A 72,089-nucleotide genomic window follows, 5' to 3' on the forward strand; every position below is an offset into this window, starting at 1 on the left:
CCTTGGTGCTAAGGTGTCCTTGAAGCGAGTCGCATTTAGCCAACCAGTTGCTTTTGGCCGGGGTTCGTGCAACCTTTTCCGCTTGCATTGTTAATTTCGCGTTCTTGATTTCCAGCTTGCGGTTATGCTTTTGCTTTTTCGACCGCCATGTGAGACGTCTTCTGGCCTCCCATAGGTGTAGTAGGTGGTTGTCAATGACCGGAAATTCTTCTGAAGTCTGAAGCGTACGTGTAAAGCGATACCTGACTCCCAGCAATGACTCTGTCTACTCCTTGTACTTTTCAATCGGCGCGTTAAGCATAGAGTCTTCCGCCTTTCGGAAGAACAAGCAGTCCGTGAGCCGGGCGTGCTCTCTCGGTTTGCGATGTTTACTGTAGTGAGGCAGATCTTGAGAATGCAGTGATCAATCCCCAAGGTTTCCTGTGTGTTGTGGCATTGTTTCTAGCTCCCTTAATCAAAGAGAGATATGGACACGTATCTCTCGAGACGCTGTTGCCAATCCTCGTGGAATGCTGCGGGTCAGTGAGAATGGTCAATGCTAGGCCCGAAATGACGGCAGCGAGTCTCGTGCCCTTGATATCCTCCTTACTATAACCCCACAAGAAGCTATATGCATATATGAAATTTTTTCCCTGTTTCTGTCGGTCCCGGAGGATATCCTCGATTGCCGTCTCTCGTAGCATCAGCAGCTGGCGTCAAGCTCAAATGCGGAGGCTACATCAAGTGGGCCTGCTGGCCTGTTCCTTGGCCTTAAGTTGAAAAGCAGACTGAATGGCGTCGCCTACATTGCCAATATTACTGTACTGTTGATTGCCCATTGCACAGGTGTTTCATTCCAGTTCTTCCCGTCACTTCGTTTCGATACACTGCCTATGACGGTCGCTGTAATTTTGTTGCATAGATTTCCACTTGGCCATTGCCCCTACGTGTTCATGTTGCTTTCTTTGGCTGAATTATGTTGAGTTAGTTGCCGTATGTCTCGAACGTCGCTTGTCAGTTTTCAATACTCGTTGAGCCCCGATGATGGCAAAAAAGTCCCTGGGAAAATCCTATGCGTAGCCTGACACAGTGCTTCTCATAGGGTCAATGATTCCAAACTTCGTAAAGCCATCCACGCACGCCAGGACATTTGTGTGTCTGAGTGGTCCGAATATCGTGTTTATCATGCGGTGGAACACGCTCGGTGCGGTGACAAGTTCCAATGTCATGCGAATCAATTCATACTCGCCGTCAGGAGTGACGAACATCGTCTTCTTTCGGTTCTCTTCATTGATCTCTATGTGATAATATCGGCACACAAGATGAAGAGTTTGTCATTCAAAATAAAGTTTTTCCCATCCATCCATCTATCCATCCATCCATCCATCCATCCATCCATCCATCCATCCATCCATCCATCCATCCATCCATCCATCCATCCATCCATCCATCCATCCATCCATCCATCCATCCATCCATCCATCCATCCATCCATCCATCCATCCATCCATCCATCCATCCATCCATCCATCCATCCATCCATCCATCCATCCATCCATCCATCCATCCATCCATCCATCCATCCATCCATCCATCCATCCATCAATCAATCCATCCATCCATCCATCCATCCATCCATCCATCCATCCATCCATCCATCCATCCATCCATCCATCCATCCATCCATCCATCCATCCATCCATCCATCCATCCATCCATCCATCCATCCATCCATCCATCCATCCATCCATCCATCCATCCATCCATCCTGCAGACTTCCGTGGTCGGCGGCCTCACCATGAGTAACGTTGCCCTGCCTAGTGCAACAAAGCCGATGTAATTTGGTGATAAGACAACTCCTACGCTCACACATTCACTTGAAGTGGCAGTAGGGCTATTACAGCTAGGTTGGCGAGAGTTGCGTCCTCATCCGCGCTGTTCCAAAATGCATACTGTATCCTTGCAACGCACCCCCCTTATGTGCGGCTGTTCGGTGAAGGGTTGCCCGACAGGCGGTGTGATAGCCTGTACATCGTCTCGAACAATGTGAAGCTGGACGTCGGGTGCAGCTGGTGCGCCATCAGTCTCGCTTCAACATTACCCCTTGGCGTCGTTTTTCTCGATCCGTACAGGACTTACAAGGATCGTAAGGGCAAATAGGTTTGTCTGTGGACTATAACTTCCGTCTCGCTCTACCGTATCGTTGTGCGTTCGTTTCCCATGTTGACGTACGCCTTAATTGGCTTTCCGTTCACGTTGCGCACTCATGAAATAGTTTTGATGTGGCGCCATGTTGTCCACTGTATCGTTGTTCGCTTGCGCAAGGACTGCTGATTTCGTCCAGTCCTTGTTTGTCGAGCCTTCGAATAGCCATCTTTGGTCTCGTGATTGGATGTTCAACAATTTGTGCATTGCGGTGTACATTGAGGTTTTGGGCAAGCCAGCTAGAACTGTCCTTACGAAGAGCAATAAATCAATGTTGCTCGCCTTTTTCGTTGTATTACCGTCGAGGTGTCCGATAATTCATTGTCGCCTCCGGTGTGGAGTGGCTGTTTAGTTCCCGGTAAGCAGACATTGCCTTCTCGGATGCCGTGTGAACGCTGAGCACCTAGTGGCTGACACAGTGTCTTGAGTCTGGTTTTCTTCATGGCTTCCGTCGTTCGATTATTGAGCCGTTTCATGCACTGGAGCAACCCTTCTTGACTTTGCGTAGCCTGGACCGCTGAGGCAGGGCCCAGATCTTCATCGTCAACACCACTGATGACGTGCTTGATGCTTGTCGCTTCACCGATGTTGCAGCACCTTGCTATGGCTGGCTTGTAGAAGTACACTTCGACACTTTCCTAAAGCTCCTTCCTTCATGCTTTCGTCCCGAAATGTGTGTTCTAAACTGGAACGAATCGGGTAATGTTCGTTGAGCATAAGAGACTATCATACCTCTTTTGTCGGCGTCTTGGAGCTTCGTGAAGGCGACGTGAGCGGTCAGCTGATCACTCCAGCCACAGGCTGCAGACAGATTGTCCACTTTCTTGAGTCACGTCTCAATCGTGTACTGATTATGTGATGAGTCAAATGTTGGCACCGGTTGTGCGCTTGCCTCGGCCAGTCAGCCATCCACGACGCTCGATGCACATGTTGATGAGTGATGCAGTGACAATTGCAGTGACCGCCGTCTCGATCGCAGCCTTTAGCAGCGCCTGGAAGGCGGACACATTGGGAATGGGCATGACTTTGTTGGGGTTGTTCACGCCGTGGCGGTTTATCATATCTGTGTCTTTGGATCCCATTTCGACGTTGGGCTGCGTCTCATATTTATTGTGTGTGCTGCTTTCGTTCGTTTATAGTGACGGCCGTGGTACCACTTTGCCCTCGGGTCAGTAATTCGTTGTCCTCGAAAACAGCATCATTGCCCCTTTTCGCAGTCGAAGCGCTTTGAGGAAGGTAGCTGAAATAGTTTGTAATAGTGTTCTTTGTGTAGTCGACGACACGGTTTAACAAGGACAAAAGAACAGGTTTACTTCCCTACATTATGCGACGGCTTGCTGGGATGCCCTATAAACTGCGTACAACGGCACCGCTCCGAAGGGTCCGTTTTCGCTAAGGCACAGTTCTGTCGTTCGCTCTTTTCACTCCCTATCCGACCGGATCTTCAAGAGCGGAGCTGCCGAGTAAGTGGAGGTGCTTGAGAGCGGCGCTACGACGAAGTAGACCCGTAAAGAGTTCGAGGCAAGAGCCCGGAGAGGACCTACGAGGCCTTCTTCTGTGGCCCGAACATGCTTGACTCTCCTTTCGACAACATTTGCTTGGCAGTGTTGTACCGAACTTTACAAATGGCAGTAACCCGTTTCAGTTATAGCGCTGAAAACCAGATCCAACATAGAGAACGTGGCAGAATCAGATGTAACACAGTAGTACTTGCGAGTGGGCTAGTTGGCTATACGACTCCGACGACCTGCGGTGCTGCATGGTTATACACAAAAACAATGCACACACAAGAGGATTAAACCAAGACGTTAGCACAGATGATTCGCTCGCTACCAACTGCCTGCTTTTGTGGTACGAAGAAGAAAGCTTCCCAAAAATCGTGGGGTTAAAATATGAAGAAGTAAACAAGATTCAGAAAAAATGCGAAGAAATTCAGAATGAAAAAATTAAAAGAAAATAAAACGAAAATTATGACAAATTAGGTCTAACTTCTTGTCACATTGTCCAAACATCTTTTCACATTTTCCAAACGGATAAGTATCACCTCCTTGCTGTTAAGCGCCACCGACGAAACAATCACGCATTCCCCTTCTTCTTCTTCTTCATATTTTCACGTTTTTTTGAAGCTTTCTTCTTCTTTGTACCACAAAAAATAGGCATCTGGTAGCGAGCGCATCATCTGTGTTAACGTCTTGGTTTAATTCTCTTGTGTGTGTATTGTGTTTGTATATAACCATGCAGCGCCGGAGGTCGCCGGAGCAGATGCAACACATAACAAGCATCGCACCAATGGTACGGCTGAACCATTCAGTGAGGCTGTTCGTTTGCGTGTAGCGCGCTGTAGTGGCTCGATGAATGGATATGCAAGCTGTGAAGAGCTGTTGGATGACTTCGGACAAAAGCTCACGCTCTCCTTCATTCAGTAACTTTTGAGCGGGGCCGAGTATGAGAACAAAGTGGTGGTGAATAGAATGTGTCTCGTCTCGTACTGCCGCAGCTTGAAATGCGGCGGTACCATCGACTATCAGCAGCACTGCGTGGGAGCGGACAGTAAAGGTCAATTTAGACAGGTGCAGTAGCGCAGACATGTGCGGACAAGGAAGAAGACGAACACTGCGCTTCTTTGTCGGCGTCCATCTGCGCTACGGTACCTGTCTTAATTTATTACCAACTAGCCCAAAAAAGACCAGTAAAAATGCCCACACCTGCAGGGCACTCTGAGGGCATCATAGGGCTTGCCTAGAGGCTAGAGGGCGCCTTTCGTCGTGGACAGTCTTTACAGGAGGAAAATAGCGACGTTCAACGAAGGCGATCGTATGTCATTCGGATTCCGGTATGAGTGAATTGCGGGTCAGCATTATGACGGCGGCTGAAGATTGCGCTGAGAATGGTAGGTAATATACTAAATGTGGTGATTGGGTAAGAGAAATAACTCGCGGTATTTACTTCCTAGTGGAAATTAAGAAGAAATTGGCATGTGTTGCAAAAAACGACCACTGATAATAGATAACGGTAATAAATTAGATTTTTAGGGAAGGAAAGCGTAGCAGGAGGCTAGAGAAAGTTAGGTGGGGGATGACGTTAAGAGGTTCGCAGTAAAATGAATGGAGGTAGCACAGGACCGGGGTACCTGGAACAACATAGGATATGCTTTCGTCCTGCAGTGGCGGCTGATGATGGTGATGACGGTAACAAACATTGGTTCAGGGGAACAGTAGAATGACAAGGAGCCATTATCTGCCGTCTGTGGTTTTCTATCGATAAAGCAGTTCTTTTCGGGTGGAGAAATGGGAGGCTAGTCGCCGGAGTGCCAGAGCAAGTGTTCTTGGAAGGAGCACCAAGGATATCGAGTAGGTAAGAAATCGATTAATCCCGTCGCTGTTTTGAGGCATATCCTCACAGCTGTGGGTTGTGAATGAAGGTTTAGGCGAGGAGAAGGGTGCTGCAGGCGAGGCCACCAGTGACCGAAACAGAGCTTCGACGTCTGATTACCGGCGGCCAGAGTGTTACGCAACACGAATATCGTATTCCTGAAGCCTGAAAGCACATCGGCTCAAATAAAGCGTTGAAAAAAAAACGATCTAGCAGCTGGATAGCGCATCATCATTGTCAGCGAGCTATACACACTGCAGGGCGAAAGCCTCTTCCATACTCCTCCAATTAATCCGGTCCTGCGATAGATGAACCAACTTGACACCTGCAGACTTCTTAATCTCATTCACCTTTCTAACATTCTGTCGCCTCCTGCTAAATTTTCCTTCCTTTGGGAACTATTATTACCCTAGCGACAACAATTATCATCTCTTCTCATTATGTGTCTGCCGGCGCCAATTTCTTCTTTTTATTTCAACTAGAATATCATTACCTCGAGCTATTTTCCGACCCACTCTGCATGCTACCTGTCTCTGTCAACTACCACTTTTCGTTCCATAATTTTTGAGCAAAATCAGTGTGTTCCATAACTACCTCGAAGGGGTGGACGTACAAGTAAGGGAGGAACTTTGTGATGGCTCACACCATTGCCAAGTGATTCGTTTCGGTAACGGATCAATTGGACTCTGCTTTTGTAAGATCACGGCTGGCCTAATCGACAAAGTGTTCTAAAAAGCCGGGCTTAATACGCTAAGCGAAGACCGCATCTAGTCTGACACTGCTGGATTCAGTGTGGAGTTCCATGACGGCAGTAGCACATTAAAGATGGACGATTGGCAGCGACTTTAAAGCATGATGCAGCGTCGCAAGCGCACAGTCGCAGGCAGGCGTCCAAGAGCAGACGTTATTGGCTCCTTTCATAAGCTATGTAGAGGAGCCTATGATGGATACAAAATTTTAAAAATACACGGGAAGTATGAGCGGCGGCCCACGAATTGCTTCGCAGTTCTCTGGGGAGGTTGATTTTAGAAAATCAGCAACGGCGCCCAACTGGTCAGAATCAGCTAGAACTTCATCTTGACCCACGACGCGTCCAATATTAGGAACTGGCGAGCACCGAGGCGAAATGTTTTGAAGCTGAGTTGAAGACTTGCGCATGTAAGGCAAATGAGAGCCTGGTGGAGGCAAGCCAGGTGAGTGGGAAAAGCAGTTGAAAAGACAGCGATGTCATCCAGCTAGCACGAACAGATGTTCCATATGAGGTAGGGCAATACGGTGTGCATCATTCTTTGTAATGACGGTGAAACGTTAGAGTCTGAATGGCATAACTTTGAAGCCATTTAGTCCATCCAGGATAATAAACGCAGGCAACATACCATCACTGCACCGATAAAATGGTCAGATGTTAAAAAAAACAGTGGCATCAATATCAGATCCACAATAAATCTGGGGGAGCGAGCTACATTTTCTACTGCTGGACCAGACTTCGTGCCAATATTGGTTCATCGTACAACCAGTTTGGTACTACCAGTGTAGGTTTATTGTTGGCATTTCCATTCATTGCCCATGTAGGAAAACCTCCCTAATCCAATGGCATTCACAAGGTTGGCAAACCAGTGGCTTTCCCTACATTGGCCTATCACAGGCTTTTCCATCCATATTCCATTGTAAACTTACTCATTCGATAATAGGTGTCGAGCCTTTCAGCAGCTTATTCCGGATTATTATGCTACTTTCTTTTCCTGTTAGCCTGCAAGGAGCGATGTACAACCAATTGTTTGTGTGAAACGGCTGTATGAACCTTTTTGTAACCAACTAGAATGTATACATAAAATGAGACAGCTAAACAATTAGAAAAAATATTTCTTGATTACATGATAAATGCATGCCTTCAGTGACTGCTGGGAATATATCCTGGGGAATAGAGCTCAACTGACTATTCCGCCTGAAGGAAGCGACTTTTTAATATTCAGTGGACATTCATTCAAGAATATAAATACCTTGTACCACTTATTCAGTCGGCGGCCTTTTTTAGAGGAGCCAAACACTGATAAGCGGCCCTTTATAAGTAGTAAATGAAAAAAGGAACAGATCTTGGGAGGTGTCTTGGGTTTCCCAGATATTTAAGGCTACGCTACTAGGAGACATCCATGCATTCAAATGTTTTGTTTGGATGGGAACAGTGCCTGGCTGGAGAGGGTAACCTGGCTCAGCGAACCGCTTATTCCCGCCTCCTTCTTGATGAAATGATGCCGCTAACCATTCACGGGCGAAATTATGGGAATCAAAAACTGCCATTCCTGCTCTCACCTGTAGCATCTGTAAAACAAAAGCAAAAAAGATAATCAGAACAAAGGACCTACTGCGTCACTTAGACGTCAGGTTGATTATTCAAACAGACAAGCATACACAGCAAAAAGTAGACAGCATATGTGTCATTGCACATACTCCTTTACTGCAGCCATCGTACCGTAATTAAGTATAAATTTTAAACAAAGCAAATATCACCTTATAAAAGTCTGCGTTGAGCTAATGCAGGGGTCGCGTGGTGACCATCAAAATGTAGATTGTTGCTCTTGTTGGTGTATGTATTTGATGACGTGGAGGTGACATTGTAGGCGGCTGACAGGTGCACGTCAATAGGCTACAACGCTTGACAACAAATCTACTCAAATGGTTTGAGGACCTCAACTCTGCTTGAATGATATCTCCACTTTCGCAGTTCAGTCATGTCCAGTCGTAAACTGTCAGATAACTGCATAATAATTTACACCAAGGCCCCATATATCACCCATTATACAAAACGATGGCAGCTTTGTTACAAATGAAAGATCGAAAATAACAGGTTGCAGGGAAACATGCAAAATAATATAAAAGAATAAATATTTCTTGGTATTTTTGGAAATCAAACTGTGGCAAATCAAAACAAAATGCTTGCCTTGTACCTAATCACCCTGATTTTAAAGCTCAATGCGCCGTGTCACGCGCCCAAATAAACATATAAGCATATCAAAACCAAATATCCCAACGTTTTATCACATATTGATATGGCATTTTTTAGCTTCTTTGAATAAATATGCCAATAGGCTAGCAAACGTTTTTTTATGGGCTGAACGCATTTTTCAGAGCAGCTTTCTTTTCTTAAGCATAAATGAAACTAAGCAGTATATCTACGTCGCTTCGCATGCTGTACTATAAGAGAAGACAGTAAGAAAATAGGGGCAGAGTTAGCTGGAACCTGATATTGCGCACCTGAAGGAGTTTATGTGCGCCGAAACGTTGGCATGCAAAAAAAAAAAAAGGAACAATAAAGCTTTACACACTTTCCTAAGCCTATTTCGCATACAAATGAAAACACTCGCCATTCCTGGTGCTAGGTCGCAAGAAATTATTCCGAGTGGTTGTACCGGCTCGAGCAGGAAGAACCATGAGATTCCAACACGCTTGAAATATTTCTTCGCATTGCTGCCGGTTGCGGCAAATTTTGCTCAAATGTCTGTGAACTAGACGATAATTACTAGGTGCACTGGAAAAGGAAAAGGCTTGTGATTTCTCTCATGAAGTAATGGTAGAAGGCCATTTTGTTTCATAACGCAACAGATGGCAGACGACATGGCAAAAGTGGTCAAGCTATAGAAGGTCAGTAGTACCAAAGACGGAAGATGAAATTCTTACCATTCAGTCAGCACTGCATTGCGTGTGACGGCGCATAAGGCCGTTTGGCAAAACAGTTGTTAAAACGATTTCTCAGCTTTTTTTTTTCACAGTCCCTATTCCTACCGAACAAAAACAAACTGGCATATAGACTACGCGCATTAATTTTCGAACGTTTGACGACATATAAGGAAGAAAGGTAAGCGTTACCAGAGGGCAAAACAGGCCGGAGTTTTGTGGTATGCTCGAGCTGCCGCGGCGTGTCAGAGTGGTTTCTCGCTTCCACACCCTACGAACAGCTCATACATGCTGAGTTGAATCATGTAACCTGAATCTTTAAAGGATGCATTGACGATACGGTGACGCACTCGTTAACACAAAGAAAGGGAACTAATTTTTGAATTATAAAAGGGGCTGTTGATCGCAGAAAAGAAAGGCAAGTCATCTTTCTGTCTAAACCACAACTGTTCGAGGAGCCAAGGTGGGCATGGGAGTTACGGCTGGCAAGTGCATTCCTCTTTCTCTCTAGCCCCGTCGCTAGCGGCAAACAAGCCCGGTTTCGGGTCAGCAGCAGGAGCTCGGGATGGTTCCCGTCCTCCCATTCAGTATCCCAACGGCATATCAAGCCGCGCACATTGCTGAAAGAGGGGGCAGGGCGGAGGTGCTAAAGCGGCGAGGAAAAAGCAGCTCGCCGTAAGAGCCAGCCTTACCCAGACTTCACAAAGCGGAATTCTTCCCCTTACTCCCTCCCCAAGAGAAAAACCGAATAAAGAGAATACAAAACATAGAGTGAGAAAAGGGCAAATGGTGCATGCGCGCCACAGCCGCCTGTTTCTGGGAGGTCAGCATTAAACTCATAAAGAAAAAAAACAGTCTCGCATAGTGAAAGCTAGAACCCTTCTGTGTGAGGAGATCGAGAAGGAAGAAGGGGGAAAAAATGGCATTGTTTTGTCACAGGCAACGCGACGCGGCGGGTGCCTCTCCCTCCATCCCCACTTTCACTGCTGGTATTTTCAAGGCGGCGGCGGAAAAACTTCGATGTCCGGCTCTTGAGGCCTACTCGCATGACGAGCGATACATTACTAAGGCAATTGCGCGCGGGGAAGGCAGTCGCTTGTGTGCGTACTTTTAAGGCGAAAGTCTTTATGCCTCATCGTTGTCAGCAGGAACTATCGGTAGAGGCTTTCGGGCGAGGGTGTCACAGTTTCGAGGGAGGTGGTAAAAAATAAATGCGTAAAGATTGTCTCCACCTGGTACGGATTGTCCATCCGTTGGATCCTAAGTCGAGTGCTTTACCAACTTCTATACGCCCCGTATTTTTTTCTTTATAGCCTGGCTTTGGCACACGACATAACAGGAAAGTAAATTATGAGCAAAACATGAAAAAAGACGCACAAGGCAATGTACATGAATTAATGTCATGATCAGCCAGCGTTAGTCTGGCCTCGTCGCATTAAAACGCCCGCAGTGATAACAAAGGCTCTACCCTCGAGAGCCATTCGGGAGGTACTCTAGCCACTTTTTGAATGGCAATACACCACTTCATATTCTCTCGAAAATAAATTCGAACAGGTCTTGTATCCATGTCGCAGTGATAGCCTGCCATACTGAAGAGAAATATAAAGTGGCGGCCCATATGCATAGTTATGTTACCCATCCTCATTCTATATGCTTAAATATTGAATGCCGTGTGAGTCTATTGGATAATCCTTCTTTATGGTCAATTGTAATACATTCCAAAAATATACCCCTTTCCAACATCGCAAAAATATTATGACCTATTGTTTCCGGCTACTTAAGAATAAAGAATGTGCTATCCAGGGTAAAAAAACCCCTTCCCTCCGAAACATTCTTTACTGGCAATGTTCTGGTATGTAATTAAAAAAAGGGTCCTAGCTTCTGAAGGAACTTACATTGGCTTTACTCTCTTTTATAGATTTGTACAAGGACCCCCCTGTATATATCTCTGTAGAAAACTTCTGGGAAGAAAATGTCACACAAATCGCGGTACAACGTTTTCCTCTTTACACCGAACAAATATTCCATGGAGGAATGCGCTGAAAGAAATATAATACTCTCGATGACCTTCCTGTAATTTTCATAAATCCCACACGCTACTTCGATGGAGACAACAAACTCAGGAAGCAGGAGCCGCAGTCTAACTTGGCAGACGGTGCACAAGAATGAGTCTGAAACGTCACGAAAAAACAAAAATCGATTGATCACCTGGTGTAAAAAGAGACGCCCAAGCCTGAAACCGCCAAATTTAACCCGCCGGAAGCGTTATCGTTCTGCCGCCCATATTAATACGGCAAAAATCCTGTGAAGCTGTTTTAAGCTTACCCGCGAACAATACAACCCTTGCAACGTGTACCATAGCTTGCTGATGAAAAAAAGATTACATACTGTAGCTCTGGCTAAAATGGATATGTTGGCGCTTTTCCACTTCTCTGCCTTTTCTCTAGTTCTTGCGTCTTCCTTTTCCAATATTGCTCGCTTTAGCGGTAACTATCCAGCTCGACACCTAAGCACTTGATCGGGCTCGTCGCCCTCGTCACATTGGCAAAGTGGTCAGGCTAAGATGACCATTGTCCATGTCATAGCCCAAGACACTTGGCCTAGTTTACCTCACTACCGGTAACATGGGAAAACTCAAGAAGACATTTGATAGCTTCAAGTACGCTTTCCTGGTCACGTTACTGTTTTTACGGTAGGCCACGCCCCGGATCATGAAGTGTTCTGCATAATTCTTCTTGTTTACCTTGAGGGTGATAGCGGGATTGCGCAAGTGACATATACAGCGCCTTTCCTTTCCTGTAAACGAATTATAGCACGCCGATGAACTTTGATGCGTTCAATGAAACGCTGGTTGGGTTGGTTGGGCGCGATGTACCATCACGACAGGTCATGACGTCACCAGGCGATTAAGGCCATATTAAAGCCCTTACGGTTAAGGTCCAGAGACATAGAGCAGAATGGGTTGTGATCGAAGAATGACAACAAAAAATACAAGAAAAATTTCAACAGCTTCAATATGGCTAGAGGAGAAACAAGTGAATCTCTCATCGGGCAGTGGAACAGCCGAGGCTGCCGAGAAAATGCAGACATTAAACTGCTCAACATTTGGGAGGCGAAAAACTGTATCTAACGTAGGCTTAAAAACGAAAAATGGAACAGGAACCTTCGCAGAAGGCTAGCTATACACAAGAAAGAAATCGATAACTACGCGATTAAATTATGCGAACAAAACAGGTGCGACCGGAGCAATGAAATAGACAAGGGTATGAACCTTTTCAAGACACGGGGCCTGCTAAGCCACCTGTTAGATCCAACAAGGTCCAAAACCCCATCGGCCATCAACTTGGCAAGATCTAGACACACGTACGAAGGCACAGACGCCAAATTCATCGATAGATTAAAGCAAATGTACAATGGAGACACCACCTCCTGCACCCTCCCGGTGAACACGGGAGCGGCGAACGAGATACTCGATGCTCCCATTACGGAGGCAGAAGTGAGGGAGGACCTTTTCAACCTAAAAACTAAATCTGCCCTGGGCCTCGACGATATCACAAACAAGATCCTCAGGAACTTAGATGACTCCATCATCGATCTTACAGAGTACATGAAAGAACTTTGGACCAACGGGTAACTAACTACCCCAATGGAAGCAGGCAGATGTTGTACTAATCCCAAAGCCGGGCAAGCCCGCAAACTTGAAAATCTCAGACCAATCTCCACAAGCTCATGTGTAGGGCAACAAATGGAACGAATTGTGCAGGCTAATCTCACAAAGTACGTCCAACAAAATGACTTGTGGCCTTATGAAATGATGGGCATCCGGCCTGGACTGAGAACACGGGACGTGATGCTCAGATTAAAACACCGTATCTTGGACAAAAAGTCAAAAGATTCTGAAGTGATCTTGGGGCTAGGCCTGACAAAGCCATTCGATAACGTCAAGCACGAGGCTATACTCCAAGGCTTAACTGACATCGGTGTAGGCAAGAAAACTTGCAATTACATAAAGGACTTTCTGTCAGACAGAAACATCTAAAGTTCCAAGACATCGAGTCCACCGCAGTGGAGCTAGAAAGCAGGGGTACGCCGCAAGGCTCTGTTCTATCACCTTTCCTCTTCAGCGTGGCCATAAGAGGACTCTCCAAGGCCCTCAAGAAATGTAAGGGCATGAATTTCAGCATATACGCGGATAACGTAAACCTCTGGGTTAACCAGGGAAATGACGCGAGCATAGAAGAACGTTTGTAGGAGGCTGCGGACATGGTAGTTGCCTACATCGCCGATGGGGGTCTCTCATGCTTATTGCAAAAATCGAAACTATTCGTCCACAATCCTAAATACTTTAGAAGGAACATAGATCAAAACTTCGAAACTAAAGTAGAAGGTAAAACAGCTCCTAAAGTAGAACAAGTCAGGTTCCTGGAATTCTGTATCCAGAAAAAACGGATACAATGACGGCGTCATTAAAAAGCTAGACGACTACGAGTCACAACTTCTAGGCATCTTTAGGAGAATCTCCCCTAGGGTCAGATGCCTTAAAGAAAGAAGCCTGTTCAAGCTAGTACATGCTTATATCTTTAGCCGAATGTGCTACGCTACATTCTCCCTAAATCTATAGCGGATAATAGAGGAAATTAGACTCTAATCAGAGGATGTATCAAGAGAGCCTTAGCACTCCAGATATGCACCTCTATGGTGCAACTCCCATCTAGGGGGCTGCATAATAACTGGGAAAAATACGCAAAAGCAGTTTGCATGTCTCAGCTAGAGAGACTTAGCAGCATCATCACCGGCAGAGCCATCTTGCAGATGACAGGCTTGCAGTCTGACCGCGGGCTGCACACTAAAACTAACGTCCCCTCTAAATGCAGGGAGCAAATAGTGATACCCCCTCCCGAGGAATATGTATCCTGAGTATAATAGCGAGAGGAGGAATAAGGGAGCCGAAGCGCTAACAAAACGCTTCGAAAAAATGGATCCCGAAGAGGTCGCCTACGTGGACGCGGCCAGTGGGAAATCTGGCGTGGCGGTTGCCTCAGTAGTCGGTGGTCAGACTCGTTCATAGCCAATCCCCTACCCCGCAATATGCATCCTCTGTTCCACCAAGGGCGCCGGAAGGCGCGGGCCAAATACATCCAGGAAAAGTACGGGACGGACACTGAATCCTACTACGTAGACGCAGCAAAGTCAGAAGCGGGGTACACGGTAGCGGTTGTGATTCACCAACAACTGGTTGATGCCCTCACCATCTGCGATGACAGTATAGAAATGGTGGAGGAGATGGCCATTGCTTTAGCCGCCACGCATTCCACCTGCGCCTATATAATAACAGACTCTATGGCTGCCTACCGCAACTACATCAAAGGGCGAATATGTCCCCAGGATGCCAGAATATTGAAAAATTATGGACACCCCTAACAAGCCAAATGCCTCGTCTGGACACCGGGACATCAAGGCGTGGAAGGGAACGAGTGCGCCCATGCCGCTGCCCGAGCTCTCCTCCCCCGGGACTCGACCCCTCCATCCTCGACACCGCCCTATCCCGGCCCTCTGGCGACGTATGCGGAGAGGTTACAGCACTGCAGACTCTCTCGCAGAAAATATCCACCCCCAGCAAGGGGCTCTCCAAAGCGGAGGAAGTTAGATGGCGACGCCTACAGACAGGTACATATAACACACCAGCCCGTTTAAACACAATACACCCCGGGTTCTGCGACCCCAAATACAAATATTGCGGGGAAAAGGCAGGCCTGCACCACATGGTGTGGATCTGCCCACACAATCCTCCAGATGATCCGAATGCAGTGCCAACAATTGAGGGGTGGGAGGCTGCTCTATCCAGCTCTGGACTAGAGGCCAAACGGGCCCTCGTGACACGTGCGCGGGTAGCAGCGGCAGCCGCTGGAGTCCCGGACTAGGGACCCCACCTACACATCCCCCTCCCTTAAATATACTTAATAAAGTTTTTCACTCACTCACTCACTCACAACGGAATAGGAGCCCCCAGGTCGGCAGCCACTATTCGCAGCCGCAACACAGAGATGGCCGAACAAGTTTTTATAGCGCTCGCTTGCGTTGAAACAGAAACGATATTTGTAGTCAGCGATATTAAAATTGCTACCTGGAGTTTCATAAAAGGCAGAATCTCGCCGGAAGCGGTGAGGAATCTGGCCGGCAAAGAGCTGATCCGCAAAGTCAGCCTAATATGGGCCCCAGCGCATGTGTCAGTTCCCGGCAATAAAGCCCCTCACGAATTAGCCTGAGCTATCTACTTCCGGGTAACTGTAGAGCCGCCGGATTGCCAAAAACTGTATGAACGCGCGAAAACATATTGGGAAATCGTTGAGAATTATAGATTAAACAGAAAAATGCTACGACCACCGGATAAGACACTAAGTAACAGAGAAGCGACCGCATGGCGGCGACTGCAAGCTGAAAATTTTTTTAATCCAGTATTGGCCTTTGACGTACTACCAGAACATGAAAATGATATTTGTAAAGCATGGGGGATGAGGGTTACTATCGACAACATTATTTGGTGGAGTATTTATCTGGGTTTTCGTTCGGTTGCCCTGGTATTCTGGATTTGAGGGTTCTGCGTCTCTCAAAGTGCAGATATAGCGACGCGTGAGTTCGTCATCCGTGCCTTGAAAGTTGTGTAAGGCTCGATGCAAATTTCTACATTTTTCAATCTTCGATTTCGGTAGGTCAATCAGGCATCGGAGATGGTTCCACGTAGTCTTGCTATCTAGGCGACCTTTGAGGGATTCTCACGTTTTTAGCCAATTGGTGCAAGTGAGGTCTCATGCGTATTGGTCTGCTTGAGTAGTCAGATTGGCTATTCGAATTCTGAGTTTTCGATTGTGCCTTTCTTTCTTCCACCGTTTTATGATACTACGTCTAGCTTCCCAAAGGTGTAGGAGATGGTGGGCAACAGCTGGGTGGTCCTCCGTGGTGGCAAGGGTTTTGGTGAGGTTTTCTTTAAGGTCGAGAATGAATGCCGGCCATCTTCGTAACTAGCCATTTTTCCGATGTAACTAGTTTAGCTGTCCTTCCTGAATTTCTCCCTGTCTGTCACTCTGGCTTGTCCACGTGGTTTGCTGTGCTTGTTGCTTTAAAAGATGGTCTGCAGCACGTAGTGATCACTGCCTAAGGTCTCTCCCGTATTAGGCCACTCATAATTGCGGGCGTTGTGGACAAGTGTTTGGTCGGGGGAGGTATCCCGAGTTATGCGGGTACCGACTCGAGTCAGATGCTGCGGGTCAGTAAGTAAGGTAAGTGCCATGTCAGCGATGGCGGAAGCTAGTTTCCTGCCTTCTGTGTCTTCCTTTGAATATCCCCATAATGGGCTAGAAGCGATAAAGTCGCCGACTATAGCTAGAGGAGCCCTATGAGCTTCTCTTAGTGCTTTGATAAAGATAGCGTCAAAGGCTACGCTGCGCTGTTTGCGGCGACTATATATGGAGCAAATAGCTTTGGGGCGACTATATATTGAGCTATACTGAGCCCTTGCTATTACGGTGTTGTAGTAGCAACTTTATGAAGGTATATTCAATGTCGCAGCTTACCGGTATTGCTCAAGAGGAAAGTATACAACAGTTGCATCTTACCTGTACTCACCTATGGGGCTGAAACGTGGAGGCTAACCAAGAAAGTTCTACTTAAGTTGAGGACAACCCAGAGGGCTATGGAATGAAAAATGTTAGGGGCAACATTGAGATGGCAAGCGTGCAGGGAGGGTCAGAGAAATAACTCAAGTTACTGACATTCTAGTGGAAATTAAAAAGAAATGGGCATGGGCAGGACATATGTCCTGCCCATGCCCATTTCTTCCTCTTAATTCCTCTTCCTCTTCGCACTAGGATAACCGATGGTCCCCTAGGGTAACAAACTGGATTCCAAGGAATGGAAAGCGCAGCAGGGGGCGGCAGAAAGTTAGGTGGGCGGATGAGGTTAAGAAGTTCGCAGGGGTCGAGTGGATGTAGTTAGCACAGAACCGGGTTAATTGGAGAAATATGGGAGAGGGCTTCGCCCTGCAGTGGGTACAGTCAGGCTGATGATGATGATGATTCAATGTCGCTGTGTAGATCAAGGTCCACAGTGGTTGCTGCGCATAATTTCTGGACCAACATGCTTGTCAAGGGGTTTGTTTTATGTGTTCAGTATCCTCTAATCTTAGCCTCCATATTCATTTCTTGTAGGGCTATTATTTGCGGCGCATGAGAATAAGAGTCTATGTATTGTTGTATAGTTTCCCTCTTACACTTTAGTCCCATGCACTCCCAGTGTAGGATGGCGAATTTAGGTCTTGGTTGTGGTGCCATGCTGAGTAATAGAAATGTGTGTCTGATCTTGTGGTGAATCTTCAGGTTATTTATCAAGTTCAGGGATGACTAGGCGACGATTTCCCATTTTGACCTGTTTTTTGTGCCCTTGTAGTGAGAAACATTCGAAAATTCCTGAATTTTTCGGTCAATTCTAATTAGAACTTGTTCAAGTTTTTCCATCATGAGCTTGATGACTGATTCTTACATGCTTTTGATTGTCGCCTTGATCACAGTTTTGTAATTTATTCTCCATGAGATCTTCGACTGTGTTTTCCAAGCGGGTAATGCGGTCCTGTATATCGGTGGTCTCGGTAATTTGTGGTATGGGTGCCTGCGGTGCTGCTGCCTGCTTTTGTGGTACCTGCGGCATTGGCGCCTGCTGTAGCGTCTCTAGTGCAGTTTGCCTGTCGATGGTGCTAGTATTAAGCTGCTGTGGGCACGGAGGGTGTACCTCTTCCTTGTCCTCCTCCATCGGACATGGCTGTTGCGTCAGTGGAGGTAATGTATTTTTCAGGTCGGCAACGATGCCTGATTGTTCTTTCAGTTTCCTATTTTGTGACTTTAGTTTTTTGATCTCCGCTTTAAGTTGCTTGTAAGCCAATGCTTCGGGGGAATTAAGAGGCAGCTACATTGACGCAGCTCTCCTTGCCGTCGTTGTGCTGCTCCTTTTGGTTTGGTTCGGTAAAACTGTATTTCCCACAGTAGGGGTCCTGGAGGACACTCGGCTAGGCGCCAGGTGTAGAGGGCAGCTCCTTCGTCGGCACAGAAAGCCCGAAGCTCTCCGCCGCCGCGCGGGCCTCCTGGACAGCCCGAAGGTGACCATGTAGTGAAGCACTTTTAACACTTTGTCCAAACGTTCCTTGTTCTTGGCGTAGGCGTCGCTCGATGCACAACCACACATCATATGGTTTAAGTCTACACGGTCACTGCACCGTTCACACACATGTTGTCCGTCGTAGTCTGGGTCGACGTGCTTCATGCGCCAGGGGTTGGGGTATGAGTTCGTTTGGAGCAAGCGTAACGTGACTGATTGGCTGCGGGTTAATTTCTTATTCGGGAGGGGAAATGCTGGTCTGCCTAGATAAAAGTGCTTAGTGAGCTCGTTGTACGTGAATAATTGATCTCTGTACTCGATATGTGGAGCAGCAGGGGAAACCGGAGGGACGCGGTCGATGAGTCCTCGCGCCGCCTCATGTGTGATCTCATTGAGATTCCGCTGGCCGCCCCCTAAGCTGCCCATGTGTGTCGGGAACCATACGATGGAGTGATCGGTGATGTTACTTCCGCCTAAGATCCGTAGCGTCGTCTTGTCTATCCCGCCGTTGGCGAAAGCTCGAGTGGCTACTCTAGAGTCGCTGTATACAGTTGTGAAGTTAGAGTGTTTTAGAGCTAGTGCTATCGCTGCTTTGTTCAGTTACCTCTGGCTTCTTGGTCTAAAGTGTGAGTGAATTGCGCGTACGCCCGTGTCCGTCGACTACTGCTACCGAGTAGGCATTCTTTCCCGGTATGTACGCTGCATCCACGAAAGCTGTCTGGTCGGGAAACTGTGCCGCGTCCGCAACGAGGGCTTTGGCCCGGGCGAGCCTTCTTCCTTGATTGTGGATCGGGTGCACGTTTCTTGGGAAGGGGGACACTTTGATTGCTTCTTGCACGACTTTAGGTAACTGCAGGACGTTGTAATGGGGTCCTGTTGTCTTCTCAGCTGGACGACTGCCGGTGGGGTGCGACGCCTTGTCGGTAGTGCCAGGTCCTTTGCTTGATGACTGTGAGCCGTGTGGTGCGGAGGGGCTGCTGTTGGACTGGGCCTGTTGGGTCAGTCGGTCCCCGCTGCTTGATGTGCTTGTGCGGCTGGACCGGTCTCAAAACGTGGCCCTAGACTGGTGATTGTCTTGACCTGTCTTGCTATCCCTGAAGCAGCGAGATAGATCAGGGATATTAACAAGAAGTATAACATGCTACACTTGTCGGAGATACATTGCGCATCGAGTGGACGATGAGGAAAATCTGCCACGAGCAAACGCATGTCAACATTTTGGCTTATATAATTTAAAAATCATGTACCTTTCTAAGTAGGCATCTAAAAAGAAAGAACTAAAGAACATGCGGCAGCGATATGTTAACCTCGTATCATACGCAATAATGATGCAAATTATTACACCTTGTGGTAGTACTCGGCACCGCTGTCGTGCCGAGCGTGCTTTGTCAGACAGACAAAGACAAGCTTATCTAAGGGTATTCGCAATCAGTTCACCATTGTTAAAAATTTCCGAGATCACTGCATGATCTGCACTGGAGAGCCTGAGCGTTGCTGTGTTATCCGCGAGATATGTCAGCGGGATTCCTCGAGTTACAAAGCAAACCAGACAGATACTGTGCCTTGCCTTTCCTGTAAACGAATTATAGAACGCCAGTGGATTTTGGCGCCTTCAACGAAACGCAGGTTGGGTCGACAAGGGGCGCGCGATGTACCGTGTTTAGCAGCGATTCTCAGATTTTCGCATGTGTGCACTGCTGATTCTGCCGATCTCTCCAAATTTTCAGACTGCAGTTGTTTGATTACATCCCTTTACACAATTTATAATCTCTTCCATTTGTGCACCCAAATGACGGTTTTTCCCGTTCGTTCACGTTCAAATAATCGGTTCACAGAAAAGGGAAGATGCAGTATCTGTGACACCTGTTCTGCGGTCACGTGAACAGAGCCGTAAAGAGAGGGAGGAAGGTGGGAGTGAAAGTAGAAAGGGAGAAAGAGGAGCCTTAGTGGAGGGCTATGGAGTAATTTAGACCACTTGGGGACCTTTAACATACACTGAAATCGCACATTACAAGGACGCGTCTTCGTTTCGCTTCCATCTAAACGCAGCAGCCGGGGATTCAAAAATATAAAATTTCCGGTCACCGGAAGTCTAGTGCCATGCGACGCTTTTTTGGACGTCGACATTCCCGTCCCGGCTATTTTGATGTCTGAAAGACTTAATTGGCTGTAATTATTTAACTCATTAACCCATAACAACCAGTTCGTTACTTGCAGAATTTTCCATGAAGCTCTATCTGCTGGTACCATTCTTTTTCCGGTATGCAAAGTAGTTGCTGTTTCACAGAGCTCACAGTGTCACGCTCACAAAAAACCCACCTGCTTAGGCTGATAAAAATTTATTCAAAATAAATGGGAGGAATAGGTGAAGTCAGCTAGCATTCCGCAGGTCGTGAAGACTTTTAATCAAGAGAGATGTAGGTTCTTCGGCTATAATTGCACAGAGTCAAACGACATGCTCTCTTCTGCAACAACACAAATCAATACAACAGTATCAAAAATGTTAATCATACTTCTGCTAAGTTTTTATGCTTGCTGTTCTCGCTGTCTCTACAGGTGTCATACCCCCTGACTGGAGAGTGGGGATGGTCAATTCGGTCCACAAGCCGGGAAACAAAGATTCACCACTTAATTAACGGTCCATACACTCTGAACACGGTAACCGTTGGGTAACCTTTGTAAAGCTGCACATTTTTCACATCGAAGTATCAGTTCAGTCATTCAGTCGTGTCCGACTCTTCGTGACTCTATGGACTATATCACGCCACGCTTTCCGGTCTCTCACTATCTTCCTATACCTATAAATTAAAGGTTGCACAATGTAACCATTCCACTTTTAACCTCCGTAAAAGCTACAAATGGTAAAGGTTACTTTTTATGCATAGGTTACGCAGCTTGTTCAGCGCTGTAACCTTTAGAAAAGTATACATAACCGAGTTAGGCATAGGTTACAGGCCTCAAAATGTGTAACGTTTCACGCCACAATGGCTGGCCTAAATATTGCAAAACGCTTATTGCAACTTGCTGAAGGCGATAAAATACAGAGGTCTGCTGGATTTTGATTTTGATGAAACAAAAAGAGGCCAATCAGGAGAATGGTTTAGAAAGGTGAAAATTGACAAACATCGGTATGATAGTCAAATTGTTCATAAACTCCAACATCTTCAAGACTAGAGGAAATACATACCAACAAACTTCCGAAATATTGTGTACATTAAAGAAAAACTAAGGAATCTAACATATGCAGGTATATTTAAGGCACCACTTTTGAAAACGTTTTGCACTAAAAAATATATCGCACTAAATGGGCATGTAAGGCACTGAAATATAGGCCCATATTACAGTAATACTGTTTGCATTTCAAATAGTATCAAGTTGAACAAGCAACTCAATAAAGCAAGGTCAGATGAAGCTTTGCTTCGAATACAGCTTGTCTACAACATATCACTCTTATTGCAATGTAAATAAAAAAAAATAGGCACTGTGATTGAAGGAATAAAATAAACAAAATAAAAGCCCACTTATTCAAGACCAAGTGCAAAGTCAACTTGACATTGTGTAAACGATACAGCAGGCATAAAATATAAATGATAAAAATATCGGAGAAAGCCATTTCGTGGTTACATAATTTATCACACTATTTAAAAGAAAGCTTAAAGTGACTACAATAAATGATCAAGGAAAGGGATAGAAGCAGTACAGATAACATGAGTTCTCTTAAAACTTCCGGCCAACAGCAATGAATCGATTTGAACATCTTGATTAAACACCACACAGACATATGTGTACCTAAGAGCTTTTTCAGGGGTGCATAACATCAACGAACTCAGCACAACTTCCCCAGATTATGTAAACAAAAGCACTTCGTCACTCCTCCAGTCACTTTATTAACAAAGATGCACAATGAAGTGAGTAATAACTTATAACAATAACAGTGCTATAACTTGACAACACTCGCATAAGTACATCAACGTGTGTTCATATACTTCAATATATTAGAAAGTGAACAATTGAAAACATTTCTTTCTAGAAACTTTGAACACATTATTCTTTTCTAAGGGCATGAACAGGCTGTTAAGTCGGTTAGTCAGTAGTCCACGTGGCAGTACAGTGTCGAGCAGGGCAATCGTCAGCAGCAGGATGAGTGTGGCGGAAAACGCTGGCGGATAGTCGAGGTTTTTTATGTAATATGTCACCAAGCAGAAGGTGAGGGTACGCGGCTGCTGTTGCTGATCGAGATCACTTCTTTACCACTTCCAGCGTAAATGCAAGTGTGTTCAGCACAGGTGTATACATGAGGTGCAATCACTTGAATCTCTTCAGGCAGTGGGATCTGTGGAATGGTAGAGTCAGTGAGCAACCATTCGTACTTAAAGCATGGCTGATATTCTCACCAGAGTGAAACATATATGTTCACACAGAGAACACGAGACGGACTGGCGGGAACTCCCTGAGTTCTAATCTTTCGTTTTTTTTTTCATTCCAACTTGTAAATTAGCGTGAATGCGACAGTTAAGCTAGCAAATGTTGGAAAGTAGCTATAGTCGCATAACTTGAGGAAGCTCGCCGAGCTCGCGTATAAAGCTATTCGGACAATTGAGGCGTCAGATGTTAAATAAGAGCCTGGTACAAACAGTATGTCTCGAAGCGATCAGATGCAGCCACATCCTCCGTGGTTTTCACGAGGCTTCAAATTTAAGCATTCAAGTAGAGCTATAACGGCTTTCATTAAATAATATCGTGCTCACTGAAAAAATTTCATGCGTCTTCAAGTGCTTGTTTTGCGTTTTGTTTTAGGAATTTGTGCATTCAATACACTTAACCATTCAAGCAAATGCTGTTAACTATGCCGTTGACTTCATAAATTCCACTGTCTTACTGTGAACCACCTAGGCAGGATACGAAGTAAACCAAAGGAAGGAATCAATTCGCAAGAAGCATGAAATTTCGTCACGGTATATAGTGTCACTGTATGCCGTCCGTACTGCACTGAAACATCAGTAGGCTGTCTTACATATCGCATAATCCACGGAACATGGTTCGGTACAGCTACACATTCATTATTTTTTACACGTGCATGGCTGTAGCGCAGTACGCTTACGGCGTAAAGGTCAATTGATAAATAGTGAAAAGACGTGAAAAGTTGCCGGATGTTAAACGGAGACAGAGGTATATAGCCGCGCATTTTAAGCGTGCTCAATTCAAAGTATAAGAAAACGCACCTGTAATCAGCGCGCCCACACGCATGCGAACGGGCAAAACTATAGAGCTGAATTATCCATCTATACTGTTCATGGATTGTACCCAACGACCCGAGCCACCGACCCGAACCAATATCATAGATAACTAGACTCATAAACCCAAACTCTCACGTGATAGGTGAGTCATGTAACAGTAGAATGCTATTGAACCTGATTTAGGTACAAAATGCAGTTACAGAACGATCTTCACAAATGAATAGAGAAAATACACGTTTTGATAACTAACGAATAAACGAAGACTACGCAGTCGTTAGGGTGTTTTATATGAAAAAGGAGCCACTCACTCAAATCCATGATTATGCGGTGAGCAATTGAACAGTTGCTGCAGCAGTCAAAACTTAATCGTGCTAGCTGCGAAGCCGTCTGACGAGCAATGACGTCCCACTGACAGCCACATAATGGTTCATTGTAGCTGCAGCAATGCACACCTCACACGTCTCTTTCTGTTTAGCGACATTTGCAATATTGTAGTACGTACAGACGCTCAAAAACTTTTATCTCACCCCAAACAATGCATACAAGAAACGCCACCAGCAAACGGCGTGGTTAATGAGAACTTTGAAGCACTCGAAGTGACTGCGCTAGCGGCGAAGCCGCCACCACGCCATAACGTTCGGGCTTCCCTGCCGTCGAGACCCCCGCGTGCAACGCAGCCAACCCATCCGCCTTGGCCAACCGCTCGGCAAATGACGCCGCTTTTCAAATAAGTAGGTCAAGCGCCGTGCGTGTGCGCATGCGTGTCTGTATGGGTATATCTCCCGTCTTGTCAGCACGTAGGTTACCAAGCTGCTCATAGGTTGCTGTGCAAAGATTACTCGGCAATAATTTGATGGTAACTTTTAAATGCTTGAAAATAGCTGTCGTAACCTTTCGTCTGGGCAAAAATAAATAAAACATGACCAAAACATGAAAGCTGGCGGCTTGTAACCTTTGCTACATAGGTTACTGATGTGTAAAAGTTGCAATATAGGTTACCGTTTTTAGAGTGTATCACTCACCAAAATACAGTGTAAAGTCATAGAATACGTTATTTACTCTTTAGCGATGCACATTCTGGATTCAAATAATGTTTCACTCTTCGCAGCACGGATGTCGCAAAGGATACTCCCGTGAAAGTCAGCTAACTTTTTTCATTCATGGCTTGCATGCTAAACCTGATGGTAACCTCTAAACTTGATCAATTTTCCTTGAACTGAAGGCATTTGACAAAATACCTCATAACCCAGCAGGAAGTTTTGCGGGGCTAGTTGGTTCATCTTTTGAAATAGAGCGACGCCAACAACCGCATATATCAGTCAAACGGGGCAGTGTTTGAACAAGCGTCGGAGGAAGCATGAGTGATCACTTGGGACTGGAACAGGGTTTAACCTCCCGGTTCACACTAAAACTTGCAAATGCACGCCTCAGCTAGACGAAACTAGTATCCTGGACAGAAGTAAAAAAAAACGTGGCCCGCAAATTGGAAGAAGTCTTCTTCATTAAAGGAAAAGGTTTAGAATGCGTCAGTGATCTTTCGAAAGTGTTGCATGACAGCGAATTCTTTTTTTAGGTAGCCACTGTTAAAATTTGGAGGATTAGAAAGACAACGCTCACAGCATATTTTTGTTTCTTGTGACCTCTACACTTTGTCTTAGTTCGCTTTTTACCTGGTTTCTTGTTTAGGTTTTTCAGCTTCCATAAGTAATTTATCGAATTTATCGCTGTTATTACGTCTTTTATCACTTTTCAGGCCATCTACACCATGTAATCCTTTCTGCCTCTGGTGAGCTATGACACGCCGTGCCTACGAGTCTCATCCAGTAAAGAATCAGTTGTCAGTAGGCGCTTGCGCGTGTCAATTCCTTGTATTCGTTCGTTGTTGACGCTTCTCTATTTTGTTCCTCATAACCATGTTTTCTGAAACTTTCTCGCCTAAACTTACTTTCCGATATGCAAGCATGGATAAAAGAATTTTAACTCACCGCTTCTAATCAGTCGCCGTCAGTAATAAAATGTCTAACCTCCCAACAGTCTCCTCGGTCGTGCCCCAATGGTCCGTCCTTAAGCCAATTTTGTTTCTAATTTATATTAACGGCCTACCTGAGAAATGAAATCACCTTATTCGGATGTTTGTCGATGGTTGTGTTATTTACAAAACAGTTACTAACACCTTCAACGAACAGTCCGTTCAAAATAATTTAATTCATGTGCAGGACTGATGACGTATCTCCCTCAGCACTGGCCATCAGCAGCAAGTGTCACAACCTCGCGCCCGCGCACCACTACATTTTTTTCATCTTTCTTGCCCCTGATTGTCGACAACTGGAACGGCTTTCCTCGAGAACTTGCGGCTATCACATGCCCATCTTTGTTTCATGAAAGATTCGCGCGTGTAATTGCTAAGAGAAAATTTTATATTTGTACTGCGTACTTCAATGTATCTGCTGTTTATTCTGTTTTTAATTTCTTTGTGCCCCCCTCCCCCCCCCCCCCTGCCCCACCCCTTATGTATTACCCTCTATTGAGGGTTTTTAAGGTATTAAAGTGAAAGTGAAAGTGACGAGTTATAGAGCGCTATTGGAGAGACGGCTTCGTAGTTAGACCAGGCATCAATCAATACTAAAAATTGTTAAACGTGTGAAAGAAAACACGTCCCCACTTCAATTATCACTTTTCTGAACATAAATTACTCAAGATGTAGTTCTGTGAGTCCCCATGCGATTTAGGTGCATTACCAGCGAGATCCTTGTGCGCGCTGTTGCTTAAATAGACAAGAATTGCGACTAATAATTATTCGGCGCTGAAAGACGCTTGTAAAATGTATTTAGAAAAAGTTTTATTACACATTAGACATTCACATGAGCGACGTCAAATGACCAAAACAGGAAATGCACATGATTAAGAACAAAGGAAAGAGCCCATAAAAGACATCCTAACGAACAAGTATATCAGAAATAAGTATTTACATAGAGAATAGAATTTGGCTGTTCGTGAAGATGATATCAACAATTTTGAATGACAATGTGCATGAAGGTATAGACAGTGTAGAATATTTTCAAAATAAAATACATATAAACATATACCGCAATCGCATGCGCAGCATGTATTGCACATTTGTGTTACTATGTAAACAGTTGTGATTGGACATATACATTTGCATTACATTGCAGCAAAATGTCCTAGTGGGCCAATTTCAGCTCATTCAGGTGATAATGTAATGGCGCAATTTACGCGAATAAGCATTCTATTGATATTGGGGGGGGGGGGGGGGGGGGTTGAGTGCCTAAATTATATATAATATGCATTTATTACCAGCAGGCTGTTTAAGTGAGATATATGTATTGTGTTTTAATTACAAATAAATCGCATAATATATGTTTTTTGATGTACCTCCTTACTGCACCGTTTGGATCACCTTTGTAGCTGACGCCTTGTCGCTGCAAAGTAACCACGGCGACCCTGCAGAAGAGTTCACTCTCGTCCCGGGTGCATCCTTTCTGCTTTGATAATTTTCTGAACCGGAAGCCGGTCGTCGGCTTTCTCCGCCAGGAAGTGAGAGGCGAACCCACTTCCCGTCTTTGCACAGGCTATCTCTTAGTAAGTCGAGGATGTCCGCAGACGTGGCGTCTACAAATGGCTGCGTATAAAAAAAGAGCCAGTGATGGGGATTTTCATGAAGCGGGCCTGCGTACTTTTAAAAAGACTATGAGAAAAAAGTAGAGGAACTTCATCGTCATTCTTTTTTTGGGCCACACGTAGAGTCGGCACGGTCAGGATAACTAATGGAAATAACTGCGAGAATAAGAGTTAGAGGAAGCGCGTTTCACATGTACTTTAAGGTTGCGAATAGCAGCTTACCGCTATTCTTCAGAAGGAAAGCATATAACGGCTGCCTTTTACTGGCACCCACCTTTAGTATGGAAACGCGGAGGTCAACTAAAAAGATTCAACTGAAATCAAGGCACATGCAGAAATCTATGGAAGGAAAAATGTCAGGTTTAACTTTAAAGACATGAATCGTGCGCACAGTGTCAGGTAACAACACCTAATTACATTCCAGTCGAAAGTAAGAAGAAATGGAGATAGAGGGAAGATGTAACTTGAAGGCAAGATAACCGATGAACGCGGAGGGTGCAAAATTGAAGGAAACCAGCTGGGCCTGGACCAGTTTATTGAAATGGTTATAGTTTGACTAGTTTCAAAAGCACAAAGGTTTTTGTGAACACGTATCTTAGTTTGCTTATTTGGGGATAACTCGCTCTCACGTTTCGACCATTGACACTGACGTATATCGAATGCTATTTTGCTCATTACCATTTTTAAAAACACAAGTGGTTTTGTGAACGCGTATCTTAGATTTCTTATTTGGGGAAAGTTCGCACGAACTTTTCGACTAGCGACTTGGCTTGTAGCGAATGCGGTTTTCCTCACAACAATATGAGCTTGCGTAATGATTATACTAGCCTCCTATGGATATGATCTACATGCGTCTTCACAGTATTGCCCTCAGCATTCTAGCAATTGAATGCATTTTTGGGATATAGTATACACGGCTCTCTTCTAATCTTGTTTCTCTGCGGCAAAGAAGGAGGCTTGGTACGATAGGATAGAATGCCTTCAGGCCACCTCATACGAAGGCTTTAAGCGATCCGGTGCAATGGCTCTAAAGAAGTACCAACAAAATAAGGGAACCTGGATATCACTTTGGACACTCATTTTAATATAGTAGGAAAAAGTTGAAAGCCATACCTTCCAGAAATGACTTGCCATTGGTAAGCCAGATGCCCATTTCTATTGACCTTCACCTCATTCTAGTGCCGCTGTGCTCAAAACAAACCTGGATGCAAGCGAGAGTGAACCCATATGATGGTTACTGTATGCAGTGTAGACGTAAAGAGCAAATTTCACTTAGTACTGTAGCCTGGAAGCACGAAATGGAAACGTAATTGTGCATATATTAGTTTATCAGGTTATGAAATATTGTCTCCATTCTTTTTTTTTTTTATTGAAAGTCTCAAAATATATTTTCCCTTTCCATAATTATTCACAATCGGAAGCAGGTATTGTAGGGAGAGAAAGAAATAATCGGTACGCCGGTAAGGTTCAAGCCACTTATCGCAGCTGCGAGATCGTGCGTCGCTTTTTTGAATATTCAAACTGCCAAAATCTTTAAAAGCATTTGAAAAGAGCTTTTTGAAAAAAAAAAAATAGAGTATGCATTAAGCGAAATTTTAGATAATTGGGTGCTTTTGTAATGTTATACTTGCGAAAGAGCTCTTTGGTCGGACAATAATACGGTGAATTAGCAAGAACTTTCCGTACAAATGTTTCTTGTAGAATAAAAATTGCGTTAATATTACTGGCTGCTGTTATGCCCCAAGCAAGCATGCAATAATTTAATTGTGATGTGAATAATGCGTTGTAAATGATCAATTATTAGTTTCAGAGAAATAATGCCTACATCTGGCAGGTGCTCCCGCAGCTGGTGAAAGTGGACTGACTAATGAATCAATGTGGTGACTCCATGTCATATCAGCCGAAAATATTATTCTTAGCATCTTCTCTTCGCCTAAAATTTCATATGGGCCATTACCCACGGTTTAATGATGATATATAGCAGCCTGTCTGCCCTTGGTTTAAATGCTATGGCCTTAGGTTTTTTGTGTTTCTCCTCATGCAAATTATTGGCATTGGACCAATTGATCAGCTTTGGCAACTCAGTTACCGCTCCTTAAGCTACCTATTTTATGTCAATGTATGTATGTATGTATGTATGTATGTATGTATGTATGTATGTATGTATGTATGTATGTATGTATGTATGTATGTATGTATGTATGTATGTATGTATGTATGTATGTATGTATGTATGTATGTATGTATGTATGTATGTATGTATGTATGTATGTATGTATGTATGTATGTATGTATGTATGTATGTATGTATGTATGTATGTATGTATGTATGTATGTATGTATGTATGTATGTATGTATGTATGTATGTATGTATGTATGTATGTATGTATGTATGTATGTATGCGATATACGAGAAGCGTGTTGTTCGTTTTAGATGAAGGCAGTAAGACGATAATGAAAGCGATGATAGACTATTAAGGGTAACAATGCCATTTCAGCGCATCATTGATATTTCTAAGCAACAAATTTGTTTTTTTTTTCACATGAATGTGGCAACAAGCTTTTCTTTAACTTCTACTCAGCGACGTGTAGAAAACAAATCAGACACGACAATGCACCCACAAGTGACTAATGTCTGGCGCGTTACCTGGAGCCGCGTAGAAGAGACCGTGCTGTTCGTTGTGCGCAGCCATAGATTCGCGCAGGCCTTACAGCTGTGCACCTGCGCTGAGTTAATGGCGCCTATTGGCTCGGCTCTCGACGCTGTCGTGTTCATGTTGAACTGTTGGAAAAAGTTACATTTCCTGACAAGGAAATAAAAAAAATGGGAGTGGCTAAATAAACAAGGTTCCTTTGTTATCATGTGGGAGCACTTGGCAGACGTTGCTGCTCCGCCTAAGAGTTGACGCCATAGCGCAGGTTTGTTTTTCCTGTTCCTTTTTATTTTTGTCTGGTCTTTAGTTCATTGTAGGCACAGTAACGCGTTCACTAGATGTCCCTCTAACGCGCGTGGTACCAAGGACACAAACAAGGAAAACCTTTCGTTTCTGCTGATTTAAGTGGCCTCCAGGAACGCCAAAGCTCTCTTTCGTACACTAATTGAGGCACATTTATTAATTCTGTATTTTTAATATTCCTTCATTAATATGGAGAAATATGGGAGAGGCCTTCGCCCTGCATTGGGTATAATCAGGCTGATGATGATGATGATGATGAATAAATATTTAGTTTCTTGGGCCCATACCAAATTCGCCATTTGAATTGTGCGCTGTTTGAAATTGCCGCGCGAGGTCATGTGTTTGAATGTTATCATCGTGCAGATCAACATATTTTTTTTTCATTTCTGGGGACTGTTAGCGCGATACCAGATTACAGAGATTGCTTTTCGGTATGGCGAGCCGAATACATTACCGTGTAATGAAATCAAAGCCACATTCGTCGGCGCCCACATAAACTCTGAGGAAAATTTTTGGAGATAAAGTGCGCGCAGCCGTACGGTCACCTGATAACGTTACTGTATTTGTAACTTACAGCGAAGAGTCGGAGCAATCACCCAACGCATGGAGTTCGTTTCAGTTTGTCGGTGGTTGACCTGCGCAGCTATGTGGTCGGCAGAGTAATAAGGGGAGTGAAATTATGAAGATAGACAGCTTGGATTGGGCTTGTTGATACGATTACATGCTCTCTGAGGCACAAATATATGGTGGTTTTATTATATTATGTTACGCATTATATAAAAGAACAACATACAAATAACTTAGCAGGGTAGATGTGTAGGCCAGTTGGTGTGACATAAGGAAAATAAAACCGCAGCAGGCACAGGACGGAGGGTGTTGTCTCCATCGCCCTCTATTGTCTTCACCCTTCGTTCTAAAAAATAAAAATTACTCCTGGTGCCTTCAGAGATTAGATGATTTTAATTGGCCACCGCAGAGTGATGAGGTTGAGCGCAGAAAGTATGGGTGTATATTCATTGCCGCGGTCTTAATTTGCGGCTATGGTGTCTGCGAGTAAAATTATTTACTTACAGGAACTAAAAAATAAAAAGGAACGCGAAAACATAGACAGCACTATGCTTTGTGCACCTTTAAGCTTGAATGCTCGAATATATTACATTTTGGTACGTCTCACCTATTTTTGACAGGAAGCAAAGCACTCAAAGCTGGAATGTTTTCCGGTTTGTCAGGCTGAAGATAAAACCTTACTAGATAACAATGGTAATCATATGCATTCAGTTATTTACGGTGAGCATCTGATATCTTGAAGACAGGAAACAATATTGTAATTTGAATTGACAGATAAAAAAAAAATTTGTTGCGGTTTAGCTCTTGTTACCCTAGTTGAATACGAAAGCAACAGTGGGCGCTTCGTTTGCGTGTTATGTTTTTCCCTTATCCCGCCATATCGGTGTAAGGTGCTCCATTACTAGGGAAAATTAACCTCATCCTTTAAGGGTGTGACGCGAGAGCGTAAGCTACCAGCCCACATATAAAGTCACGCTTCAACCAAGCCGTGTGGATGTGCCTGCGTGTTTTAGGGGCAACGAGAATGCAAACGGTTCTGGCAGGCTGATTATGATATCAGCCTCCCATATGAAAGGAGCGACCCGAATTGGCAGCTTCTGGCCGTGGCATAGGGGTAACGTGAATTCAAATGTCATGGCAGGCTGATATTTTTATGAGGGGACCGTAGCTACCCCTCTTCACAGCGTAGCTGTCTCTTCACGGTGTAGCTGCAACCACCTGAGGTCTCGCTTTGGCTTTCGTAGTGTTGCTTTCGTAATAAAATAGGTAAATGTTTCAACAAAACAAATGGCTGTGGTTTAGCTCTGGCTAAACAGGGTCGAATTGCATAGCAATACCTCTATGGCTGCGCTTATGGTTCAGCATGTAGTGTACTTCATAATGTAGCTTGAGATGTTTAGCTATGAGTAAAGACATGGCACACGAATGAACGGCTAGTTTTTTTTTTTTGCTTTTTATTGATCCCAATGAACACACTACGGTGGTCCGTAAAGTAAGGCACGTACACTTTGCTTGGTTAAAGCGGGGATTTACACGTGGGCTGGCAGGAGCTGCCAACCTTGGTCTCTCGTTTCACATGGGACGGTTATGTCAGACTCAGCCTACTACGACCCTGGCATTCACGTTACCCCTATAAGCAACTAAGGCTCGTTCATATGGCTTGGTTAAAGCCGTATTCGGCTCAGCTGTGGCTCAGGATCAAAAGTCGTCCTTTCCGGGACTAGGCGACGGGCTGCAACCTGGTGCAATAACGCAATAAAACACCTTTCAATAGAGATAAACAATGCACTGTGAGTAGAAAATAAAACAACTTCAAATAAGCAAGGAGGCATATTTGTTCAGAAGAACGAATCTTTAATGCGACTCAAAATGCATAACGCATGCAAAGTTATAGGGCATGCGCTGTGGCTTGAATTCAAATTTCATATAATATTTGAAAGAGTACCGCCGCTGAAAGAGTTGGTCTCTGGCGCCGTACTTTCGCATTGCATGTTCTCCTGCTTTGCGTAGTTCGTGCATACTTCTCTACAAAGAAGAACGAAGTTCGAGCGACCAATAAAAAACAAATCCGACAAGAGCGTGATTGTCTTTTTCAATGAAGGCCCCTTAGGTCTCGATTGATTAAAAAAGCCCTTGCTTTCCGCATGCGCGTCCGTTTATCGAGGACGCTGGGAAGCCGTTTTTAATACTGGCTTGCCGGATGCGTTTTGCTATCAATGCAAGGAGTAGCCTAAACGGAGTCTGTCGCGCTCCCGTCGCGAGGTAATGTGCTACGGGTGAAAATGTTGCTCGGCGAAAGCCAAGTGGACGTCTGCACGTGCTTACCGCCACCGGTACCAGGCAGGGATCACATCCGTTGCACAGTACAGTACAGTACAGTACAGTACAGTACAGTACAGTACAGTACAGTACAGTACAGTGCAGTACAGTACAGTACAGTACAGTACAGTACAGTACAGTACAGTACAGTACAGTACAGTACAGTACAGTACAGTACAGTACAGTACAGTACAGTACAGTACAGTACAGTACAGTAGATATACCTTTTCAAGTGAAACGCCTGTTGCCTCTTGGCGGTGTACTTTGGTTCCTTCAGGTCTGTCACATTTGCTGTGCACTACGGTTCCCTGCCCCCGTACAAAGACCTGTGCAGCGCACACATTTGTCCATACCGATGAGAATCTATTTTCTTTGAAAAAGAGCAGTCGAATGAAAAGTGTCAGCGTATTTTATAAGAGAACGGTGCAAGAATGCGGGAGCCGAACAAAGAAACATAAACAAGAAATAGAAAAACATAATTGCGTTACCCCCTACAATTAGGATTCCGTCAATTATAGCCGTCGCTGCCGACAAACGTTTTTCTTGCGCAGACTGCTAAGTGGTTAAAGCGATTACGTTATATATATATATATATATATATATATATATATATATATATATATATATATATATATATATATATATATATATATATATATATATATATATATATATATATATATATATATATAAACAGTTTACTGTTCACTAATGGGCCAGGGAAATTCGAACAGTGTGTCGCCCAAACTTCCCGACTGCGGAACGTCCTTTTTCAGGGCAGACGTACGCTAGGAACATTGCACTAGGAAAAACGCATTTTGATTTCAAAGCCAGGACACCTATTTGGGATTTCCATAATTTGTATAATTAATTTCTACCTAGAATTACCTCTCCGCTAACCTCTCCCCCTGTTACTTTTAACTCCTATTGTAAGATGATAAACCGATTCCCCATCCAATTTCTTGTGGATGAAATACTCGGTTCGCTTTTGGTGAGCTTCAAGGCCACCAAGTCCCAGTACTCCATGCGCGGCACCACCTAAGCAGCTAACACAACTGTTGCAAAATTATGCGGTTCTCTATCACTCATCAGGCAGTCCAGGAATACATTCGCGCTAGATAGATTAAGTAACCAATTGTCGAAAAGAATATATAACCCCGCAGTGTCACTCGGGAGACGGCATCAGCAGTTGTAGCTTTAAAATTTTTCATCTGCCTCAAACAGCACGCATAAAAGCAAAAAAGAAAACGAAGTGTTTATTCTATTACCCTAAACAATTTAGGATTGCGGTCACCACCTCAGAGCGCTCCACCGCGTTTGCTCAGTGGTTTGACCGATCTAATAGCCACCCTGTGGATTGGAGTTCGACCCCTGCCGTGGTGACAGCGTTTCGAAGGTGGTAATAAGGAAACCAGTTGCGTACAGTGCAATGTCATTACTCGTGTGATATTCTCGTAGGCAGCAAATATCTGGAGCCTTCGTCAGCCACGTGCCCGTTAGCCAAGTCATCGTTGGAATTTAAACCCGATAAACCAAACCAAACCAGCACTATCATGTTTGCAACTGTACATGCTATGCTCAAATCGTGATACTAAGCGGAAAAGCATAGTAGTTGTTCGCAGAAACCATGACAAACCACACTGCGTACAGTGGAATGCATTATCATCGAGATAGATGCAATGCCCCTCGGCGCTATAAAAAAACAGTATTTCAGGTGCCCTTCCGCAGACGACAGCAACCACCAACGCTAGACTTTAGTGCGCATTCGTCGCTTCACGAAGCCCTGAAATGCTGCTCTACGTTTGTAAAAGAGAGTGGATTTTCCTGTGATAACCTACGCTTGGAGCCTCCGAACTGTCTAATCTCATCTGCCACTCGGCATTCTGCTCACTCCTGTTGAGTTGGGCTTCGCTTGAAATTCATTGTGCAACCCTCCGTGCCATAGGCAGTTTCCTCCGTGTTGCATTCCCTAATCATAAATGCTCAATTCCTGTTTCGTTGTTTTTCTCTCTCTGGATAGCACTAGTGCAATGTTAATCATGCGGTTTTGTGTGCGGTGTAGTTGCCGTTGAATGAAGTGCGTACCGCTATATTATCTCCGCGTTATCTTTGTATGATTCTATAGTTCATATATCTTGTCTTCAAGTAAATAGCTTCAGTCCAATGCAGCGATCGTGTAATATTTTGTTTTCTCCCCAGAAAACTCCGCACATGCACTGCTGCCTATTGCAATCATTTAGGCATTATCCGCTAAATATTTATTTCGCTTCAAAAAGGTTTTAGTCACATCGTTCGCAAATGCACCCCCCCCCCTCCTCTCCTCCCCTCGAAAGGAAAGAATGGAAGTACATTCACGTTTGCAGAGCCAAAGAAGGGCCGAGTACGCTGACTCGTTGAAGATCTTGGAGAATGCTTCAAGGTCCGCGCAGCGCATTGGTACATTCTACCCCCATTAAGAAATTCTCATCCGGTCCCAATACCACGTCTTCAGGTACTCCTACTTCAGAGGAAAAGAAAAGGGTGTGCCTTGCTTCCCTCGCACAGCAGCGAATGGGCGCAGGATGTTACATGGAAAGGATGCGCCTTATAAGCTCGGCCGGCATTTCCACAGCAGTTTTAGTCGCTGAAAGGATTTGCCGCCATGAGGACATCCGTGCTTGTTGCACTCCTCGTGGGTGCCGTAGTCGCAGCCAGCGCTGAAGAATCCCACAGTGAGTGCTATAGTCCTGTGTTTGCGGAATAACCACGCTCTCTTTGTCATCAAGGCATTAACGAGTACCAATTTAGAACGGCCTCAGGTAGTCGGAATTATTTTCTAGATCCTGTGCTCATGATGTGGAGATGATTTATCCCTTTGGTATTTTGTTGAAGCTTTATTTGGAAATGCGTAAACGAACTATTGCTTTCAAGAAAAGCAGACGTACTTTCTACTGAATTCCATGCTAGTGATCCTTTAACAACTTGTTCGTAGGATGCAATAGAGGTATTGTATTCGCAAAATAATTTCTATTTCTTGTTTAGTTTTTGTTGCCACGTTGAGCTTCCTCAACACGTAACACGGCATTTTTAAAGCATGTAATATAATCTGTATGGTACTGAAACGATTCGCGACCACTACAAGGCTGTTTGCCCGCTCTTTTGGAGGCTGCCCTTCCTTGTAATTCTTTAATTGCCATTAGGTGAATAAATTGTTGTTCCAGTGATTTTTCCTAAAAACTTCAGTATTCATATTATATTGCTGATGTCTTTTTTTGAGCTAGTGACAGGCCACTATAATGTCTGTACAGGGTGGACAACATCATTAGAGAGCTCAAAATAAAACTAGTGTGAAGGAGAATGCTCGAAGATGAGCTTTCTACTTTTCGCTGCTACTTGTTTACACGTAGCCACCTTGGTTTCAAGGGTCTGATCGAATGATACTAGTAACTCATTCATGCCTCACAACGGCACAAATTCAAAATCCATGCAGACGCCAGGCAAAAACGGCTCGGTGTTGATACAATTCATTCGTGCATAACTATTCAGAAGGACAAAGGACTGTGAGCCCCTCATATGAACTGATTTCAGATGAAAGAAACTAATCGCTTCCTACTCTATGAATATGGAACAATATAACAATTTTGTAAAGTTAGGTCTCTTGGAACCTGCCGAAACATGCCCTGGGGAAAACGCTAACACATTTTTTTAAAGCCTCCATATGGGGCTCCGCGTTACACGACAGTAATACTAAAGTTTATTTTCAACCATACGCAGCGTGCTGTTTTTTGCTTTGGTATAAAGTGAAAAAAAATCAAAACATAAAGCATCTAATTTATTTATTTTTATTTTGTTACCGTAAAAATAGAAGTGGGGAAAAGATAAACTGATTGCCCTCTTCATACATGACGCCCGGTAATACTTTCATGGAATAGCAAGCAGCGGTGTGGTGGGGAACGTCGTTCTCGGCTGCTGTACTTGAAAAGAATGATGGTGAAGAAGGTCTAGTGCGGGCGCAAGGCCTTGATATTTCACAGGGTTGGCCAGTGAAGCCAGAGGAGTTTGAAGCAGGTTTGCAGATGTAGCGCTCCTGTTGTAGAGAATTGCAAAATTTGTGAAGCGAAGGTAATGCAATGCGTTTCATATGAACACATTTTTTTCATTTGTACCGCAGTGAATTTGTTTAACAATAGTTGACTTTCTTTTTTATAATAGACGCTAGTAAAATGGCGCAATTGTGACCGAAGTTTCCCGCACATTTGATTCGCAGAGTGGCCCAGCTGGAGCAACGTTGGGAAAAATGCAAGATGTGAGAGAGCCTTCGACCTGCAGCTAGTAAGTAGTGAAGTAAATGCTATGCATTTTAAAGTGTCTCCGGATATGCGCAGGGGTTCGCAACCGCATAAATTATTATTTAATGAAATATTGCGCCATGCTATATTTGCTCAATAAGAGAAGATCACTTTTTCAGAGCACGATGATATCTTTTAGTTACTCAACCTAATTCACTTTCTTGCGTCCGCACCAATAGAGCTTACGATTTTATCAAAGTTGGCGTTTAATAGTTACTCCATGCTATACGCGCTGCCAGTGAATGCTTTGTTTTTGACCGGATATCATATTTACTTATTGTTATGACATTTACGATTCATCCAAGTTTCTTAGCAAGGGAAAACAAATAGGAATTTTAAAGTCTCTTTCATCGTGTTAGTATTCATGTGCGTTTCGAAGCTTCTATAAAAGTTGTTCACAGTAATTGAAATACAATGTATTAAATGCTATTTCAAGCCGAAAATGTCACAATGGACAGGTGCGGATATAAGTAAACGCAGCACGCTTTTCTTTTAACATTACAATCACGCCTACCGGTTTTTAGATAAGAAAACATTATTTCTCCGAGTCAAAGCGGGCTGGTGTCTATTATCGGTTCGCAGATATTACGACTGCCAGTTTCCATTATAGCACGCGTGAGAAATGTTTGAAGGAAACAGAGTGATCCACTTACTTTTGTCCGCACCGGTTCATTAACTGGTCTATTGGTTTCTTTTTTAATTCAGCCTTTCCGAGTCCGTTGCCGGTACATTTGCAAAGGGTTCCCCGTCCGTGCTGCGAACGAAGCTGATGGAGAACCGTGTGCTGTGAGTAACCGCGTTTTTTGACGTAATTAATTTTGCTCAGTGAGAGTGGTGATTTACCAGAATACATGCTACTCACCTTTTACACATAATTTATCCAGACGGCCTGAAGAACATATTCCTACTGGCTGAGACGAAAAAAAAAAGCTGTATGTTTGCTTGTAACCCCTAACACAAGAACACCTTTGCCAGATATGCACATAAAGCGACGAGTAATGGTTAGAAAGAAGACCGGAAAAGACGGCTTTGCCATTCCCGACGAGCTCTAAACTCTGATACATGTAAATCTCTTGTCATAACTCTACTAGGCCGGTCGCTCTCCTCTTGTTGCATTATAAACAAATATCTGTGCTTTTCCTAATTTGAGCTGTGCGCTTTTTGTGCCATGTATACGATTCTAGCCTGATGCAAATATAAAGTAAAATGGGGAATAACAAAACTTTCACTTCATTGGTCGCTTCGTAGAAAACGTTCGTGTAAATTTATAAGAAATTACGAATACCTTGCCCCCTCTGCTCAGATCTCCAGCAGCAGCCCTGGGCAAACGCACGTTCAGTCAAAGGAGACGGTAACAGTGAATATGACACCGAGAAGTATTGAAGCTCTTTCGTCAGCCCTTAATATCCGCGCGTAAAGTTTGTCGAAAAATAAATTTTAATGGCATGAAAACAAGACCAAACAAACTAATCAGCCGGTAAAGTAAAAACGAATCAGTAGGCTTCACCGCGCTAAGTGCTGTGCGATTTGGCAGAAACACTAACTGAGAGTAAAAAGAAGACATTTGACTGGGGTTTATCTGCTCGTGCAATGAATTTATTTGAGTTAGAGAAGAGCACCAAGAAAGAAAATAGGAAAATGTGCTGTTTCGGAACATCACGTGCTTTATCAAGTTTACTGCATGCGAGTTGTAGCTTCCCTTTTGAAGCTTTGAAGCACTTGTTTATGACTGTTTAGTCATTGTCCGCACCACTGACAGTACACCGTGTATGTAATAGGGGTGGAGGGTTTCAATGAAATGGTTAACATTGTCAATTGATCTTCGGAATATTACATGATTCAATTAAGTGCCTCCCACATGGGAGTGGCCCAGTGTTCAGTAGAATGACTCTCACGAAGTCAATCTAATGGTTACATGTATCGCACGATTTGGACAGCGCGTTTTTATCTCTGTTGTTTGGTTTTAAATTAGCTTTGAGCTCTTTTCCAGAACAGCGAGACCAGTGAACACGTGATTGAATTCAAGGGAAGAATAGTAGTAGACACCGAGCCGTACCCCTGCAGGAAGCACTTACTTGAGTCATCACATATTCGGCAGACACGAAGGAATGTTAACCACCTCCGAAGAATCCTTCTCTCTCTTACACCCATAGCCTGCGGAAGGTGACCCGTGCGAATGAATAAACCAGGGCCTGAAAGGGGAAGCTGCAACTTGTCAGTAGAGACATCTGATGAAGGAAAAGAGTGGGCAGATCCAGAAATGCATGCTGCCATTTCGCTTGTTTGCCGTTTTTTGTAAGTTATGTAAAGCGCAAAGGAACAAAAGCAACATAATTTTTACCACTGGATGAGCAGAACACTTCTTTTAAAGGCAGTCGTATCCATCAAGCCATTTCTTTGTTTGCGTGTGAAGAACAATAACAAGAAAACCCCGCGGGGCTCGGTAAGTTCATAACAAGGCTGCAATGGCGAGCCTATGGGATGTCATCACTCTGCAAGTAGACAACGGAGAAGTGCCCACAAATAAAGGTCTTGATAAAATTTGATATTTCTCATTTCATGTTTATGTTTGTGTTTTCGGCGGCATAAGAAGTTTGCAGCAAGGCGCATTGCAACAGCGCCGGTGTTCTTTTCGCTGATATCTAGTGACCTGAACTCGCAAAGTACTAAGTACTTTTTAAGAAGATAATGCTGGTTTGCCTTATGTTCACAAATGTCTTTTCAAAATTTCGTGCCTTACTTCAACGAAATATTCTCATTTGGCCTTTTGATGGTTTTTAGGTTGCTCATTAGAAAGCAATAATCAATTGACAATAGCCACTTAACGTTCATTGAATATCCGAATCATCCCCTGAAAATGTACATTTACTTTGGAACTCGACTGGTGGTGAGACTTCACTTGCAGCGAAATTCTTTGTTTGTTCTTTATTCACGCGAAGTGCGAACCATTGCCTCAGGAGGAAAACACACAGAGATAAAAGGAGTGTCTCGAGAAACTGCCATGGCTCTTTTACAAGCCTCGTTTCCCAAAGGCAGTTCGGGACTGCAAGTCGCGCTTTTCTGACAAACTGGAGACAGTTGAAGAGCCTAGAATACCCCGTGAAGAAATCGGGATATATCAACTGAAATCCGTGGCTTCAACCGCAAGTCAAAGGGACATTGGCGTGCCCTTTTTCTTCCATTCGTTCTCTCCCGGTATGCAGCACACATTGCTTACGACATACTGCCGAAAACGCTGAGTATTTAAACTCTGAGCAGGCAGCCGGCGTCTGCAGCTTGCTGTACAACTTGCTCTACAGTCTTTCGCACTGAGTTCCGGCAGCAGTGCTCGCGAACGGATTGAGGTGCCATTTCACGAAAAGGGAACACTAATCCCTCATTGAAAGCAAAAATCAACGGTAATGATTCATGTAAAGGTGTTGTTCCTCTGCTATACTCTTCGTCCCCCACAATAAGTTTATGTCCATACTTCGTGCTAAACAAAGCCCTTAAATAACACTCGCAAAAATTATAGTCGACTACTTTAGTGCGTTCTGGGTTTATGTGGAAATTGACGTGATAGAAAATACTGTGCAGAGCGGTAAACTTAGCTTCCGTGTTTTGTCTCAGTAAACGGAAGTTACTGATTCAAAATTTAGCATACAAAAGCAGGTATTGCCTTCAAGTTAGCAAATTGTCTTAAAATGTGGGACAGTAAATTGTCCCAGGAACTTTCTGGTTACCATCCTTTTGAAATTATTAGCGGTGCTATTGCATAACTTACATGGTCACTTAACAATGGAATACATTTACAGCACGGACGGCGCTGTGATATATTTGTGTTTGTTATTTAGCGATGTATTTGTTTATTTACACCAACATGCAGTTCAGCGCGATGACATGACTGTAGAGGAGTTGTGTAAATACTATTTAGATGGCGCCCAACATCATACAAGAAACAAAAAGGATGACGATGGTTACAATGTGAGACGAAAATTGTCAGTATACTTGTCAGCATAATAGAGGAAAAAAGGATAATATTAGGGATGCTACTATTATATCCAGCCCTATTCTATTTATCAAAACAAAAATGGCTGTCTCGCCCCAAGCTCAAACCTCACATACATGCATTGATTTCAAGTGGTTTAAGGCAGGCCAGAAAAAGAAAGATTTACACAAATATGTACACATGCGCTTCAGAAAATGGTGCGGCTGTGCTCGTTAATGGAGAAAAAATGTTCGATATCAAAAGGCATCTTGGGCGAAACATCGCGTTGCAATATTTTCATTGCAGAATATAAATATGGATAAGGTGTGACTTACGTCGAGAGGTTGTCGGAAAAACATGATCATCATGTTGGTTATACATTATTCACAGAGCAAAGCGAGCTCAGCCACGGTGAAGCACATGGTTAGGGCGCTCATTTACTGTGCTCAAGGGTGCGGGATCGAATCCCGGTAGCGGCGCCCGCTTTTCGATGGTGACGAAAAGCTAAGCGCCCGTGTGCTCTGCGCCCCCCCTCCCCCTACGCTGTCTGTCATAGCCTGAGTCGCTGTGGTACGGTCCCCATAAACCTAACCTAACAAAGCAAAACATGCAAAACATTGTCTCTGTAAAATATACAATGAAGTTTTTATTCCTTCTGATACCGCTTTCAGGCCTTGTTTCGTGGAACGGGAAAGTGCCAGAATGGGCGATGCGTGGTAGGCAGTTCTGGCTGGTCTGTCTCACGACCAGATACCGAAGATACCGAAGAAAGGGGTCGACCTGAGCCTACACCTGAGACCGCCACAGAGCCGGCGGTTACTGAGTCCCCTGTAACACCTGAGGAGCCAGCTGAACCTGAACCAGCACCTGACCCCAGAGGAGAACAGGACGTCGCACCTGAGACTCAGCCAGAGCTCGCCGCTGCACCAGAAGGTTCATCGTCAGACGAGGCCCCGTCTCAGGAGGATTCTCAGGACCAACCTGAAGTTGCACTAGAAGCAGAGCCTACGCCGTCGACCGAGGGAGGGGAGCCTGAAGTTGTTCCAGACAATCAGGGCGAAGCTGAGCCTGCGCCGCAGCCTGAAGGAGAACTTAACACGCAGCCAGAGACACAGCCAGAGCAGGCCGCTCCAGAACCGCAACCTGAAGGGTCACCTGAAGTACAACCAGAAGCGCAGCCCGATGCAGAAGCACAGCCAGAAGCTCAGCCGGAAACCCAGCCTGAATCAGAGCCGGAAGTGCAATCGGAAGCACAGCCGGAACCCCAACCGGACGCGCAACCGGAAGCCCAGCCTGAAGCACAGCCAGAAGCGCAGCCAGAAGTTATTCCCGAAGGTCAACAAGGCGGCGAATTCCAGCCGGAATCCCAACCTGGAGGCTACGCTGAGAATGAGGTGCCACAATAAAGCAGCGGTTAAATAATCTTGAGATCTGGTAGTGACAGCAGTGCAAAATGCACTCGACAGAAAAAACAAATATTATGCAAAACACAAGTAAATTTTCACGGTAAAATATGCAGTCAGTGTTCGAAGCTCGCCTGCAATTTATGAAGCATATCTCAAGCCTTATTTGTCTGTTGTGATATAAATTAGCTGATGCGGCATACTGTTCTACAATCGCGGCTATCACTGTAAACACATAATTGCCATTAGTTGTATTTTTTTCCATCATGAAAATAAAGCTGAATCTATAGGAGAAGCTTTTCGGATTTAACTACAGAATATTTTTTCTTGAAACAAGTTCTTAACTATGGTACCTGCGCTGCGCGCTATTTTCCTAGATATGAAGAAAAAGTTGTGATGACGAAATGAAGGCTTTCCTGTTGTTTGTAGATGTGTGCATTTAATTTATTGTGCTGACATTTTAGTTTATTTTATAATATCAAGTTAGGGAAGGCTGTATTCAGATGTGAAACAAGCTGGTACCAGAATGCTTCACAAGCCGCACTTCGTGTCTACCTTTGTATGTTTGCGATGAAGGCTATGTTAAAGGCTTTGTCCACAAATGGTTATTTTTTGGTCGGCACGCTGCCAGAGCGCCTGGAAAAACGTAACACTACAGTATAAATTCATGGCCTAGCGAAAAAAACACGTTGTTGAAGCCAACGTCGTTACTAATGATAATGTTTTCTTAGCGGATGTATTCCTGTTCCGCGGTATATATATATAATAAACGCTTTTGATTTAGCTACAAAAAATACAAGCTTCGTGAGCTGATATCATGGTGTAACGTTTAAAATGCAAAATGCATCCTAGTCACCAATTTTTACAGGTGCGGACATAAGTAAACGGAGCACGCTTTTCTGTTCAAATTAAAATCACGTCTTCTGTAAAAGAAATAAGGAAACAACACTTGTCCGAGTGAAAAGGCACTGCCGTCTACTACCAGTTAGCACGTACCACGATTGCCAGTTTCAATTACATATCGCGTGAAAAATTTTATAATGAAATTGCGTGCTCCATTTCCTTTTCTCCGCACCGTACATGTATATATGAGCAAAAGCTGTTAGCTTGTGCCGGATAGGCCGAAGCCAGAGGAATGACTAGCCAACTATACGTCTATGCCGGCATTTTTTCTCTTCCTTCGAAAACGGCAGGGATCACTGCGGTATTCAATTGGAGAAATGCGTAATTAAGTTGCGCATGTTCTTTTTTTTCTGTGTATTTTGATTTAACGACGATTTACCTATTGTCGGGTCAATTTTACTAAATTTATTTCAGTTTTTTGTCGGACGCCCAATTTGCGGTCACGTGACATAGAAGCAGAAATGTTACACTGCCGGTCATATGACCTTGTTACAGGTCACGTGACCCTATCCCATATCGCGTGACCGGAAGTGTGCCGTCTCATACTGATGTCGCCATTACTCTGCCTGGCTATTTCGACGTCAGATTGACTGTTTGCTGTAATTAATTACCTACGTTATAAATGTTACCCGTACGATTTCTCCGAGAATTTTCATCCTGTATTTAATTCATTCTTTCGTTGTTTGGTAACCCGTTCGTGAGACGAAATCGTGAACACAACTTCTGGGACGCAAAATCTGAAACATGGACACTTAATGCTTACGCAAAAATTAAGCGCCATGCCACTCAGATGTGAACTGGTCACCGTCGAATACCCGTAACCTTTGCGTATATTGCGCACGATAATCTCGAATAACGCCTTATTGAACAATTACAGTGCAGAAGCATAGGAGATTACAGGCTCCATTAGAGTATTACAGGGAGGTTTTGAGGAAACAAGAAAAACCACCGGATCTTGGTTGTTTTACTAATAATAATCTTGTTTATTTCAAATATTTTATACGGATGTGGGTCTACCAGTGCCACGGAACCACTCGGCACCAGCGTACACAGCAGTTATACACGGTAGCAAAGACAGAGCCAACAAAACGAGTAAACATTGAGAATTCATGGAGGAAAAAAAAACGAAATTGCAACATGCCATCAATGAGTGAACAAAAATCAATAACAGAATTTGAACTAGGACGATTTGATAAAATATGTTATGTATTTTGCCTACTTTGATTTATTGATTCGTACCGTGTGCTATTTTTTACTCGCGACTGGACATCCTGAATAAGCTTTCAGCGTGGGCGTTGTGATCAGGAAATGACTGGCAGGGTTCTGGCAGGTGATAGGGCTGTTCATTTGCAGGTCATCGAGGTGTGTTGGTGCATGATGTCACGAATGCTCACAACTAGAGTGACATAGCAGGAGCTGCGAACACCTCAATGCCACGCGTGTACGGTCGCACGGCTTGGCTAAACGGATTATTGATGTCTATTTCGGGTGGTATTACGCCCAGTGTGGTATTTGATGACAGTATGCTAATCGGCATTTGTGGGATTACAGAGCCACAAATGTAAGACTACATCTTGAGAAGCAACAGAGAATAACCACGAAATAGGATTACCAAGTCGCAGTGGCAAAGGGAAGCTATAGCTGTGAACGATACAAATTTTTATTGTTCTCTTTTAGAAAGCCGCCGGCATGCGACCTTATCACTGTCAGTCTAGAGCACCCCGGATCAAGTCTGCATTATTTGTTCATGCTCGTTTTCGCGAATACAGGTTTATCATTTTCTTGGGAGGTCATGATGTGCAGAGATGCTTTTCAAAGATTCAGGCCATTAGCGTGAGTTTTTAAAATGTTCGACGTTATGCTAGTCACCACTTGCGATTTTATCTAGATGTTTTTTAACCGCCAATGAATTTAGCGTTTGTGTTATAGATTTGAAACTTCCGCGACCAGCGACCACATTTGCTGCTATCGCTGCCGCTCAGGGGTTGTTATTTTGAGGGCGCAAGTAAGCCAAATAAGGGGTTAATTTCAGTGCTGCCACGCATGTGTGCTCTATTGTGACCACGGCATTGTCACCGGCATGTGTCATCTGGTGGAGGTCCTGAATCCCTGTTAACGTTACCATGCCGTTCAAGACAGAACCAGCCGGGCGGGCACAGCCTCTTGTGTTCGTCCAGCCTTGTGAACCCACCAGCTTCCAAAACAGACCGGAGGGGGATGCGTAAGACAAGCTACACACTTTCGTGCGTGTGGCGTAATTCATCGCAGAGACGACTCAGCAAAGTTGAATTAAATGTATTTCGAAACTCACAGATCTCCGCGGATCTAGTTTAAAAACCAGGAAGCTTCTTTGCATGATTGGGACACTTTTATCACGGAGCTACTCAAGACCTTTGCTAGAGTTGTTAGAAACGAAAGAGCGCAGTATCTCCTTGAATCCAAGATTCAACTCCAGAATAAATGCGTCCTTGCTTACGATGAAGAGATGAAGCGTCTCTTCGGCAGCACCAATCTTGACATGACCGAGGAGAGTAAGGCCAACTTCCTGATGCTTGATGTAAACGACGAACTTTCTGCCGGGCTAGTGTGCCAGCCGCCAAAGACTGGCAGAATTTTGCACGGCATCAGCTAGTATTGAGAAGACCTTAGGAACGAGGACCTGCAAGTGCAACCGGTCAATCCAAGTCTTCCTCAAATGCCACTACAACGCCTCAAATAGACGCGGAGATTATCCGCGAGAACGTATCCTCGATATCGTCTGCGTCTAATTGCGCCGACTCCGGCCATCGTCCCAACCGCCTAAAATAGCGGTGCCAACAGACGCCGTCAGTGAAGAAGCCCAGCAGGCACTGGGCGTTCTCAAAGCGACGCCTCCAACTGCTTCAACGCAAGAACTCGGAGCAATGAATAACGCTGCTGCGTTACGTTATCGCGAGCAAGCTGGTACTGAATGACGATCCTTGGCCCCCGCCCGCCAAGCCAGCGAACGGCCCACAAGCACTAGGAAGTGCGATGCCAGGAGTGCTGCGAGCAATCGCCGACTCTGCTTCCACTAAGCTGAGGCCAGCCACATTCTATGCCACTGCCCGTAAAAAGGCATCGGTCAGTGCGGCTTAGTCATCGATCCCCCCCCCCCCCCCCCCCCCGACCCCGTCCTGGAGAACTACCGGAAGAAACCCAGAACTACTTGTGCAGGGACGAGTCACTATGTCTAATCCCTCGCCATCTCCGTACAGCGCCCATTTGGCCTCGCCGGATCGCCGTTGTGTCCAAGGAAGGTCCCATTGCACCTGTAGGGGAGACTAATGGCAGCAACATTTAAAGGTGAAGTTGCTACACGGGAAACTAGGGATGATTCTTCGGTAGGTGATGTGTAACAACGCTGGAACTTTTCCACCGCTGCTACGCACGACGAAAGCATCCAAAATGAAACGACCATACCCCAGGCTGACACCGCCGTCCAGCTAAGTGATAACGGTGTGCCCTGGCCGTGACCCCAGTAGACAACAAGCAGCCGAGATGGACTCGAGGGCCAATACGCAATGCAAGTACATGAACAAGTGACCTTGAAGTGTATATCGACGGCCACACTGTGTCATCCGTTAATAATTTAAAGTTAATATTTATGCGCAGATTTTGGTGTGAATACTGCCAGACATCCTTACAGTGTACACTGTTCCGTACTCAAAGGAGGTGCCCTCAACATGCGTGGCAAGCTCGTTCGGTTGTCAGCTACCTGTAGTGATAGAAGAGGGTGGCCGTGTGGTGCTCAGCTTACGCCGGTTCAAGTCAGAGTAAGGATAAGAGTCAGAATTGACAAGCAAAACAATTTATACACAGCAAGAGATGATAAAGAGGAATTCACACTGATACTTAAAACACACAGAACGAGAGGTCCAGAGCTAACCAATGCAAAGCATGCAGCTAAAGAGGCTTTGATTAAACACAGAGACTTACGAGACGAGGGAGTCAGAGAAGAAAGCATCTGATTGTTCACCGACCACTATCGTAGACCCACGTCTGGAGAGTCACGATGTGACTGTCCAGTACACGAGCGCCACTCTCACGCAAAATCAATGGGTTTGTCGAACAGTGGGTTGACCCCTGGAGCCGAGAAGCAGCACTGCAACACTCTCTGCAAAGAGTGGCTGTAATACTGGCTACCTAGTACAAGAGATGCGACTTCAGTAAATAGGGCACGCCTCGCCTGTTTGTTACAACGCGCCAAGGCAGGCACGCACATACACGTAACTTTCACTGTAGAAGCGTCTTCTCTTCCTCCCCGTTGAGTTGAGCATCGTCTTCGGCCAGCTTCGGCCGAAACTTCTGGAGCCATCCAGTAGCTTCTCCTACCGGGTGAGTAGTCGCCGCTGACACGTGATAAGGAGTGGGTGACGCCGAAACACGCAATACTACACGCTAACCTTGCACGAAAAAGAGAATATTTCTGCAATTTTCTGAAACCTTATACGAGACTATAGTGTTCTCGAGACAACACGCGCACCATTCCTTGGTTCGCTTTTGCTGAGCTTCGAGGCCACCAAGCCCTGGTATTGCGTGCCCGGCACCACCTAAGCAGCCGGCACACAAGTTACAAAATTATGCAGTTCTCTATCACTCATCAAGCCCTCCAGGAATACATTCGCGAATGATATATTGAGTAACCAATTGTGCCAAGAATTTCCGCAGCGTCGCTGGGGAGACGGCATCAGCCGCGATACCTTTAAAATATTTTATCTGCCTCAGACTGCAACCATAAAACAAAAACAAACAAACAAACAAACAAACAAACAAACAAACAAACAAACAAACAAACAAACAAACAAACAAACAAACAAACAAACAAACAAACAAACAAACAAACAAACAAACAAACAAACAAACAAACAAAAAAACAAACAAACAAACAAACAAACAAACAAACAAACAAACAAACAAACAAACAAAATGTTCAATCTATTACCCTCAACAATTTAAGATTGCGGTCACGTCCTTAAAGCGCTCTACCGCGTTTGCTCAGCGGTTTGACCGATCTAATAGCCACCCTAAGGATCGGAGTTCGACCACTGCCGTAGCGAGAGCGTTTCGAAGGTGGTGATAAGGAAACCACTAGCGTACAGTGCAATGTCAATACTCGTGAGATATTCTCGTAGCTAGAAAATATCTGGAGCCTTCATCATCCACGTACCCGTTAGCCAAGTCATCGTTGGAATTTAAACCCGATAAACCTAACCAAACCAGCACTAACATGTTTGCAACTATACATGTTATTGCTCAAATCATGATACTAAGCGGAAAAGCATAGTAGTTCTTCGCAAAACCCACGACAAACCACACTGCGTACAGTGAAATGCATTATCATCAAGATAGATGCAATGCGCCTCGCCGCTGTAAGAAAACAGTATTTCAGGTGCCCTTCTGCTCATTAGCAGACGACAGCAACCATCACCTGTAGACTCTAGTGCGAATGCGTCGCTTCACACGAAGCCGCGCAATGCTGCGCCACGTTTGTAAAAAGAGTGGACTTGCCTGTGATCACCTATGCTTGAAGCCTCCGAACTGTCTAATCTCATCTGCCACTTGGCATTCTGCTCACTCTTGTTGAGTGGAGTTTCGCTTGAATTTCATTGTGCCACCCAACGTACCATAGGTAAATTTCCCTCCGTGTTGCATGCCCTACTTAATACTGCTCCAATTACTTTCTTCTCTGTGACTGGATAGTACTAGTGCAATATTATTCATGCAGTTTTGTGTGCTGTGCAGTTACCGTTAAATGAGGTTCGTACCACGATATGATCTTCGCGTTATATATCTATGATTCTATAGCTCATGTATCCTGTCTTCAAGTAAATAGTTTCAATTCAATCCAGTGATTGTTTAGTATTTCGTTTGTTCCGCAGCAACCCCGCACATCCACAGCTGCCTATTGAAATAATTTTGTAATTATCCGTGCAATATTTATTTCCCTTGGAAATCTTATTAGTCAAATCTTTCGCAGATGTCCCCTCCCCCTCCCTTCGAAAAGAAACAATAGAAGTACATTCACGTTTGCGGAGCCAAAGCAGGGCCGAGTCCGCTGACTCGTTGATGATCTTGGAGAATGCTTCACGTTCGGCGCTGCGCATTGCTATATTCTGCCCCCATTAAGAAACTCTCATCCGGTCCCAATACCACATCTCCAGGTACTCCTACTTCAGAGGAAAAGAAAAGGGTGTGCCTTGCTTCCTTCGCACAGCAGCGAATGGGCGCAGGATGTTCAATGGAAAGGATGCGCCTTATAAGCTCGGCCGACATTTCCACCACCGTTTCAGTCACTGAAAAGATTTGCCGCCATGAGGCCATCCGTGCTTATTGCACTCCTCGCGGGTGCCGTAGTCGTAGCCAGCGCTGAAGAATCCCACAGTGAGTGCTATAGTCTTGTGTTTGCAGAAAACAGGATAACCACGTTCCCTTTGATCGAACCATTAAGAAGTACCAATTTAATACGGCCTCAGGTAGTCAGAATTATTTTGCAGATCCTGTGCTCATAATGTACTAATGTGTTGTTCCTTTGGTATTTTGCTGAAGTTTTGTTGGTAATGCGTAAGCAACCTATTGCTTTTACGAGAAGCAGACGTAGCGTTACCTTTCTGCTCAAGGCCATGGTAGTGGTACTTTGACAACTTGTTCGTAGTATGCGATAGAGTTGTTGTATTAGCAAAATAACATTCATTTCTTGTTTAGTTTTGGTTGCCACATTGAGCCTACTCAACAGTTAACATGACACTTTTAAGACGTGTAATATATTTTGTATGCCACTGAAGCAATTCGTTACCACTACAAGGCTGTTTGCCCGCTCTTTTGGAGGTTGCCCTTCCTTGGTCATTTGGTGAAGAAATTTCTGTTCCAATGAAGTTTCCTGGAAACTTCAGTAGTGGTATTTAGCTGCTCGTGCGTTCGTTTAAGCTAGTGACAGGCCACTATAATATCGGTACAAGGTTGTCAACATCATCCCAGAGCACAAAACAAAACTACTGTGAAGGAGAATGCTCGAAGATATGATTCCTACTTCTCGGCTGCTATTTGTTCACACGTCGCCGCCTTGGCCTCAAGGTTCTGATCGAATAATACTAGCGCCTCATCCGTGCCTCACAATGGCGAAAATTCAAAATCTATGCAAATGCTAAGCAATGAATGCTCGATGTTGATACAATTATATTGCATAACTATTCGGAGCCCCTCATATGAACTGATGACAAATTACAGAAACTAATCGCTTCCTACTTCAAGAATATGGAGAATTATAGCATTTTGTTTTGTAAATAAGGCAGCTTGGATCATGCCGAAAGGTTTGTTGCAGTGGGAAAACATATTTCTTTCATAGGCACTATACGGGACTGCGCCTTATATGACTGTAATACTTAAGTTGCCTTTCAACAATGCGCGTCGCGTTGTTTGTTTGCTTTGTTATGAATTGAAAAACGCAATGCATTTAAAATAATTTATTTTCATTTTGTTACCGTAAAAAGCACATTATGGGTATTAGATAAGAGGTGGGGAAAACGTAAACTTATTTCCTTCTTCATACATGACGCGCGGCAATACTTTCTTACGAATAGCAAGCAGCGATGTGGTGGGGAATGTCGTTTCACTCGGCTGTCGTTATTTCAAAGAATGATGCTGAAGAGGGTCTAGTGGCGGCGCGTACCCTTAAAATTTAACATTGTTGGCCAGTGAGGCAAGAACAAAGTGGAGTAGGTTCACAGATGTAGCGTTCTTGATGCAGAGATGAATTATAAAATTTGTGATGAAGTAAAGGTATATAAATAAGTTTGATACAAACGCATTTTATTTCCGTTTCTACCGCAGCGAATTTGTTCAACAATGGTTGACTTTGTTTTTTTATAATAGATGTTAATAAAATGGCACACTTGTGACCGAAACTTCCCACACATTTTATTCGTAGATTGGCCGAGCAGGAACAACTTTGGAAAAAATGCAAGATGTGCGAGAGCCTTCGACCTGCAGCTGGTAAGTAGTGAAGTAAATGCTATGCATTTTAACATGTCTCCGGAAATGCGCAGGAATTCGCAACCGCATTTATTATTACTTAATGAAATATTGCGCCAAACTATATTTGCTCAATAAGAGTAGACCACTTTTTCAGAGCCTGATGATATCTTTTAGTTACTCAACCTAATTCACTTTCTTGCGTCCGCACCAATAGAGCTTATGATTTTATCAAAGTTGGCTATTAATAGTTATTCCATGCTATACGCGCTGCCAGTGAATACGTTGTTTTGACCAAATATCATATTTACTTCTTGTTATTGCATTTACCATTCATCCAAGTTTCTCAGCGAAGGAAAGCAAATAAGAATTTTAAACAGACTCTTTCATCGTATTAGTATCCATGTGCATTTCGAAGCTTCTATAAAGTTTGTGCACAGTAATTGAAATACAAAGTATTAAATGCTATTTCAAGACAAAAATTCCACAATGTACAGGTGCGGATGTAAGTAAACGCAGCACGCTTGTCTTTTAAAGTTACAATCACGCCTACCGGTTTTTAGATAAGAAAACATTATTTGTCCAAGTCAAAGCGGGCTGGTGTCCATTATCGGTTCGCAGATATTACGACTGGCAGGTTTAATTATAGCACGCGTGAAAAAGTTTAGAATGAAATAGAGTGATCTGCTTACTTTTGTCCGGCCCGGTTCATTAACTGGTATTTTTTTTTTTTTTTTCAATTTAGCCTTTCCGAGTCCGTTGCCGGTACATCTGCAAAGGGTTCCCCGTCCGGTCTGAGAACGAAGCTGATGGAGAACCATGTGCTGTGAGTAAGCGCGCGTTGTAAATAAGTCTGTTAAATGAGAGTGGTTATTTACCAGGACACGCGCCACATACGTTGTACACGTAAATAATCCACACGGCCTGAAGAACGTCTGCCCACTGGCTGAGATGCAAAAGGAAAAAGCTGTATGTTTACTCGTAACCCCAACACATGAACACATTTGCCAGATATGCACATCAAGCGACGAGTAAAGGTTAGAAAAAAGACTGGAAAAGACGTTTTACCATTCCCGACTAGCTTTAAACTCCGAGATATGTAAAACTTTTGTCATAATACAGCTACGCTGGTCGCCTTGCTCTTGTTGCATTTTAAACAAAAATCTGTGCTTTTCGTAACTTCAATTGTGCGCGTTTTGTGCCGTGTATACAATTCTAGCCTCATGCAAATGTAAAGTAAAATAGGGGATAACAAAACTTTCATCTCCTTAGTCGCTTGGTAGAAAATGTTCATGCACGTTTAAAAGAAATTACTTACCTTGTCCCCATTTGCACAGAACTCCGACAGCAGCACTGGGCAAACGCAAGTTCAGTCAAAGGAGAAGTAATAATGAATATGACATGAAGAAGTATTGAAGTGCTTCCGTCATCCTTTATTATCTGTGCGTAAAGTTCGTCGAAAAATAAATCTTAATGCCATGTTACCAAAAAAAAAAAAAAATCAGCCGTTAAAGTATCAACAAATCAGTAAGCTACACCGCACTAAGTGCTGTGCGATTTAGCAGAAACACTCACTGGGATTAAAAAGAAAACATTCGATCGGGTTTATCCGCTCGTGAAATGAATTATTTGAGTTAGAGAGGAGCAGCAACCAAGAAAATAAGAAAAGATTTTGTTTCGGAACCTCATGTGTTTCATCAAGTTGACTGCAGGCCAGTTGCAGCTAGCTTTTTGAATGCCTGTTTAATTATTCTCCTGGACACTGACACTACACCGTGTATGTAATAGGGGTGAAAGGTTTTAGAGAATGGTTAACATTTCCTGCTGTATCTTCGGAATATACAATATGACTAAATTGAGAGCCTCCTGCACGGAAGGGTCCCAGTGTCCAGTACAGTAATTCCCACGAAGTAAATGTAGTGATCACACTTCTCGCAGAATTCGGCCAGTTCGTTTTAATCCTGCTAATTTGTTCATTAGCTTTGAACTCCTTTATCTTTTCGCGGAAGTTCTTTGTTCCTGTACCTCAAAACTGCGAGATTATGAACACACTACTGAATTCGAGGGAAGAATAGCAGTAAACACCAAGCCGCAACCCTGCAGGAGGCTATTACTTGAGTCATCACATATTCAGCACATGAGAGAATGCTTTTCGTTGCCTATAAGTCCGTCCTTCTATCACACGTATAGTCTGTGATAGGTGGCACTTGCGAATATTTAAGCGAGGGCCTCAAAGGGGAAGCTGCAACTCGCCTGCGAAGGAAACGAGTAGGCAGTTTCCGAGATGTTTATTTCCCTTTCTTTTGCTTGGCGGTATTTTGTAACCTATGTAAAGCTCAGTGGAGTATGCAAAAGACGTTTTATCACTGCAAGATCGGGACACTTCCTTTGACGGTAGTTGTGTCCATCGAACACTCTCTTTTTTGTTTGTGAAGAACATAACAAGCAAGTCCTACTGAGCCTGGTAATTTCATAACAAGCAGCGGCGTGCCTATGAGAAGTCATTACTCTGAAAGTAGAGCACACAGAAGTGCACGCAAATATAGGTCTCGGTAAATTTCTTATATTTTTCATTTTGTGGTTATGCTTATGTGTCTTCGGCAGAGTAAGAAGATTTTGATTGCAGCAAGGCGGATTGTAACAGCACCGATATTCTTTCGCTGATTGATATGTAGTGACGTCAAACCCGCAAATTACTTGCAAGTACTTGTTAATAGGATAAAACTGATGCCCTAACTCAAGAAACGTCTTTACAAAATTTGTTCCCTACTTCAGTGGACTTTGCCTCAGAAAAGGCCTGCGATGCCTATACTTGAACATTTGGTCTTTTGAAGGTTTTAGGTTCCTCATTAGAAAGCAATATTCAATTAACACGGGCAACCTAACATTCATTACTAATATCCGAATCATCACCTCAAAATGCACATCTGTGGAACTCGACTGGCGGTGAGAAGTCACTTATAGCGAATTTCTTTGCTCATTCTTTAATCGCGGAAAATGCGAACAATCGCCTGAGAGGGCACAACAGACACAGAATAAAGAAACTTCTAGCGAAACTGCCGTGGCTCTTTTACGAGCTTCGTTTACCAAAGGCAGTTCGAGACTGCAAGTTACGCCTTTGAGACAAACTTGGGGCAAATGAACAGCCTAGAATACCCAGTGGAGAAATCGGGATATATCAACGGACATCCGTGGCTTGAACCGCAAGTTAAAGGAACGTAGGAGCTCCCCTTCTCTTATTTTCCTTCTCTCCCGGTATGCAGCACACGACGCGTACGAGACACTGGCGAAAATGCTGAGTATTTAATCTCTGAGCAGCCAGCTGGCGTCTGTAGCTTTCACTACATAGAACGCCAGTCTTCCGCACAGAGTTTCGGGAGCAGTGCTCGCGAACGAATTGAGGTGGCATTTTACGGAAAGGGAACTATAATCCTTACTTGAAAACAAAAATCAACCGTAAAGATTCACTTAAAGGTACTGTTTCTCCACTGCATTCTTTGTCCACTACGCTAATTTTAATGCCCATATTCGAGGAAAACAAAACCCTTGAATAACTCTTATAAAATCGTAGTCCACTCCATCTGTGTGTTGTGTCTATTTTTGAAAAATAAAGTAAAAAAAAAAGGGGACCTTCCGTGTTCTGTTTCTGTAAACGGAGGTCGCTGATGCACAATTGAGCGTACAAAGCAAGGTATTGCATTCAAATGAGCTAATAGGCTTAAAACGTGTGACAGTAAACTGTGCCAGGAACTTTCCCGTTAGCACCCTTCTGAAATTATTAACGGTGCGTATTGCATAACCTACTTTGTCATGTAACAATAGAATACATTTACAGCAAGTACGGCGCTTTGTACTGTGAGGTATTTGTGTTTAATATTAAGTTATGTATTTGGTGTAGACGAGTTGTGTAAATACTGCTCAAATTAACTAAGGAATAAGAGGGCGCCTAACAGCCAGCAAAAACAACAATAAGGATGACGATGTTTATAATTTTACAAAGAAATTGTCAGTAGAGATAGCACTGCCTACTCGTGATGAACATAATAGGTTTAAAAATAAAAAAAAAATGAGATAATATCAGGGGTACTTATAATAAATCTAGCCCTGTCCTGTCCCCCCCTCCACCCCAAAAAAAAAACGGCTGTCTCGCCACTGATTGAAATAGCGCATTCGCGCATCGATTTTAAGTGGTTAACGGTATGCCGAAAAAAGAAAGATATACACAAATATGCACACATGCGCTTCGTGCAGATACTTGCTCTTTAAAGGAAAAAAAAATAGGCTCGATATCAATATATATCTTGGGCAACAAAATGCTTTGCAATGTTTTCATTGAAGAGTGTAAATGTTGCTAAAGTAGAGCTTACTTCGCGATGTTGTCGGAAAAGCATTATCTACACGTTGGTTATACATTATTCATAGAGCAAAGCAAGCCCCGCCGCGGTGAAGCACTGGTAGGGCTCTCAACTACTGTGCCCAATGATGCGGATCGAAACCCGGCTGGGGCGGCCGCATTTCGATGAAGGTGAGAAGCTAGGCGCCCGCGTGCTGTGCGATTTCTGTGCACGTCAAAGAACCCTAGAGAGTCGAAATTTCTGGACCCCTCTACTCTGGCGTCTGTTATAGCGAAAGTCGCTTTAAGACGTTAAACTCCCCCAAATCTAACCACCATAGAAAAACATCCAAACATTTTTCTCGGCCGAAATACAGTGATTAATTTTTATTTCTCCTGATACCGCTTTCAGGCCCTGTTCCGTGGAACGGGCAAGTGCCAGAATGGCCGATGCGTGGTAGATGGTTCCGGCTGGTCTGTCTCACGACCAGGCACCGAAAGAAGAAGCCTACCTGAGCCTACGCCTGAGACCGCCACTGAGCCTCCGGCGCCTGGCACCGAAGCCGCAACCGAGCCGGCGGTTACAGAGTCCCCAGTGATACCTGAGGTGCCTGTTGAGGCCGAACCAGTACCTGATCCCAGAGGAGAGGAACAGGAAGTTGCACCAGAGACTCAGCCAGAGCTGGCAGTCGCACCAGAAGGTTCATCTGCAGGTGAGTCCCCGTCACAGGAGGATTTTCAAGACAAACCTGAAACTTCGCCATATGCAGAGCCTACGCCACCGACCGAGGAAGGGGAGCCTGAAGTTGTTCCAGACAACCAGGGCGCAGCTGAGCCGGCGCCGCAGCCTGAAGGAGAACCTAGCGCGGAGCCGGAGACAGAGCCAGAGCCGGCCGCTCCAGAACCACAACCTGAAGGATCATCTGAAGCACAACCGGAAGTGCAGCCTGAAGCTCAGCCTGAAGCGCAGCCAGAATTTACACCCGAAGGTCAATCAGGCGGTGAATTCCAGCCGGAACTCCAACCTGGAGGCAACGCCGAGAATGAGGTGCCACAATAAACGAGCGGTTAAAAAATGTCATGATCAGGTAGTGACAGCAGTTTAAAACGCAAGTACAATTGCCCGTTAAAATCTGTGGTGAGTTTTCGGAGCTCACCTGAAGTTTGTGGAACGTATCTCAAAACCTATTGTTTTCGTTCTGAAATAAATTAGCTGATGCGTTATATTGTGTTGTCTGCGTGGAAATCACTGCTAAAACATAATTGCCATTAGGTGTATGTTTTTCATTCAGGGAAAGCAAGCAGACTCCATAGGAGCAACGTTTTGAAATTTAACTACCGCATGTTTTATCTTGATCTTGATCTTAGCTATGCTACCTGCGCTGCACGATAATTTCCTATATATGAAAAACATGTTGGGCTGACGGCGAAGTGGATGCTGTCCTGTTCTCTGTAAAGATGCGCATTTCATTCAGTGCGCTAATATTTCAGTTTGAAATTTTAAATTGGCGAGAGTCTGTTCAGCTGCGAATCAAGCTGATACCAGCACGCTTCACAAGCCACACTTCGTGCCTACATTTATGTATTTGCATCGAAGGGTATGTCGTCGGCTTTGTCCACAAATGGTTATTTTTTGGTCGGCGCGCTGCCAGAACATCTGGAAAAACCTAACATTGCAGTATAAATTAATCGCCTAGCGAAAGAAGCATTTGGTTTAAACCAACTTGGTTACTAATGATAATGTTAGCTTTGCGGATATATTCTTGTTCCGCGGAACATAGATACTAAACGCTTGTGATTCAGCTATACAAAATACAAGCTTGCTTCACTGATATAACAAGGTGTCATATTTATAATGCAAAATTCATTCTATTCAGCAACTTCTACAATTATATACGTGAGCAACTGGTGTTAGCTTGTAGCGGATAGGCTGAAGCCAGAGGAATGACTCTAGCCAAATATGTCTACACCAGCATTTTGTCTCTTCCATCATAAACGTTAGGAACAACTGTGGCACTTGAATTGGCGAAATGCGCAAGAAAGTTGCGCGATGTTTTTTTTCTCTGTACTTCGATTCAACGATCGCTTTACCTCTTTTCTGGTCAATATTAATTCTTTTAGTCATTTTATTTATGTTTTTTGTGAAACGCCATATTTCCGGTCACTGACATAGAAGCAGAAATGTCACATTTCCGGTCACATGACCTCGTTACAGGTCACGTGACCCTATCCCATTTCGCGTGCCCGGAAGTGCGGCGTCTCACCCGGATGTCGCCATTACTCTTCCTGTCTATTTCGACGTCAGATTGACTTTCTGCTGTAAATAATTACCTAAGTAGTCAATGTTACCCATAAGATTTCTCGGAGGAGAGTTTTCGTCCTGCATCGAATATATTCTTCCGTTCTTTTGTAACCCGTTCGTGTGTAGAAATCGTGAACACAACTTCTGGAGGCGCCAACATTTCAAACATAGACATTAATGCTTACGCATTAATTAAACGACATGCTACTCAGATATGAACCTATCACCATCGAATACCCGTAACCTTTGCATATAATGTTCACGATAACATCAAATAACGCCTTGTTGAACCATTCGAGTTCAGAAGCATGGGAGATTACAGTCTCCATTACAGAATTATAGGAAGGTTGTGAGGACAAAAAAGGATCTTTGTTGTTTTACTAATATTAATATTGGTTATTTCAAATACTTGATACGAATGCTGGTCTAACGATTCCACGGAACCGCTCGACGCCAGCTTACAACGCAGGTATACACTGTAGAAATGACAGAATAAAAAAAAAGAGTAAACATTGCCAATTCAGAGACAAAAAAAAAACGAAATTGCAATATGCCATCATTGAGTGAACAAAGAATAATAACAGAGTTTGTACTAGGACGATTCGACCAAAAAATGTGATATATTTGCCCACTTTGATTCATTGAGGCGTGACGTGTGCTAATCTTTTTTTACTCGCGACTGTACACTCTGAATAAGCTTTCAGCTTGGGCGTTATGAGCGGAAAAGTACTGGCATGGTTCTGGCAGGTAATAGGGCTGTTCATTTGCAGGTCATCGGATTGTGTTGTTGCATGATGCCACGAAAGCTCGTAACTAGGGCGAGTTAGCAGGAGCTGCCAACACCTCAACGCCAGGCGTGTACGGTCGTACGGCTTGGCTAAACTTCTAATCTTTATTGTTGCCTTTTCAAAAACCGCCGGCATGCGACCTTGTCACTGAGTTTCTAGAGCCCCCCAGATTGATTGTATATTATTGGTTCATGCTCTTTTTCGCGAATGTAGCTTTATCATCTTCTTTGGAGAGCGAGATGTGCTGCGATGCATCTCAAAGATTTTGGCCACTGGCGTGAGTTTCTAAAATGTTCGATGTTATGCTAGTCGCCGCTTGCGACTTTATGTGCGTTTCCTCGCCTCCTATAAATTAAGCGTTCGTGTGACGGAGATGGAACTTCATTTGCTGCTATCGCTGCCGCTCAGGGGTTCAGTTAATTTGAGGGCACAGTAATCCCAATAAAGAGTCTATTTCAGTGCTGCTACGTCTGCGTGTTTTTTCGTGATCATGGCATTGTCACCACCATGTACATCTGGTGGAGGTCCTGAATCCCTGTCAATGTTGCCATGCCGCTGAAGACGGAACCAGTCGGGCAGGTGCAGCCTCTCGTCTTCGTCCAGCCTTGTGAGCCCCACAGCTTCCAAGGATGACCGGATGAAGACGCGTAATACTGGCTTGACATTTCCTTGCGTGTGGCATCATTCAATGCTTGAGACGACTAAGCTAAGTTGAATCAAGTTCATTTCGGCCTTCAGAGATCTCAGCAGATTTATTTTAAAAACCGTGAAGCTTCTTTGAATAATTGAGACAGTTTTAATACGGAGTTACTCATGGCCTTAGCAAGTTTTGTTAAAGAAAGAAAGAAAGCTGTATATCCTTCAATCTATGACTCAACTCCCGAATAAATCTGACTTTGCTTACGATAAAGACATGAAGCGTCTCCTCCGCAGCACCAATCTCGACATGATCGAGAAGAATAAGGTCAACTTCCTAATCCTTGGTGTAAAAGACCAGCTTTCTGCCTGTCTAGTATGCCAGCCGGCAGTAGCGAGTATAGAGAAGACCATATAAACTAGGACCTGCGAGTGCAACCGGTCAATCCAATTCTTCCTCACAGGCAACGTAACGCCTCAACTACACGCGGAGATAACCTGCGAGAACTTATTCGCGATATCGTCCACGAAGAATTGCGCTGACCCCCTGCCATCGTTCCAACCGTCTCAAATAGCGGCGCCTGCGGACGTCGCCCGTGAAGAAGTCTAGTAGGCACTGGGCGTTCTAAAAGCGACGCCGCCAACTGCTTCAAAGCAAGGACACGGAGCGATGAACTACGCTGCTGCGTTACGCCGTCCTGCGTTCCAGCGAAGCCTACCAAGACCCCCATGACACGATCGAGCTGGTACTGAACGATGCCCCGTGGCCCCCGCCCGCAAACCAGCGAACGACCCTAAAGCACCAGGAAGTGCGACGCCAAGAGGCCTGAAAACAACCGCCCACTATGCTTCCAATGAGGTGAGGCTGGCCACACTCTACGCCACTGCCCGTACCGAGGCACCGGCCTGAGCGGCTTCATCATCGATCCCCCACGACACCGTCCTGGAGAACGTCCGGGAGAAATTGAGAACTGCTTGCGCAGAGCAGAGTCACCAAGCCGTCGGTATCACTCTCAATCGCCGTATAGCGCTCAATTTACTTCGCCGGGTCGCAGATGTGTCCAAGGAAGGTCCCCTAGCACCCGTAGCTGAAACTAAAGGCAGCAACCTTTGGAGATGACGTTTATACAGGGTGAACTAGGGATGATCCTCCAATCGGTGATGGGCAACGACGTTTCAACCTTTATATACCCCTTCCTTATCTCTACTCAATTAAGGTTTTCACTCACTCCCTTCACCACCGCTACGCACGACGACAGCAACCACGACGAAACGACTATACTCCAGGCTGACGCCGCCGCCCAGCGAAGTGAAAGGGGTTTGCCTGGCCGTGACCTCAGTGGGCGAAAAGAAGCCTACATGGGATACTAAAGCTACCGCTCAATGCATGTGCACGAACAAGTGACCTTGAAGTGTATATCGACGGTCACACGGTGTCATTCAATAGTAAGTTGAATTTATTATTGCGAAAGCGTTACTTCACTGTGTCCACAGATTTCTGTCCGCAGAACGTGTCCGAAAAATCGTGTCCGCAGCAGTTGGAATTGAGAGGTCGTCGAGGTTAATGAGTGGTGTCAATCGGTATGGATGGCGTAATGTTGTGCGAGAAAAATATTTATGCCAATAAGTTAAATAGGTGATTAAATAAAGGCAAAAAATCTAAAAGTAGTGGCAGAGGTTAATGAGTGGTGTCAACCGACAGAGGGTGACGTCGTGTTGTGTCTGAAAAATAATTATCAAATAAGTTAATTAGGTAATAAATTACAAGCAAAAATATAAATTAAAGACGAAAATGGTCGCATTTGCCAATGGCTAGGCACACATTTGAATGTATCAAGAACTAAAACAGTTAAGTCAGTGAATTAAGGTGACATGAAGATGTATCAAATATTTAATAGTTAACTAAAATGGTCGCATTAGCCAATGGCTTGGCACACATTTGAATGCATCAAATACTAAAACAGTTATTTAAGCCAGTCAATTAAGGTGACATCAAGATGTATCATATAATAGTTAATTAAAATGGTCTCACTAGCCAATGGCTTGGCGCAACATTTGAATGTATCAAATACGAAAATAGTAAACAAGTCAGTCAATGAGGGTGATGTTAAGATGTGTCAATTACTGAATAGCTAATTAAATCAGTCATTTAGATGACGTCAAGGATGTGACGTCACGCAACCCGAAGTTTAGCCAAAATAGGGCATAGGATGGCGCGCAATTTGAAAGTGCCAAAGATTAAAATTGAGGTGTCCACAGAAACAAGTGTGACAGATACTGCGCCTTTACTTTACTCTGAAGCAATTAATATAATAAGTCAGTCAATTAGAGCGACTTCAAGGATGTGACGTCACATAACCGGAAGTAGAGCCGAAAAAGGGCATAGGAAACGATTGGCGCGCAATTTGAGAGTACCAAAGTCTGAATTGGGTATGAGTGAATGAAACTTTATTTCCACCGAAAAGGAGCCCTTCATTTCCCACTCCCGGCACGCAGGCCGGGAGCGGTTCAGAAGGGCCCCGCAGGCTGAGGTAAAGTGAGGTTAAAAGAACTCTTCACGGCCTCAGCCACCAGTTTCACCTCGGCTCCGTGTTTTTTTCATTGAACTGCCAGATTTTTTGAGTCGCACCTTAATGAAAGTGCGTCGACCGGATGCATGAAGTTGTGTAGACCACCGGGAACTCGAATTCCGAGGTAGGGGACCGCTTTTGCCAAATTTAAAGGACTTTTGTGTGCCGAGAGGAGCGCCCGCAGCTGGGCCTAACGTCGACTCCGGCCTTGGCCGGAGGAGCGGTAGGCCCAGCCCAAGCCTCGGTGAGGCCGCCAGCGGAACATCGAATCATCGGTGATTACGCAAGTGAGCATTGACCTAAGATAACTACAGCTATGCGAGTAGAGGTGGACGGCGTCGAAATTCCGCCGGACCAGTGCACAAGATCGCAAGGCTGGAAAACTGCCGGCGAGAGGGTCAGGCACAAAGGCATGGGCAAGTTAGGCCTAAATGCCGTACTTCAAACGAACCAAGATGGCGCCAAGGCCATGGCTGCCACTGGCAGCGATACACGTCACTCAAGGGCGAAACGTATAAACAAGGGCAAATTGTTGAAGGGCGCGCGCATGCCAGACTTGCCGCGCGGCGACATAAAGATCGTATTACGACCACGAGGCGGGCTCCACGTGAGCGACGTGACCCGCGTTGAACTAAGTCGTGCAATTGTGGCGGCGGCACAGATCCCCGGCAATGAAGCAAGTGAAGATGTCGTGTGCCCCAACCTCCAGCAGAATATCGTTGTGGTGAGCACCTCCAAGAGAGAGAACGCCGACCTATACACTGCAGTCGGAAGGATCGACATACGCGGCACGGCACACGAAGTAAGTACCTACGAAACGGCCCCCCACGGCACGGTGAAGGGCGTTATAAGGGGCATCCCGCTCGAGGATACGGCCCAGGATATTCAGGACAATGTTGTGCACAAGCATAACCCAACGGCGCTACAGGCAAACCGGATCGGTAAGACCCGATCAGTCGTCATTGCTTTCGAAGGGCATAAAGTACCCAAATACGTGAGATACGGCAACCTGCTCATGGAGTGCGCGTTACATAGAAAACAAATCGACGTATGCTATGCGTGCGGAAGAGTGGGCCACAGAATGGACGTGTGCCCGGATCCTTCGAACACGATCTGCCGAGGGTGCGGAATCTCCAACCCCGCCGAAGATCACGAATGTGTCCCGAACTGTGGCCTGTGCGGAGGCAAACACCTGACAGCGGACAAGGCCTGCAAAGCCCGCTTCAAGACACCCTACGTCGTCCGCCGGCGGCACTGGGAACAGCGCCGAGCAGAGGAAGAAGACATCGGGAACCAAGACAAGAGAGGTCCTGCAGGCGGACCCCACCGCAGCGCCTCCAAACAACGGGGCCGGTCACACACGCCGGGCCGCAACAGCAACAACAGTGGCTGTCAACAACAGTCGCCAGAGTCAACCGGACACTGAGGGATCGCCGAGAAAAAGGTGGGCCGGACCAACAGGTCTGCCGTCGCTCTAACCAGCGACACCGAATTCCCACCCCTCACCCCCTCCCAACCCCTTAACTCACAAGCGAATCCGCAAAAGGACAGTAGCGAAGTGATAGAGCTTAAGAGGATCATAGAGCGCCAAAACGCTCAGATCCAGGAACAGAACGCCCAAATACAGGCGCTTATGAATAAGATCGAAACGCTAGCGAGTAACGGCAGCTTGGCAAATTCAGGACCCCAAGACAACACGGCGACAAGCAACGCCGCAGGCTTGCGCAAGGTGCCGCGGAGGGCCCCCCCCTCGCCCCGCCAAGGGCGGACAGCTGGAGAGGCTGAGGCCATGCAACGTGCAGCAAATAACCTAGAGGCGATGGACGCCGAAGAGAGCCCCGCGAGCGGAGAGGAAACTGCGAACGCAGAGACCACGACCACGGTAACGACACAGATCCCGCGAGAAGGAGAGCTTATGGCCATTTTGACCGCAATTTCCCAAATTAACGAAAGGCTCAGCAAAATAGACGACCGACTTAAAGCTGTCGAGAGTCAGCCTCAGACGCCATCGGCGAAGCACAAACGTCAAGCGCTAAAAGTAGCCTCAACATCGGTGAGGAACCACTTCGCGTCCCTGAAAAAGGAGCGGGCCGAAAAAATAAAAAACGCGATCGCGAAAAGGCGCAATCGACTCGAGACAGCCGGAAAGGATGATGCAGAAGCCAAGTAAGAAGCACAAGAAGACCGGGGGGGAAACCACCGTGATTTACCAATGGAACTGCCGTGGGATTCGCAACAAAGAAGCGGAACTATTGTTATACATTGACGGGCAAGACAACAAGCCTGATGTAATTGCTCTACAGGAGACGAACGGGAAACCAAGACTTCCGGGGTACGTCACTTACACGGACCCCACGGAGAACGGAACGGCGGTGCTCGTTCGCAGCAACGTGGCGGCAACTCAACATGTTACGGCGCAGGGCGGGTGCGAGCACGCGCTGGTCGAAATTCATGCAAGAGAAATTGGCAGCGCGGGCAATTTATTTGTAATGAGCGCGTACTGTCGGCCGTCACAACGGCAGTACGAATTTGACCGCATCGTGAGTCAGGCGAAAGGGTTGGCGGGGACCAGGCCTCTCCTGATCCTCGGCGACTTTAACGCCCCTCACACAACATGGGGCTATAAGTTCCAGTCAAAAAGAGGAAAAGCATTGGCCAAAGCAATGGAGGATCACGAGATTGCCCTCCTGAACGAGCCTGACGTAACTACCAGAAGAGGCAACAGTGCCGCGAGGGACACTACGCCAGACCTTTCGTGGTTATCGGGAACGCTAGACGTCTCCTGGAGAAGCGAAGAAGTGGACCTGGGTTCTGACCACAGCGTGATCGGCATCACGATCAGAGGTTCCCGATATCGGGCTGTGTTGGGGACAGCGCGGATCACGGATTGGGACAAGATGAGAAAGTTCACCCAGGAACAAGAAGAGGCGTCTGAGGAAGAATCGGGACGAGCTGAAACACAACAGACCTACACCGAATGGTCGAGGGACCAGAAGAAGACCCTCCAAAAATTTACCCAAGAAATCGCAACGACTTCGCAGACACCGTACGTGGACGCCAGACTGACCCACATGTGGGCGGCCCGGCACTCGTTAACGCGGCGATGGAAACGTCAGCGGCACAACAGAAAGCTGGCCAAGCGCATAGCAGCCTTGAACAAGCAGATCGCCGAGCGCGCGGCCAAACTATGCAGGGAGAATTGGCTGAAGACCTGCGACGGCCTGCAGGGCAAGCTCTCGACGTGGAAGACGTGGTGCCTCTTGAGGCATCTGATCGACCCGCTGAGTAGCAAAACTGCGACCAATCGCAACCTTACCAAAGTATTGAACATGTACAAGGGAGACGGCCGCAGGCTCCTGAAAGACCTGAAGGCGAAGTACCTAAAGACAGAGAAGGGACAGTACCCGGAGCCAGAGAGGTACGAAGGACCCGACAACGAAGACCTGGACCGGCCGTTTTCCATGACAGAATTGTGGACAGCGATAGATCAAAGTAACAAGAAAAGTGCACCCGGCAGGGATGCCATAACATACAAACTACTCAGTAACATGAGCAGTAAAGCGGCCCGCGGCCTCCTAGGGCACATCAACGAAGCCTGGGAGAGCTCGCGGTTGCCGAAGGAATGAAAGGACGCCGAGGTCTGCTTCATTCCAAAGCCCGGCAAGGCCCTCACGATAGACAACATGCGGCCCATCTCCCTCACGTCCTGCGCGGGGAAGGTGATGGAGCGTATGGTCCTTCGCCGGCTGCAGAAGCACCTCGAAGAAACAGATCAGATGCCGGAGACGATGTACGGCTTCAGGCAACATCTCAGCACCCAAGACGTGATGATCCAACTTCACGAACTGGTCGTCAAGCCGGCAACGAGGCACACGCCGCGCGGGATACTCGCCCTCGACCTGAAGGGAGCGTTTGATAACGTGTCCCACGCGAGCGTGTTGCGGAATCTGAATATGACCAGGTGTGGCCGAAAGACATTCGACTACATCAAAGAATTTCTGTCAAACCGAACAGCGACCATCAGAATAGGGGAGGAGAAGTCAGACCCTGTCGAGCTGGGTGATAGGGGCAACCCACAGGGATCGGTCTTGTCGCCCCTGCTCTTCAATTTGGCCCTCCTGCCCCTGCCCGGTCTACTCAAGCAAATCGAAGGCGTGGACCATGCGTTCTACGCCGACGATATTACGGTGTGGACAGCTCGAGCCGGTTCTGATGCCTGGATGGAGGAAGCCTTGCAGAAGGCGGCAACAACCGTGCACGAGTACGCAAAGTCATGCGGACTGAGCTGCGCTCCCCAGAAATCAGAGTTGCTTATTATCCAACCGGGAAAATCCAAGAAAGAGCTGCCGCCGAACGTGATCGTCACCATCGACGGAACGGCTATCATGCCAACACAGCAGATTAGGATCCTCGGCCTACTACTTCAGGCCGACGGGAAGGCACACGCCGCCGTCACAAAGATCAAAACTACAGCCGAACAGATACTCAGTATGATCAGAAGGGTATCTAATAGAAACCGAGGCCTCAAAGAGGACGATGTCATGAGCCTGATACGCGCATTCGTCGTGTCACGGGTTACCTACTCCGCCCCCTATCTCCAGCTGACGAAGGCGAATAGGGACACCCTAAACACGATGCTTCGTAAGGCAACGAAGCAAGCACTGGGCATTCCCATATACTCGTCCACACAAAGACTGCTGGACATGGGCGCCCACAACACGGTGGAGGAGCTCATTGAAGCCCACCTCTCTAATCAGAGAATCCGGCTCAGTCATACGAAACACGGACGAGCCGTCTTACGCAAGATAGGATGGCAGATTGAGCCAGTACCCCTCAAGGAAGCCCTTCCGGAAGACTGGAAGACGGCCATTCAGACCAAACCCCTTCCCCGGAACATGACGCCGGGCAAGGACGACGAGAGGCGTACCGCGCGGGCCAAAGCCATAGCCCGGAAGCTGGAAGAGAACCCCAGGGTCCTCTACGCGGACGCCTCGCTCCGAAAACACAGTGACCGTGCAGCAGTGGTGGTTACGTCAAAAGACAGGCTGATCGTCAGCGCGTCCATAAAGACAACAGACGCCGCAGTTGCAGAAGAAGCGGCCATGGCCCTCGCACTCGCACAGCCGAGCGTGGACACCGTGGTCACTGACTCAAAGACAGCCTACAGAAGCTTCCGCAGAGGGGTAATATCCTCCGCGGCCCGAGCCATTCTATCCAAGTGCAAGCCTCCGGGAAGAGCTATAGAGCTCGTGTGGGTCCCGGCTCACTCGCAGGTAGCAGGCAACATCATCGCAGACTAACCATGCCCGAGAAATGTCAATCCGGGGCGAGAACGAGCCGGAAGAGCTACCGCATCCGGTTACCAGCTTTCGGGAAATTACAAGTATGTACCGAGAGGAAAGGTGCAGACTGCCAGAACCGCACCCCAAGCTCACCAGGCAACAACAGACGATCCTGCGCCGAGCGCAGGCGGGATCGCTTGCGCATCCCGTATTGATGAGCCGCATGTACCCTGCGGAACACGACATGCTCTGTCCTTTTTGTAAAAAAGAAAAGGGCACCCTGCCGCACGTTTTGGCAGAATGCAAACAAATCAAAACCCTCCCTCCTCCCCTTCCCGCCAACACCCCCAATCCCCAACCCCTTGAGCGATGGGAGACCTTGTTGTCCAGCCCCGCCCTATCGATCCAGCTCGCACTGACAGACAGGGGCCAGGAGCTGCTGGAAACATATGGGTCCCGCAACTAGGGAACCACCCCGTCTGGTGCCAGCATGCACCACCGAATTATTTCGGGCTTAATAAATGTTGATTCCTCCTCCTCAGCCACCAGGTGGGTCGCGTATCGCTGAATGATGGGATCTCCACTCCGCAGCCAAACCTCCTAGGCTTCTCTACTGTCAATGTTAATTCTGGCGTCTGGGGAGTCGGCGTATTCCCATCTTTTATGATCTAGTGTGCGTTTTTGGGCGCAATTTTTATATTTTGAATCTTCTCCCTCCCGGTCTGTGTTAAAACCCAGACCGGCCATATGTATTTACTGGTGTATAATTAATCGCCTCCAGAAGCGTGCTTCATAGCCAGTGAGATACAGATCTGAGGGAGGGGGGGGGGTTGACTTTTGATCTAGTCTGTAGGATTCAGTGATGTCATTGTATGTTATAGCCAATCTTTGATTCTCTTGCATTCGGGCTGTTCTGGTAGGGATCTCGGGCCAGCAGGTGCGCAGCTTCGTTGCCAGAGACAAACTTGTGTGCTGGTATCCACACGAAGGATATGGTCCTAGTAATAGGTTTGTGAGAATAATCGCTTTGGCCTCCTCTGAGACCCGTCGTTTTTTCCAAAACTGCAGACAGCCGTTTTGCTGTCGCTGTTTACAGTGTCAGCCTGTGTGCCAGTGCATACGAGCGCTATTGCAAACTCTTCAGCTTTGCCAAAGGCACGGGTGCGTGTTGAGGGCGCCATTGTAGGTGTACCTTCTCCATTTGCTACTGCCGAGTAGGCTGCTCCGTGTCGTCCGCATGATGCGTATACATAAGCAACTTCTTCGACTGCTTTGTGTTCCATTATTTTAGCAATGGCTTTGGCGCTGTGTTCTTTGCGCTCTTTGTTGTAGTCTGGGTGCATGTTTCGTATGTGTTCCCTTATGTTGGGTGGGATAGACGTTTTCGTCTATGGACCTCTGCCTGAATGGAGTCCGATCCAGTCTGTGATGGTTTTGCCTATTTTCTTTTGACTTAGTTTTACCAGTTGAGCGATTCTGACTGCTTCAGTGAGCTCTTGCCATATATTAGGAGTTCCCATTTTCTCCAGGTTCTCTGTTGACATGGAGATAGGAAGGCCTAGTGCACGTTAGGCGCATTTTCGAATTATGGCGTCGATTCTTTACCGTTCTGTTTTTTTTTTCATATTGGGAAAAGGTGTGGCATAACATATGCGATTGATGACGTCAAGTTACAAGCATATTCAGAAGACTAACGCTTACAAGGACACGGCCTCAAGGACCGCAGCCTATTCAGAGTGACACAGGCCTAAATTGAGTAAACAAGAAGTGAACTAATGTGACATGGAGGACGTGACGTCAAGCAAACCGAAGTAGAGTCGAAATTTGAATGTACCAAAGACTAAAATGGGTAAACAAGTAATCAATTAATTTAACTCGCGTGCTATTTGAAAGTAGCAAAGACTAAAATTAGCAAGAGTGAATTATTGTGACATCATATAGCCGCAAGTAGACACAAAAAGGGCATAGTAAAGGATTGGCGCGCAATTTGAATGCATCAAAGAATAAAATAGTTAAGTCAGTCCCTTAGGGTGACGTCAAGAATGTGATGTCCAGCAACCGGAAGTAGAGACAAAAAAGGGCATAGAAAGGAATTGACGCGCAACGAAACAAGTAAAATAAACAAACAAAAACAACCCATATTCAAAAACAGGAAAATGGAAAATAACATACAAAAAAGCATCCGTGTTTTTGCATTACCCCGATGCAGATTCTGCAGTGCTTTTTAATTTTTAATGATACGCAAATACTGGTGCGAACAATGCCAGACACCCCTAGATTGTACGCTATTCCAGGCTCAAAGGAGGTGCCCTCGACTTGCGTGGCAAGCTCACCCGGAAGTCAGCTATCTGTAGTGAGAGAAGGGGGTGGCCGTTTGGTTGGTTTGGTGCTCAGCTTTCACCGGTTAAAGCCAGATTAAGGGCAGGAGTTAGAATTGACAAGCAAAACAACTTTATACACAAGCAGATACGATACAGAGGAACTCAGACTAATACTTGAAACACACAGCACGAGAGCTTCAGAGCAAGATATCACAAAGCATGCAGCTGAAGGGGTTTTCAATAAACACAGAGGCCTAAATGTCTCAGAAAGACGTCTGGAGAGACACGATGTGGCTGTCCCGTGGACGAGCACTGCTCTCAGGCAAATCAATAGGTTGTCAAACAACGGGTTGACCAAGGGAGCCTAAAGTAGCACTGCAACACTCTCTGCAACAGTAGCTGTTATACTGGGTAGCTCGCCGAAGAGACGCGGCTTAAATAAATAGGGCACGCCTCGTCTCTCTGTTACAACGCGCCAAGGCAGGCGCGCAGACACACAAAAAAAATTCAGAGTAGAAGCGTATTCTCTTCCTGCCCGCTGATAGGCGCGTCGTCTATGTTCAGCTCCGGCCAAACCTAGTGGAGACATCCAGTTGCTTTTCCAGCCGGGTGAGTAATCGTCGCCACCATGTGATAAGGAGATGGTGACGCCGATACAAGCAATTCTACACGCTCTCTTTGCGTGGAACAGGACACATCTCTCCATTTTTCTGAAACCTTTTACGTGACGTCACGCGCGTGCTTAATTCACGCTGCACTTACACAGCGAAAATGTGCGCCGATTTCCGGAGACATGGTTACTGCCTTAGTGGACACCGGAGCTGACTATTCTGTCATCAGTGGACTCTTCGCCACCGAGCTCAAGAAAGCGACGACAACATGGGATGACCCGCTAATCTGTTCTGCGTGTGGTACACGTATTATGCCGCCGGGGCAACGCACCGCAAAGGTTACAGTAAATGGACGTACTTACCCTACCAGCTTCGTCGATTTAAGGCAGTGCTGGCGTGACGTGATTTGGGTATGGATCTATCTATCTATCTATCTATCTATCTATCTATCTATCTATCTATCTATCTATCTATCTATCTATCTATCTATCTATCTATCTATCTATCTATCTATCTATCTATCTATCTATCTATCTATCTATCTATCTATCTATCTATCTATCTATCTATCTATCTATCTATCTATCTATCTATCTATCTATCTATCTATCTATCTATCTATCTATCTATCTATCTATCTATCTATCTATCTATCTATCTATCTATCTATCTATCTATCTATCTATCTATCTATCTATCTATCTATCTATCTATCTATCTATCTATCTATCTATCTATCTATCTATCTATCTATCTATCTATCTATCTATCTATCTATCTATCTATCTATCTATCTATCTATCTATCTATCTATCTATCTATCTATCTATCTATCTATCTATCTATCTATCTATCTATCTATCTATCTATCTATCTATCTATCTATCTATCTATCTATCTATCTATCTATCTATCTATCTATCTATCTATCTATCTATCTATCTATCTATCTATCTATCTATCTATCTATCTATCTATCTATCTATCTATCTATCTATCTATCTATCTATCTATCTATCTATCTATCTATCTATCTATCTATCTATCTATCTATCTATCTATCTATCTATCTATCTATCTATCTATCTATCTATCTATCTATCTATCTATCTATCTATCTATCTATCTATCTATCTATCTATCTATCTATCTATCTATCTATCTATCTATCTATCTATCTATCTATCTATCTATCTATCTATCTATCTATCTATCTATCTATCTATCTATCTATCTATCTATCTATCTATCGATCTATCTATCTATCTATCTATCTATCTATCTATCTATCTATCTATCTATCTGTCTGTCTGTCTGTCTGTCTGTCTGTCTGTCTGTCTGTCTGTCTGTCTGTCTGTCTGTCTGTCTGTCTGTCTGTCTGTCTGTCTGTCTGTCTGTCTGTCTGTCTGTCTATCTATCTATCTATCTATCTATCTATCTATCTATCTATCTATCTATCTATCTATCTATCTATCTATCTATCTATCTATCTATCTATCTATCTATCTATCTATCTATCTATCTATCTATCTATCCATCTATCCATCCATCCATCTATCCATCC

At 45.1% G+C, this 72,089-nt stretch overlaps 1 protein-coding gene and 1 long non-coding RNA gene across 4 annotated transcripts; one reads left to right on the forward strand and one right to left on the reverse strand.

Moving 5' to 3' along the window:
* Positions 1-20,613: 20,613 nt before the first annotated feature.
* On the reverse strand, positions 20,614-28,486 carry LOC146195216 (uncharacterized). The gene is made up of 3 exons (XR_014705541.1): positions 28,362-28,486; positions 27,003-27,249; positions 20,614-22,705 (listed from the first exon to the last, which is right to left on the reverse strand). It is a non-coding gene; the product is annotated as an uncharacterized LOC146195216 (long non-coding RNA).
* A 7,159-nt stretch (positions 28,487-35,645) lies between these two features.
* On the forward strand, positions 35,646-57,239 carry LOC146195217 (uncharacterized). 3 transcript variants are annotated; one of them, XM_084597726.1, is made up of 4 exons: positions 35,646-35,803; positions 37,339-37,403; positions 38,126-38,206; positions 42,059-42,815. In XM_084597726.1, exons 1-4 carry the CDS (start codon positions 35,734-35,736, stop codon positions 42,791-42,793), a joined length of 951 nt encoding a protein of 316 aa, XP_084453852.1. In that variant the 5' UTR covers positions 35,646-35,733; the 3' UTR covers positions 42,794-42,815. The 3 variants fall into 3 exon arrangements, with proteins under 3 accessions (XP_084453852.1, XP_084453853.1, XP_084453854.1); XM_084597727.1 differs by lacking the exons at positions 37,339-37,403; positions 38,126-38,206; positions 42,059-42,815 and adding exons at positions 51,639-51,703; positions 52,428-52,508; positions 56,428-57,239 and having other exon boundaries at positions 35,695-35,803; XM_084597728.1 differs by lacking the exons at positions 35,646-35,803; positions 37,339-37,403; positions 38,126-38,206; positions 42,059-42,815 and adding exons at positions 49,949-50,095; positions 51,639-51,703; positions 52,428-52,508; positions 56,428-57,239.
* The last annotated feature ends 14,850 nt before the right edge of the window (positions 57,240-72,089 follow it).

Source organism: Amblyomma maculatum, chromosome 3 (assembly GCF_055883805.1).
Source record: "Amblyomma maculatum isolate TAMU_Amacu chromosome 3, ASM5588380v1, whole genome shotgun sequence".
NCBI lineage: Eukaryota > Metazoa > Arthropoda > Arachnida > Ixodida > Ixodidae > Amblyomma > Amblyomma maculatum.

What these genes read in the sequence shown, in the direction of transcription:
- LOC146195217 (XM_084597726.1), top strand. Translation starts at nt 35,734, where the DNA reads ATGAGGACATCCGTGCTTGTTGCACTCCTCGTGGGTGCCGTAGTCGCA. An exon ending in CAGCGCTGAAGAATCCCACA is followed by an intron (nt 35,804 to 37,338) that starts GTGAGTGCTATA and finishes TTTGATTCGCAG; the next exon opens with AGTGGCCCAGCTGGAGCAAC. An exon ending in GAGCCTTCGACCTGCAGCTA is followed by an intron (nt 37,404 to 38,125) that starts GTAAGTAGTGAA and finishes TTTTTAATTCAG; the next exon opens with CCTTTCCGAGTCCGTTGCCG.